Source organism: Muscardinus avellanarius (genome assembly GCF_963383645.1).
Source record: "Muscardinus avellanarius genome assembly, chromosome: 15".
Lineage (NCBI taxonomy): Eukaryota > Metazoa > Chordata > Mammalia > Rodentia > Gliridae > Muscardinus > Muscardinus avellanarius.
This window is the reverse complement of record NC_137801.1, coordinates 60109787-60181646: the sequence shown is the minus strand read 5'-3', so window position 1 is coordinate 60181646 and position 71860 is coordinate 60109787. Positions and strand designations below refer to the sequence as shown.

Below are 71860 nucleotides of genomic sequence, written 5' to 3'. Positions count from 1 at the left end.
GTACCTTGAGCTTGAAATTCTGTGCCTCTGGAACTGTGAGAAAATACATTTCTGACATTTCTGGAATAAATTTTTGGCATTTTGTTACAGCACCCTGAGAAGACTAATAAAGATTGACAGTTTTATTATAGCACTTGAGTCAATTGATTTCTAAGGGATCAATCATTCGGGGAAAATAATGTATCAATGGCAGCAGTGATATGGGTGTCTCATCTTAGTGGGTTGTTGTCCGGTGGATTTTGATGAAGTCTAAGGATGAATAAATGGTATAGAAATATGAAAGTTTATTTATTTATTTATTTATTTATTTATTTATTTATTTTTGGTGGTACTGGGGTTCCTGGAAGCCCTTCTACCTCTGGGCTACACTCTCGGACCTATTTTTACATTTTTATTTGGAAACAGGGTCTCCTAAGCCAGCGCGCTCAGCTGGCGTTGAACCTGCGCAATCCTCCTGTCTCTGCCTCCCAAGTGCGGGGATTACAAGTGTGCGCCACCACGCCCGGCTGAAAGTTTATTTCTAAGCCAATGAAAGAGACAACAAAAATAGCTCCCCGCACACGGCAGAGGGGTGGGAGGGATCCCCCAAAGAGAATAATGGCTGACATTCTTGGGAAGTGAGCTTTCATCCTTCCTCATGGTTTTCCACCTGCTCTTGGTCAGAATTGGGTCGGAAGACCCCGTATTTTTTGCCCAGTTTCAATCCTTAATTTGATGTCTATTCCAGTCTCCTGGAGCCACTGTCTTCTCCCTCACCTGTTTTCCTGGGCTGAAGTTTTGCATTAATTTGCACTGGTATCCCTGTATCTATTATCCCTGTTTTGTATACAGCTGGCCTTTTTAATCCTTTCTACCCCCGGGGTCCTCTGCCCTGCCTCAGTAGCTTCCAGCTAAGTTTGTTTTTCTTATGTTTTGATGGTCAGACTGTTCCCTCCCAGTGCTGGGAATAGGTGGTTGAGTCGTAAGTGGCAGAGGGAGTGTTGAGGCAGGGCTAGGTCCGGAACTTAGGGACCGTGACCCCCCACCCGCCCTGACCTCTCAGCACTAGGAATGGCCTCTGTGTGTTGTGGTGACAGTCGTCATTACAGTCAGGGGCAACCATCAGGTGCCTCCTAGAAGGGCGTAAAAGGGGAGACGGCTTAACCTGGGCAGAAAACAGACTTCCCAGGGTCCAGTGTCAGGCTCTGTGGCAGTCACAGGGCCCAGTATAGCTGCAGGTGAGGAACCTTGTGGATTTCATCCGCGGACGCCGTGACAGGCTCAGATTTCACTTCAGGAAGACTAGGCCTAAAGGTGAGCTCACTCAGGCGGGAATGTTAATGAATGAAGAGCCATATGTTAATGCTCAGACCTCAAACTTTACCAATCAATGTAAAGGTCAGGACATGCCACCCCTAGGATTTAGGAAACCCCCTACCTTCCCCCTACCCCCTGCTTAAAAGACCTGCAAGCCACCATTCTGAGGTCTCATCTCCGCTCCGTTCTCTGATGGACCCCAGCTTGCTGGATTCCCCAAAATAAAGCTCTTGCGATTGCATATACTCTGGTGGTCTTCTTGTGGAGGACTCCTGAGCCCTTTCACAGGCGAGTCCCATCTCAGCGCTTCCTCCTGCCTTGTGCTAATTTTTCATGCAACTGAGTTAATCACAATTATATACACTATCCATCACCCACCTCACCCCCCTGCTCCGAGGGCCTGAAGAAACCATAAAGATAAGAATTTTAAGTTTATTCAAGTTTTCATGGCTTCCTAGCACCAACGGCAGAAGCTCCCACCTGTTGGACCTGGCTGTGCTAGGGCTCCAGCCTGCAGACCCAACCCCTCCCGACTCCTACTTGATCCTCTGGTCAACTACATTCCCGTCGGCTGCCACACACAGCTCTCCTTCTCCCTCCTTTCCCTTTGCTTAGCCTGCTCCTTATTTCTGGAAGGTCCTTTCCCCACTTCTGGTTGCTGAAATTTCAATCATCTTTGAAGCCTGAATCCTCCTATGAGGGTTCATTACGTTTCAAGTGACAATAAAGGGAATCTACCGAGAAAGAGCTAGCTTCAGGTGATGTGTGCTCCCGCAGTTCCAGCGCACAAGGGATATGGCTGTGCTCCATCTTTCTATTCTGTTTTGCTCCATCTTTCTATTCTGTTTTTGCTTGTGTTCAATCAAGCTTGCATTCATACCCCCTGGTGGCTCCCTCGCCCCTCCAGGCAGTGCTCGGTGTGCTCCACAGCTTCCCTTGGCCTCTCTGTCGTTCCCTTCTCCCCCCTGCTTCGTGTCCTTGGAGGCTGACTTGGATTCCATTCCTAGAGGGATCAGTCCTTGCCCTCTGCCTTCTGCTTGGGTTGGCCAGCGAGGAGTACCGGCAGGAGCTGGGCAGGTGGGTGGGGTATTTATTGAGCCTCTGTCTTCCATGAGAAACGGTATGGCTGCCTTCATCCCTCTGAGGAGAGGGTGACAATATCCATGCAGCTCTAAATCTGCATTCCAAAAACTGCCCCCTGCAGGCCAAGGGTAGTACTGGCCCTGGTACTTTGCTATTCCTGGAGTTTTCCCTACACCTCTATCCCATCTTTGCAAATAGTCCGTTTATCATTTGTCCCTCAAGTTGCACAATTTGACTGAGTTTTCCATTTCCTGCCGAGATCTCGACTGATGTAGTAGTCCCTGAGCGCCACTTCGAACCACACTGCTGGGGGAAGGAGCCATCTTTGGGTTGTAATAACAGGAGAGTGTGAGAAAGCTTTTTGCACACAAGCCCAGCAAACATCTCGATTCTCTTTGGCTTCAACTGTGCTAGTCACCATCACAGTGGTGATGTAGTGATGGAGGCAGTGCTGGTGACAGGAATGTGTTGACACCCAAGAACCTTCCCTGGTGCTGAGGGTGGAACCATTTCACCTTACTCCTCATGGCCGAATCAGGAGAAGGGTGATTTCCCCCAGACAAAAATCAAGATGTAGCAGTCCTAAAAGGAAGGAGGAGGGTGCCGCACACCCCCTCCAGAGCCATCGCACCTTTGAAGTTTGTCCTTATTCCTGTCTGGCTATATGACATGACAGACAACGAGATCAAGAGAATTCCCACCCTCACCTCCCAGAGCTGACGGTAGGTTAGAGAGGCGACAAAACACAAAAATAAAGACTAATCACACACCACGGTAAGTGCTAGGAAGGAGACAAATGAGGTGCAGAGGAAGATATGGATGAGCTCTTTGGGTTGTGTGGCCAGGGAAGGCTCCTCAGAAGAGGTGACATTAGGCTGAGGCTGGGAAGAGGCGGTGGCCATAGGGAAGGGAGAGGACAGGAATTCCCAGCATCCTGGCCTCCGGGGCATGGGCCTGAGAACAGCAAGTGACGGGTCAGAGGGACCCGAGTGGGGCCAGCGTGGCCGAGTAGGGGGCAGAGGGGAGAGCCCCCATGCAGTGGGCTCTTCCCAGAACAAGGTTTGGTTCCCTTTTGGGTATAGAGAGGAGGCCCTGAAGGAGTCTAAGCAGGGCTGAGGCTTCCTGATTTCTGGCGTAAGATCATTCTGCACAGAGCGACACTCATTTGGAGGTGCTGGGTGGTCCTGGTGACAGATGGCAGGGACCTAAACAGGGGGACAGCCTTGGAGATGGAAAAGACGCAACAGATTCGAGATACTTCTGTAGTGTAGCCAGCATAAGTTGCTGGTGATCAGATTGGTGGGGAACTAGGTAGGGAAATAAGGGGCATGGCCTGAGTGTGGACCGTGGTGGGGAAGGTCAGTGGCCAGCACAGCCACCCAGCTTCTTTGAGTCCTGATTGCAGATTCTAACAAGAATCGGGTGGGCTCCCCTTCGGTTGGTGCCTACCCTGGCGTAGCTAAGCTGAGCTGGTGGAAGGCATGCAGGAATCAGTGTGCCAGAGCTTCATTAAATTTGCTAATAATTATCCAGGCATGGTGGCGCATTGTGGGGAGCCATTAAGGTTTTCTCCTTTAAGAATACTTCTGACTGTCCTTTGCCCAGAGCCAATAAGGTTTGGGGTCATGGAAAGTTCAAGGTCTGAGAGAAGCTCAGGTGGGATTGATTGACTTGACGTTATGCGCACAGGTGGTGACGGCACGAGGGTTGATTGACTTGACTGTTACACGCACAGGTGGTGACGGCATGGAGGTTGATTGACCTGAAGCTGTATAAATAGGACGAGAGTGATAAACCTGGGATCGGTCAGTAGAGATATCAACCCAAGAGTGTACTGATGATCCTCCCATAATAGAATTAAATATTCTTTGAATCAAATTCTTAGAATTGAATTCTTTTCATCCTCACTCCTCTCTTAGGAACCCGTACTTTTGCTGGCTGGCTCCAGCAGTGCATGCCTAATCCTAGTACTTGGGAGGCTGAGACAGGAAGGCTGTTGGTTCTAGGCCACCCCAGCTATTTTGTGAGACTCTATTAAAAACAAAACAAGAATTGGGTGTGGTGGTGCACGCTTGTAATGCCAGCATTCAGGAGGCTGAGAAAAGACAAGTAAGGGAGATAGGAAGCCAAAGGAGGGGGGTCCGAAGGGAGAGCAAGATTAAGCATAAAAGGGCGACCTTACAGCAATTCAAAGGGGCTCATGAAGATGGGGCTTTGAGGGGTGGCCCTCACATGGGCCAGAGCCAGTGGTAGGAGTTCAGGCACGATACCCGCAGCTCCAAGGAGAGTTTTGTTAGATGGGTTTTAAGAATCCCATTCTTTTTTTCTACCTTTCCTGATGACTGTGGTCAATATAGGATGTGGAGCTTCCAAGAAATGCCAAGGGCTTGTGCCACCTGTTGAGTAACCTTAGAAGTAAAAACTGGTCCATTATCAGACTGTAAGGAATTAGAGAGTCCAAACCAAGGGATGATGTCCGAGCATAGAACACTGGCCACCGTACTGGCCGTCTCGTCCTTTGAGGGAAAAGACTATACCCAACCTGTTAGGGTGTCTACCATGGTAAGAAGATATTTTAGTTTTTTGTGAGGTGGCATATGGGTGAAATCAATTTGCCAGGTCTGTCCTGGCAAGAGTCCTCTCATTGGTGGGTAGGAAAGGAGGGGTGAAGGCCTCCTTGGGTAGAAACAGCAGCAAAAATAGAACAGGAGGCACTGACTTTACTAATCAGCTGTTGTAGGAGAGGAGAATAAAGCAAGGGGCTTAAGAAATGTTTAAGCGCTATAGGTCTCATGTGTAAGGAATTATGTATTAGGCTAATGACTTCTTTGGTCTGAGCCTCAGGCAGGGCAATTTTGTCCTGTAAAAGAGAGCCTGTAGTGCATGGAGATTGACTTACCTGCCACCTTGAGAGTTACCCTGGGCTGGCAAGGATGATTGAGGCTGAGGAATCTGGGAGCCCTCAGTCTTCAGCCAGGCTGAGTAGGGCCAGTGGAGAGGCCTGGTCTGGAAGGGTGGTCTCCATGTGTTGAGGCACCTGGGGCTCACCACTTTTCCAAGTGCACTGTTCCAGTGGCCCTCCTGGCCTCACGCTGGGCATGGTCTGGTTGGTGGGCTTAGCCTTACCGCACTTGAGGCAGGCTCCTGGAGGTAGTCGTCATTGCTGTCCTCCACCCCTAGGTGGCGCTCCAGAGGGCTGAGCCACCACCACTGGCCACAGGGCAGCTACCAGGGATCTGCCTTTTGGTGAAGTCAGTGTGTACACTCCATTTCCTCCTGTTCCCCTCTGGAATTAAAGACTTTAAATGCCATGTTAACCAAATCTTAGATAGGCGTTTGAGGACCGTCCTTAGCCTTTAATTTTTTTCAAATATCAGGGGCTGATTGCCCAACGAGGTGGGTTGCTAACACCACAGATCCTACCTCAGTAAATGGATCTAAGTGGGTATAGAGGGTAAAAGCTTCCTGAACCCCTTTAAGAAAAATGGTTGGGTTTGGGAAGCAGCCCGCATGCCATCAAAAAGGCATAGTATCATATGGTCTCTCATTTTTAACCCCTCACCCCTACTGATAGGGACTGGTTGATAATCCCAGTGGTTATCCTCAGAAGGAACTGCAGCTGCTCCCGTAGGGAGCGCTGGGTTGGTTAAATGAGCCTGGTTGGCCGTTCTCAGGCAGCCTTTACAATACGATCACGTTCATCCGGAGTCAAGGCAGAGGTTAAAATAACATGAAGATTCTGCCATGTTATATCATATGCTTGCATGATGTATTGGAATTCTTTAATAAAATCGGATGGACTGGCGGAAAAAGAGCATAGTTTTCTTTCAGTTTGAGCAAGGTCAGGGAGGGAGAAAGGTACGCGGACTATGCCTTCTGCACTGGCCACCTCATGGAGTGGGGCCAAGAGAGAAGGGGGGTCCCTGGAGTGGGTATGGTAACCTATGGGGAAAAGCAAGGGGAAGGTAAGGGTTGGTCCTTCAAGGGAGGATGGCGGTAGGGTGAAGGAGTGGGTTAGAGTGGGAGGCTGTGGATCAGGGTCCTCAGAAAGCGGCGCCTGTAACCCAGCCAGGGTCAGACGCTGGCATCCACGTGTCACCACAAAATGATTCCTGTGCTTGTAACTCAGCAAAATTGCAGGTGGGCACGGGTGACCACGAGTTAGCCTGAGACTCAGCAAGACCACCAGGTGGCATCTGTACACTGCCATGTGGCAACCAAGATGGCAACTGCAGCTGGTGGGAATCCCTAGCCAGCATGACTTGGGCAGTAGAGCGGGGGTGGGGTGGGAAGGGAAAGTTGGGAACGCATACAAAAGAAATCCTGTACATAAAGCACTTCCGACCATTTACTGGACCACTTACAAAGTTGCTGATTGTTCTTGAGCCACCACGACCCATTATCCAACTCTTATCAAGGCCAGACAGGCACTCAGGGCACAAGTCCTCTGCTAGTTTGGAGGTTTCGCTTCCCATGTCTGGTCGGCGGGAGTGAACGAAGAACAGGAAACAGGCGTCCCCATTTTCCTGATCAATTGTTCGGGAACAGGGGTTAAGAGATCAAGAAAGACATCTCAATCCCTTCTCAAACCCGGAGGATGACCTGGTTGTCCGGGGGAAGGTCCCAGTGGACTGGAGGACAATGGGTCACCAAGCACTTGGATCTTAGATTGCAGTGGACGGGCAGAGGACCCGAGTCTGGAGAAGAGGCAAGAAGCTGTAACCCGCTGACCAGAGGGAGGGGAGGGAGCTTACCCTGTTGGAAAGATCTCAGCGGGTTGAAATAGCACTGAGCCAGAATGGTGGCAGCAGGTGCGCGGCAGTGGGATGTGCAGCGGGCCCAGAGCGGCTGCAGGGGCTGGTGTGGGGAGTTGAGCAGCGGTGCCAGAGCATGGCGGCAGCCTGTGTGCAGTGGTAGCGGGTGCAGCTATGGATTAGTGGCGGCGGGCAGCAACTGGATCAGCCACGGGGCACACGCTGCCCAGCAAGCCTGGTGGCGTGGGACCTCACAGGCAAGTGGCTGGTGGGTGCACTCCTCCCAATGAGCCTGTACAGGAGGTTAAAATAAAAAGCGGTCGGTCCAACTGAGGGTCAGATTGAAGAGTCCAAGGCTCAAGGAGAAGGACAGCAACAAAAAAAGAGAGAGAAAAAAACACAAAAATCCTCCTGGGTTTCGTGCACCAAATGTAATGTTGAAACTGAGCTTTGGAGTCATGGAAGAGGTAAACATCAGCCAGATTATCAAAAACTGCTGCTTTAATCAAGCCCAACGCCTTTGGGCAGCAGACGCCTTTGGACGAGGTCTACCACCTGTGAGGGAAGGGACCGATGACCGAGTAGCAGAGCCATGCGTTCAAGCAGCGTCACAGTTGGTCGGCAGAGTCATGTGGTGGAGAGGAAGTCAGGGTATTATATAGCCAGCTTGGGGTGGGGCTAGAGTGCCGGTCTTCTCGCGACATCTGCAGTCTCGTGACCTCTGGAGTCTGTCTCGCGATGCCTGGAGTCTCGAGGCACCTGGATTCTCCCAATATCTCCACTTCTGGCTTCCGGGGTTTCACCTCCTGTTCCTGCTGCAGGGTCCTTTGGAGGAAGAGAGGGACCTGACCTATCAGTGTGCGCTTTGTTTTCTCATTTGTTGCAAGCTATCTCATTATTGAATAGTTAATATTTAATGTACACTGCTCTCCTGCATAGTAGAATAACTTTTTAAAGTGGTTTTCATATTATCTTATGTGTCTGAATAAAATTTCAGCCTCTTGGTGAGCCATCTGCGTCCACGGAAATGTCTCCATGAGTCAGTGTGAACACACAGGGTTTCTGAGTATTCTGGGACACTGATGTCCACTAACTTGTCAGTATAAATTATTTTTCTATCTTTATGTCTAACTAGAGATCAGAAAATATGTGACTAATGAAGCTGTCAAAGTTATCCATTTTTCTTCTTCCATCTTAGAAGATTATTCACTACTTTTCTGCTGAGTGACCTTGGACAAATTACTTAACCTTCAATTTCCCATTTGTAAAATAGCAATTATAAAAGTGCCAACCTCAGTGGGTTGTTCTGAGGATTAAATGGGATAATCTGTATAAGCCACTTAGCACAGTACCTGGCACATGGTATATCACTTAGTTACAGTCAGCAGCTATCTACATTAAAAAGACATAAAGAATAACTCTAAATAGTACCGTGGCATGATCTTCAAGATATAGTGTGAAGTTAAAAAAAAAGCAAGGTAGAGAAAAGCATATAGATTATGCAGCTATATTCTTAAAATAGACATATACAAAGCCAGGCGTGGTGGTACATGCATGTAATCCTAGTACTTGGGAGGCTGAGATGAGGATCCAGGTTTGTGGCCAGCCTCAGCTACTTAGTGAGTAATGAGGCCCTGTTTCAAAATAAATAATAAAAAAAGGGCTGGGGGGGGTGTAGCTTGGAGGTACAATGTCCCTGGGTTTAACTTCCAGCACCCCCCCACGCACATGCACACGCACAAATATATATATATATATTTTTTAATTAAATAATTAATTTGCAGTACTGGGGGTGGAACCCAGGGGCTTTTCTACCTCTTGACTATACTCTCAGACCTATTTTATACTTTATTTGGAAACAGGGTCTCACTAAGTTGCTGAGAGCCTCACTAAGTAGCTGAGGGTGGCTTTGAACCTGCACAATCCTCCTATCTCAGCCTCCCAAGCACTGAGATTACAAGTGTGCGCCACCACGCCCAGCCTCATTTTTTTGTGTGTGTGGGTCTGTGGATGGAACCCAGGAGCATTCAACCTCCAAGCTACACCCCCTGCCCTATTTTGTATTCTTTATTTTTATATCTATTTACTTATTTTTGCGAGTGTGGGGATGGAACCTAGGGGCATTAGACCTCCGAGCTACACCTCCTGCCCTGGGTCTCACTAAGTTACGGAGTGCTTCACTAAGTAGCTGAGGCTGTCCACGAACCGCAATCCTCCAGTCTCAGTCTCCCAAATGCTGGGATTACAAGCATGCACCACCACGCCTGGCCTCATATACATATTTTAAAAAACAAATAATCATATTTTTGCTAGCAGAAGTCTGTGATTGTTAAGTTTTTATTGTGCTATAATAAAGCAATGCAATATGTGATTTTATAATCCTTTCATTCCCACAGTCACTGAGAAACAGAATTCTCAGAGTAGGAGAAAGGAGATATGGATGTAAGATAGAAATTGTCAAGCTAAGCTGGGTGTGGTGGTGCACACCTGTAATCCCCGTGCTTGGGAGGCTGAGACAGGAGGATAGCACAGGTCTGAAGCCAGCCTTAGCTACAGTTACAGTGAGGCTCTCAGCAACTTAGTGAGACCCTGTTTCCAAATAAAATATAAAAAATAGGTCTGGGAGTATAGCCCGGAGGTAGAAAGCCTCTGTGTTCCACCCCCAGTACCACCAAACAAAAAATAAAAATAAAAATAAAATAATAAAAATAAAAAAGAAAGAAAGAAAAAGAAATTGTCAAGCTAGAGGCCGGCGTGGTAGGGCACTTCTGTAATCCCAGCATTTGGGAAGTTGAGATAGGAGGATCATGGTTCGTGGACAGCCTCAGCTACTTAATGAGATCCTTTGCAACTCAGTGAGATTCTGTTTCAAAATAAAGAATAAAAAATAGGGCTGGGGGGTAGCTCGGAGGCAGAATGCCTCTGAGTCCATCCCTAGTGCCACAAAAAGAAGGAAGGAAGGAAGGAAGGAAGGAAGGAAGGAAGGAAGGAAGGAAGGAAGGAAGGAGAAAGAAGAGTAATTTTCAAGCCAGGTGTAGTGGTGCACGTTTGTAATCCCAACATTTGGGAGACTGAGACAGGAGGATGGAGATTCTTGGACAGCCTCAGCTACTTAGCAAGGCCCTTTGAAACTCAGCGAGACCCTTTTTCAAAATAAAGAATAATAAAAAAACATATAGGGCTGGGAGTGTAGCTCAGAGGTAGAATGCCCCTGGGTTCCATCCCCAGTACCACAAGAAAGAAGAAAGAAAGAAAGAAAGAAAGAAAGAAAGAAAGAAAGAAAGAAAGAAAGAAAGAAAGAAAGAAAGAAAGAAAGAGAGAAAGGAAGGAAGGAAGAAAGAAAGAAAGAAAGAGAAAAAAATGTCAGCCGGGTGTGGTGGCGCACGCTTGTAATCCCAGCATTTGGGAAGCTGAGACCTGGAGGATCACGGTTTGCGGACAGCCTCAGCTACTTAGTGAGGCCCTCTGCAACTTAGTGAGACCCGGTTTCAAAATAAAGAATAAAAAATAGGGCAGGGGGTGTAGCTCGGAGGTCAAATGCCCCTGGGTTCCATAAAAGGCAAATAAAAAAACCTTGTAGTCCTAATTCTGAAGGGGAACCATCGGTATGAGTTCAGAGTGTGTCTCCTGGCCCTGTCCATAGAATGCAGCCCCAGCCTCCACATGGTCTCAAATGACTCTCATAAAAGAAAACGGGTATTCTTGGAGGAATCATCAGATCCATGTCTGCAACGCCTTCTTCCCAGTCTAAAACTGAGCAAGGCTCGTTTTAGCAGGAATGCTGCACAGCAGACATTCCCTGGAACAGGCGCACGGCATCTCCTTCTGGGGAATAGTATTAGGCATGGGGATTTGGGGATTTTTTTTAGAATTGGCCTTGTTACCAAAAAGATACCTGAGACTTATGTTATTAATGGCTTCAAATTGTTTAAAATAATTTGAGATTTACTCCCAGAAACTGTAACATTTATGTATGAGTTGCACCTAAATTTCCAAATGACCGACCTAACAAGAATTCTATAAAGACTCAGACAATCACAAGCAGAACAAGCCTTAAAGGCAACCGATCCTCCCCCAGGTTTTTCTAAAGCAATATTAACAATACACCTAAAACAGAGCCAAGACAAGTTGTTCCCACCGTCATGAATTTTAAGAGGCCAGCATATTTAATCGAGGTAGGCTATGGAAGAGTGGCTACCGACCCCCCAGTAACCCTACCCCCTTTGGGTTGTACAATGGGTACGTGGACAGCAGCAGAATAGATGGGTACCCAGGCACAGCCTTGGGACATGGGAAAGTATGAAACGTTCCTCTCCTTAGTAGTGCCTATTGATTAAAAACAATGATGTATACTAATCAGAGAGTATAATGCTTAGCATAGGATATTATTTTGATATTTTATTAGTAGTTAATAATAAACTTCTGATCTTTTCCATGGTTGCTTGTAAGAGGAAATGTTCCCTTGAAAAGGAACCTGGGCCGGGCGTGGTGGCGCACGCTTGTAATCCCAGCATTTGTGAGAGGCTGAGACCGGAGGATCGCGGTTTGCGGACAGCCTCAGCTATTTAGTGAGGTCTTCCACAACTCAGTGAGACCCGGTTTCAAAAATAAAGAATAAAAATAGGGCAGGGGGTGTAGCTCCGAGGTAGAATGCCCCCCTGGACTCCATCCCCAAACCCGCAAAAAAAAAAAAAAAAAAAAAAAAGAACCTGGCCGTCTGTCACCTTGCCTTGATGTATTAGTTCTTTGTATACTTACTGATGGATTAATTCTAGAAAAAATTGTAAGACTAGAATGTAGCCAAAAAAGAAAGTATAAAATGCTTGCCAAGGCTGGGTGTGCGCTTGTAATCCCCGCGCTTGGGAGGCTGAGACAGGAGGATCGTGCATGTTCAAAGCCAGCCTCAGCTACTTAGTGAGACCCTGTTTCCAAATAAAATATAAAAAAGGTCTGGGAGTATAGCCCAGAGGTAGAAAGCCTCTGGATTCCACCCCCAGTACCACCAAAAAACAAAACAAGGCCGGGCGTAGTGGCACATGCTTGTAATCCCCGCGCTTGGGAGGCAGAGACAGGAGGATCCCGCAGGTTCGAAGCCAGCCGCACGCGCTGGTTTAGGAGACCCTGTTTCCAAATAAAAATGTAAAAATAGGTCTGGGAGAGTAGCCCAGAGATAGAAGGGACCCCAGTACCACAAAACAAAACAACACAAGACAAAAACAAAAAAAACATGCTTGCCAAAACCGAAAGTAGAGAGAGCAAAAATGTAAAACTAAATAGAGCAGCTTCACTGTCCACTGCGCCTGTGTGCTGTGTCTCTGCCGTACTTCGCCGACTCCTCACTCCACCGCTCGCGGACCCCCGACTCTTGCTAGGGCTGGACCCCAGCACGTGTCTTGGGTAAGAAATAAACACGATGAACCTGAAAGAGCTATTTCCAGAGAGAATGGAAGCTTTAGAAGTGACTGGGGTCACATCAAAAGGATTCAGGAGACAACAGGAAAGCCTTCACTGGCCAGAGAAGAGATGATTTCAGCATCCGTATGAATAAAATGGCAAGGGATGAAAACACATCAAATATATTCACAGCTACGAGGTAATAATATTCCTAAGGAGAAATATATTGTTCCTTGTTGGCGGATGTTAGGAAGTGACTCACTGCTTAAACTGGTAGACAGCTGGGTGTAGTAGTGGCGCACGCTTGTAATCCCGGCATTTGGAAGGCTGAGACAGGAGGATTGCAGTTCAAGGACAGCTTCAGCTACTTAGGCCCTTTGCAACGCAGTGAGACCCTGTTTCAAAATAAAAGAATAAGAAATAGAGCTGAGAGTGTAGCTTGAAGGTACAATGCCCCTTGGTTCCATCCCCAGCACCGCAAAAACAAAACAAAACTGGTAAAGAAAAAAATTCAAGCGTTTATCTTGTTCTATATGAATTGTACTTCTGGAGAATCAAATTGTAAATGCAGAGTACTCTCTCTCGCACCCTTCCTTCCTTCCTTCCTTCCTTCTTTCCTTTTTCTTTCCTTCCTTCCTTTCTTTTTTTTTTTTTTTTTTTTTTGGTGGAATTGTAGATTGAACCCAGTGGCATTCTACCTCTGAGCTACACCCCCATCTCTGTTTTTTATTCTTTATTTTGAAATAGGGTCTCACTAAGTTGCAGAGGACTCTCTAAATAGCTGAGGCTGTCCTAAAACCTGCGATCCTCCTGTCTCAACCTCCCAAGTACTGGGATTACAAGTGTGCACCACTTCACCCAGCTGTGCTTTCTCTTTCTTGGTCTAACCCAGAGCCTTACTCATGCAAGGCAAGCACTATATCACTGAGCTACACACAGTCCCATTTTCTTGTTAAGTGCTCTATAAGGAATGATGGTATTAGCCTAGCACTGTTTGACAACCTCTTAAGTATTACTGGATCCAGGTATGGAGTTTCACAATCTTTTTGTTTTGTCATAACAAAAAGAGAAATGGCCAGCCATGCAGAGCCTCCTGCTTTTCACCACCCTCAAAGTAGTCTTGCAAAACCATTTGAATCTGAATCTAAAACAGCTTCCAGTTTCTACCAGCAATTTATAGGCATTCAAAGGAGAAGAGAGAGGAACTCATGAAATGATGGAGTTGTACTCAGCAAACTCCAGACTGTGGGGAATTCTCCAGAGGCCCTACTGAACTCAATAAACTAATGCCAATTAAAAACATTTAAAAAGGGCTGGGGGAACATGAGGACTAAGGGCTACATCAATCAATGGTAGAATCTGATTCTTATTAAAAGTTAGAGCTTTATTTCAAGCCAAAATAAACCTGCTTTCATAACTTAAGTAAGTTTTAATTTACTAAGCAATTGGAAATTTTAAATTCTTAGTAGATATGTGACTATATTAAAGAACTATCACCAGGGAATAGGGGTGTAGCTTAGTGGTAGAGCTGGAGAGTGGTAGCATATTTGAAGCTTTGGGTTCAATCCACCACCAAGAGAAAAAAGTCATTACATTTTAGACATAATAATGAAATTGACAAGATTTTTAAAAAAAAGAGTCCTTAGAGCCAGGCATGGTGGTGCACATCTGTAATCTCAGTATTTGGGAGACTGAGACAGGAGGATTTCAGGTTCAAAGCCAGTCCCAACAATTTAGCAAGGCTTTCAGCAACTTAGCGAGATCTTGTTTCCAAATAAAAATAAACCAGGGCTGGGAATGTAGTATAGAACTAGAATGCCCCTGGATTCTATTCCATGCACAAACACACACACACACACACACACACACACACACACACACACACACACACACACCATTAACTGCTAGAGATAGATAGTAAAAAAAAAAAATGAATAAGATTGTACTAAGCCTGAGATTTGCTTCAAAACAACTCATGAAAGACATCTCTCATGAAAGACATCTTGCCAGGTGGATGAGCCAGTGGAATTGACAGAGGGTAATAAATACACAAAGCTTTTTTTTTTTTTTTTTTTGGGTGGTACTGGGGGTGGAACCCAGAGGCTTTCTACCTCCGGGCTATAGTTCCAGACATATATATATATATTTGGAAACAGGGTCTTACTAAGTTGCTGAAAGCCTCACTAAGTAGCTGAGGCTGGCTTCGAACCTGTGTGATCCTCCTGTCTCAGCCTCCCAAGTGCAGGGATTACAAGCATGCGCCACCACGCCCAGCCTACACAAAGCTTTTTTTTTTTTTTTTGGTTGTACTAGGGGTGGAACCCAGAGGCTTTCTACCTCCAGGCTATACTCCCAGACCTTTTTTACATTTTATTTGGAAACAGGGTCTCGCCAAGTAGCTGAGGCTGGCTTCGAACCTGTGCAATCCTCCTGTCTCAGCCTCCCAAGCGTGGGGATTACAAGCGTGCGCCACCACACCCAGCTTACACAAAGCTTTTTAATGCTATTTTGCTTACTTTTGTGTGTACTTAAATTGTGTGTACTTAAATTTCTCTAAGTTAAAAAAAAAAAAAAGGAAGAGAAGGAGGGAGAGGAAGAGGAGGAGAGAATTCAAGGGAGGAATAAAGAAAAAAAATTAGCAATTATTCCTCTATTTCCATCTCTCTGCTCCAGTATAGCCATCAATGTAAAAAGATCCAAAGACAAGTACTCTATTTGGCCAGTCAAGATTCAGTTTTTAAATAATTCCTTTCCTTCCTTCCTCTCCTCCTCCTCCTCCTCCTCCTCCTCCTCCTCCTCCTCCTCCTCCTCCTCTTCCTCCTCCTCCTCCTCTTCTTCTTCTTCTTCTTCTTCTTCTTCTTCTTCTTCTTCTTCTTCTTCTTCTTCTTCTTCTTGTACTGGGGATGGAACCCAGGGCCATTCTACCTTCAAGCTACACCCCCACCCTATTTTTTATTCTTTATTTTGAAACAGGGTCTCACTGAGTTGCAAAGGACCTCATTAAGTAGCTGAGGCTGTCCACGAACTGTGGTCCTCCTGTCTCAGCCTCCTGAATCCTGGGATTACAAGTGTGCACAACTACACCGGGCCTTTTTTTTTTTTTTTTTTTTTTTTAGGTACTGAGGATTGAACTCAGGGGCATTCTACCTCCGAGCTATGCCCCCCAGTCCTGTTTTTTATTCTTTATTTTGAAACAGGGTCTCTAAGTTGCAGAGGCCCTCACTAAGTAGCTGAGGCTGGCAGAGAACCTTCGATCCTCCTGTCTTAGTCTCCCAAGTACTGAGATTACAAGCATGCACCACAATGCCCTGCTTCAAATGATTTCTTAATAGAACGTTGACAATAGGCACATTTGCAATCACATCCTATTAATTCTCATGGCAATGAGATAGTCTGGATTAATTAATCATTGAGACAACTAGAAATGACCTCTTTAAGCTAAATGCTAATTGTGTCAATTACTCTTTTCTAAAATGTCTTATGTTATTGCCTGTTATGGGAAACTGGGTTGCTAACATCTTCACTTTTTTTTTTTCTTTTTAAAATTTTAACGCCGGGCGTGGTGGCGCACGCTTGCAATCCCCGCGCTTGGGAGGCGGAGACAGGAGGATCGCGCAGGTTCGAAGCCAGCCGTGCTGGCTTAAGAGACCCTGTTTCCAAATGAAAATATAAAAATAGGTCTGGGAGTGTAGCCCGGAGGTAGAAGGGCTTCCAGGAACCCCAGTACCACAAAATAAAATAAAATGAAATAAAATTTTATAACTCAGAGCCATTGTTATATAACCCAGGCATTGTCCTGGCTATAATCCAGCCAATGGGCAATTTAATTATTAGGTGTTAGTGGTGCTAATTCGAAAGCTCAGGAACCTTTGTTCCTTTCTAGATGGAGAGCTTCCTGTTCCTTCCGTCTCGCTGCAGTCAGTGGGTCGGCTTCCTGCTCTCGACTCTACACCATCATCACAGCCTGCGGTGCCCTGCGCACGGAATAGCCACTCACTGAATTAGATTACACCTGGGAGCCTGGGTGCTTGCCAGAGGAAACCAAATAATTAAGTTTGTTAAATCATTAACCTTAATTTTAGACACATCCCTTAAGCTTTCCAGTGTGGTTTGGGAATTCATACCTGAGGTTCCAAATGGCTGGGGTTGCCAGGAATCTGGCTGCTAAATGGGAGTCGGGCTCTATGGTACATTAAAATGTATGTTTGCAGGCATGCATAATTGCTGCTAATTTGTACAGCAGAAGAATAAAGACAGCAAATTGATGAAGGAATTTAGTTCTACATTATAATGAAGCCTAGCCTTGGATCACCTTCAGAACAATCCCTACCTCTACTGTAGACACCAGTGTATGGCTGTACTGTTTGAAACTCAAAATACAGTTTGAATTAAACAAAAGCAAAGAATTAGGTAAATTGTGTAGAACCCCAAAACAATTTATAAATTCTCTTTTTTTGTGTGTGTGGTACTGGAGACGAAATCCAGGGGCATTCTACCTCTGAGCTACACCCCCAGCCCTATTGTTGAGCCTGGCTCAACAATTTATAATCTTAATTTTATTGTTTTTTCCTATTAAAAAATTTTATTAGCTGGGCGTGGTGGCGCACACTTGTAATCCCAGCATTTGGGAGGCTGAGGCCAGAGGATCACGATTCACGGACAGCTTCAGCTACTTAGTGAGGCCCTCCGCAACTTAGTGAGACCCTGCTTAAAAATAAAGAAGAAAAAATAGGGCAGGGGGTGTAGCTCAGAGGTCGAATGCCCTTGGATTTCATCCCCAGACCTGCAAAAGAAAAAAAAAAAACTCACAACATTTTATTTATGTTAAAAAACCGACTAAACTATGAGATACATTTTAAGTGTATCTGTAGTAGGCATCTAATTATTTCTTACTAAATGGTTTTGCTTTGGTCCAAAGCACTGGAGTCATCTCAGATTCTTCTTGGTTTACTCTCATATCCAATTCATCTATACATCCAGGTATCTCTACCTTCAAAATTGATCCAGAATTCAGCCACCTCAACGTTTCCAGCTCTGGGCTCCATTCAAGTCCTCAGCCTTGTATTGGCCTCTTGTCTGGTCTCCTGCATATAGCACTGTCTGTTCTTCTGCAGTAGCGGGAATGCTTATCTTTAGGAAGACAGTCTTAGCAGATCTCTTTCCTCCTTGGTACCCTGCGGTGACCCACGGATCCTCTTCGTAGTCTCCTTGTCTTAACAACCTGCCTCTGCCCATCTCTCAGGACTCACTTCCTCCACTCTCCCCCTCAGCTACTTCTCCAACCCAACAGACCTTCTTGCTGTGCACAATAATTATTTTTTGTATGAATGAACAGTTTCTGAAAGAGTGATTTCTACAATAATTTTCTACAATAATTACAATCACTTATAAGTAGTACAGGCTGTTCCGCTAGCCCAGAGCAGGAAATTCTGTCCCCCATCTGGACTAAACTGATGGTTCCCAGGCTTAACCTGGTGTCTGGAAGCCTTGTTAAACTGCTAATGACTGAGTCCCACTCCAGACTGTCTGATTCAATAGGTCTGAGGTGTGGCCCAGGCGTGTACTTTGGTTGTAGTCTGGGAAGCCAATTGACCATTCTAAACAGAAAACTGGCAAATTTGGACTTAGTATTTCTGTCTGCCACTTTGGGTGAAAAGATTATGGTAGCCCCTAGGGATTTTAGAGACACCCCCCCCGGGGTATACTTGAAACTATTGATGGTACCTAACCCCATATATGTTTTTTCCTATATATAATACCTAAGATAAAGTTTAATTTATAAGTTAATATCAGTAAGAGGTTAATAATAACCAATGATAAAATAAAACAATTGTTAACAATATACTGTAATATATTGAAAGTTATTTAAAACTTATAAACTTTTTATTTCTGAAAATTTCCATTTAATAGTAACGGACAGTGGTTGAACTCAGGTAATTGCTGAAATGTGTGGGTAAAAAAGTCCCTAGAAACCAGGCGTGTTGACGTACACCTAGAATCTCAGTACTTGGGAGGCCAAGACAGGAGGATCGCAGGTTCAAAGTTAGCCCCAGCAACTTAGTGAGGCCCTAAGCAACTTAGCAAGAACCTGTTTTAAATAAAAAATAAAAGAGGACAGGCAGTGTAGCTTGGAGGTAGAATGCCTAGCACCGACAAACAAAACAAAACACCCCTGGGCCTCCTTTCTGGATGTTTCACCACAGGATGGCCCCCTAGCTCTAGTAATTCCACCATTGGCCTCCGAGTCTTTTGCTATTTGGAGAAGTTCCAAGCCAAGTGTTATGGAAAAACAAAAGTGAATTTAGTTCTAAGGCCAGCAGTTAGTTGCTCACAACAGGTCAGCGGCCTCGCAGGACGTGTCAGTGTTTTTCTCAGCAGTGCCAGACTACACTGTTGGAATCGCTACTGTCACCCAAAGGGAAATGATGCCGGCAGGTAGGTTTGTAAGTGTAAGACATCAGAAAATAGAAGATTTCGGCCGGGCGTGGCGGTGCACATTTGTAACCCCAGTACTTAGGAGGCTGAGACAGTTAGATTGTGCAGGTTCAAAGCCAGCTTCAGCTACTTAGTGAGGCTCTCAGCAACTTAGTGAGACCCTGTTTCCAAATAAAATATAAAATAGGTCTGGCAGTGTAGCCCAGAGGTAGAAAGCCCCTGGGTTCCATCTCCAGTACCACAATAAAAAGAAGAAAGAAAGGAAGAAAGGAAGAAAGAAAGAAAGAAAGAAAGAAAGAAAGAAAGAAAGAAAGAAAGAAAGGAAAGTCGGGCGTGGTGGCACATGCTTGTAATCCCAGCATTCGGGAGGCTGAGACCTGGAGGATCGTGGTTCGCGGACAGCCTCAGCTACTTAGTGAGGCCCTCTGCAACTCAGTGAGACCCGGTTTCAAAATAAAGAATAAAAAATAGGGCAGGGGGTGTAGCTCGGAGGTGGAATGCCCCTGGGTTCCATCCCCAAACCCACAAAAAAAAAAAAAAGAAAAAAGAAAGAAAAGAAAAGAAAAGAAAGAAAGAAAATAGATGATTTCATTTTAGCTTCCAAAGAAAGAACCGTACACAGGACCACAGTCCATCCCCAAGCCCCAGTGGGCACCCCACAAGCGCTGATCAGCCACTTACCTGGAAGGTCTCTCCAGGTCCCTTGGCACAGCGGGAAAGAGACCCTCCCCTTCAGCTGCCAGCTGTCCTTCCTCAGTTCTTCACCAAATTCTCAGCCAGACAAGGGGAGCAGGACCAGCAGGAAGGAGCAACAAGGACCCCGGGCCGGGGGCCGCGGCCTCGCTGGGCCATGGCCCCTGGCACCGTGTTGGTGCCTGAGGAGGGGAAGCTGGGTGGCAGCTGACGGGCCAAAGAAGTGAGTTCTGGGGAGCAAGAGGAACCCACCAGCCAGGGGTCTCCCTCTGCCCCTCACACCTGTTCTCTGCTTCCCTTCCACTGCAGAGTGAAGGTCATTCTCTCATCAATACATAAACGGGGTCTGGAAAATGTATCCAAGTGACAGTGCGCAAAATTAAAAATAGCCTCCATATTAGTAGGGGGTGGACTTCCGGGAAGATGGCAACCGAGAAAAGCAGAGTTTATGAGTCCTGCTAATACTGGATCTCTATTCCCACATAATCAGTGCTTTTCATAGCCAGAAAACACTATCAGCAGAGAAATAAAAACTGTAAATACATATTAGTAGGCGGTCCCCCTCCCAGGAGGGTAAGGACGACTATACAGTTCTAATGACACTTTATCCACAAGCCATCTTCTCCAATATCATGGTCTCAGCAGTTGAAGCCCATTCTTTACATATGAAGAGATCTTTTTTTTCCAGCGAGACTCACATTGAGGCGATAGATCACCTGCTTTGGGTGCTAGTATTTTGTTGTTGTTGTTGTTGTTGTTGTTTGTTTATTTGTTGGCAGCACTGGGGATTGAACTCAGGGTCTCGCAAACGCTAGGCAAGACCTCTACCAATGAGCTACCTCCCCAACCTTTTTTAAATTTCATTTTAAGACAGGGTCTTGCTGAGTTGCCCAGGCTGGCCTTGAACCTAGGATTCTTTTGTGTGTGTGTGTGTGTGTGTGTGTGTGTGTGTGTGGTGCTGGGGATGGAACCCAAGGGCTTTTCTACCTCCGGACTACATCGCCAGACCTATTTTATATTTTATTTGGAAACAGGGTCTCACTAGGTTGCTGAGAGCCTCACTAAATAGCTGAGGCTGACTTCGAACTTGTGCGATCCTCTTGTCTCAGCCTCCCAAGCGCTGGTATTACAAGCATGTGCCACCACGTCTGGCTGAACCTGGGATTCTTCTGTCTTGGTCTCCTGAGAAGCTGGAATTACAGGTTTGTGCCACCATGCCTGGCTCTACAGTTAATTTTAATCTTTGTTTTAGTTTGATTAACTTTATGGGATCTATACTTCTCATTACAAATACCATTACTTTTATTTCTTTATTTTCTCTGAGAGAGAGACAGACAGAGGGGGGGGGGAGAGAGAGAGAGAGAGAGAGAGAGAGAGAGAGAGAGAGAGAGAGAAATGCAATAAAGTACTCGAAGAGCTACAAAACAAATATTGCTAAATAAAGATGTTGCCAACACAGAAATGACCCACTGGCTAGTGATCGCAGGCAGCAGCAGGTGAGAAGGCTTAAAGTATTTCATTCATTCACCCACCCATTCACAAAAGTCTGCATTTGTCTGTAGCAGGCATTCAGCGGAGTCCAGACCTTGACTGGAAGCGGGTACGCACCCTGTTGCCAGGAGAGGTACAGACACTGCAGCCGGCTGCGCAAGGCTTGTGCCTTCCTGAGCTGTCGAGGCTGAGTCATGGACACCCTTTCCCCAGACTGCCTGGCCGTTCTGTCAAGCAATAGCTACTGTGTGAAACTCAGCCTGGGAAGGTGGCTGTGGCCTCAGTCTGCTAGGGGACCTCCTGGAGTAGGTCCTAGTGCCATAGGTGCAGAGCGGTGGAGAGCGCCAGGCGGGGAGCTGCCGTTAGCATGGCACTTCTGGACTCAGAGCTCTTAGCTGCACTGTTCCTGGCTATTCATAACCCATCTCTTTTCCTGTACCTCCCAGAAGTTTTGTCGGCTCCTTCATATTACCCTTTAGTCAATGCTGTTGATGAAATTATCCTTTAATCTGCTTTTGGTAACTAGCAGATTCTGTGAACTGCAAATTGAAAACTGGGCATGGTGGCACATGCTTGTAATCTCAGTACTTGGGAGGCCGATTCAGGAAGGTTGCCAACTTCAGCGACTTAGTGAGGCTCAAGGAAATTTAGCAAGACCCTGTGTCAAATAAAAAATATAAAAAAAGGGCTGGAGGTGTAGCTTGGAGGTAGAAAGGCCCTGGGTTCCCTCCCCAGTGCTACAAACAAACAAAAACAATCTTATTAGAGAGTGCTGTCTCCAAGTCAGACACTGGGCAGGAAGCCAGGGAGATTCCTCGATACTGCTCTCCCCAGTCCTCAAGTTGTGTCTTGTCTCCCAGTACTCTGCCTCCCAGTTCCTCTCATGGCTTTGACCTGTGTTCTGGCTGCCCGATGTTTATCAGCCGGAGGGGTTCCTGTACGCCTTACTCGACAGCTGGCTTTTACCCTCAGACCCCTCGTCCAGTTTCTTGGAGGTGTCCATTTTGACATCAGCCCAACATGCCTCCTAGGCAATTCGCGGCTCCTCCGGCATTGTCATTTGCGTGGTTTTGACAGCTGTTTCCATGACAGCACAGACATCACAGGGATGTAAACACATCAGCGTTCATGACTCAGAGCAGAAGAGCCGGGCCCCCGGCAGAGCTGGCCACGCGCCTCCTCTGGAGCCAAGCATGCTGATGCTTCTGTGCGGCCAGAGGGTGTTGTGAACAGTCCCCTAAGCCTATTCTCCCGTGCTGTAATTCTATGATCACCACCATCAGCTTTGCATAGAACAATGCCAACTGTGTGGCATGCCTTCACTGGGCGAGGGCAGGCTGTGTGAAGGCGCGGGGAGTGGGTGAAGGCCACCTGGAGCCGCTCATGTAAATAGACTAGAGAGTGAGAGGAGACTCAGAAGGCCGTGCCGCTTGCCCCGCGGTTTGCAGTGTGGCTGTGCGTTAGAATCACCTGGGGCTTTTTGTAAACCGCCCCAAACTCAGGCCAACTGAATTCGGATCTTTGTGGTTGGGCACTGGCAGATTTTGAGCCTGGGTGATTCCAAGGAGCCTTCAGGGTTGAGGCCGCTCAACAGAGCTTTCTCTACTCTGCCCTACTTACCCCTGTGGGCACCTCTCTTCGCAGGTGTCCTTTGAGGCTTTGTGGTACTGGGGATTGAACCCAGGGGTCTTCTACCTCTAGACTATACCCCCAGACCTATTTTATATTTTATTTGGAAACGGTCTCACTAAGTTGCTGAGAGCCTCACTAAGAAGCCGAGGCCGAATTCAGACCTGCACGACCCTCCTGTCTCAGCCTCCCAAGTGCTGGGACTATAAAGGAGCACCACCACGCCCAGCTCTATTGAGGCTTTAAACAAAGTAATCACATGGGTTTTTTTTTTTTCTAGTTAGAAGCATCTGTGGGGCTGGAGGGCAGCTTCTCATTCAAAGTTTGTTTTTTAAAAGAATTTTGATACTTCTGGGCAAAATCCACATTGGGGAGTGTGTGTGTGTGTGCATGTGTGTGTGTGTGTGTGTGTGTGTGTTGTATTACTGGGGACTGAATTCCAAGGGCATTCTACCTCTGAACTATACCCCCGTCTCCCCTCCTTTTTGGTACTGGGGGTGTTCTACCTGTAAACTGTACCCCAACCCGATTTTATTTCTTATTTGGAAAACAGGGTCTCACTAAGTTGCTGAGGGCCTAGATAAATTGCTGAGGCTGGCCTCGAACCTGCAACCCTCCTGCCTTGGCTTCTCAAGTACTGGGATTACAGGCGTGCACCACCGTGCCTAGCTAGGACTATCGGATTCTGAATGGAGCCATAAATAGCAAGATGAATGATGAAAATGATGATTTTGTAAGTATCCACATGCAGCACGGTGGTAATCCCAAAAATCTGGGACTCTGAGGCAGGAGGATCTCAAGTTCAAGACTTAGAAAGACCCGGTTTCAAAATAAAATTTAAAAAAGGGCTGGGGATGGTGTTCAGTGGTAGAACATCCCCGATTTAATCCCCAGTCGTGTAAAAACAAGCAACCGTGTGTGAACGATTCTGCTGTGTTGTCTAGAGAGAGACCGCCCTGGCAGACAGTGCAAACAAGAGCAGCTTCTTCTCAGACGAGGTCATCCATGGTCCCGTTCGTTAGAGACTTTGGGGAACTACCTGGAAAGAGGCTTCCTAGCGATACATAAGCCAGGAGTACCCACAGATATTGCCAGTTCTAGGCCTGTGGTTCTTATTATTGTCCCCCAGGTTAGTGGGGCTCTTGTGAAATGCAGGATTCCTAGGCCTACCCATGGCGCTGCTCACCCAGCCATGCTCAACCCTGGCTGCACTTTGGAGTCTCCGGGCAGAGTTAAAAATACAGGTGCTCACAGAAAAGGAAACAAATCAAATAATGTTATGTACATACATGAATTTCATGATCATATACAATTACAATGCTCCAACAAAAACTATAGAAAAGAACTGATAAGTTAGGTCCCTCCCCAACGTGATCTCGCAGCGGGAACAGGAGGCGGAACCTCGGAAGCTAGAAGTGGAGATATCGTGACACTCCAGGTACCTCCAGACTCCAAACATCATGAGACAGACTCCAAACATCGCGATGCTACAGATGTCGTGAGAGAATCGGAATTCCTTTAAAACATCGGTGCCTCCGATCCACCACATGACTCGGCCGGCCAATCAGGACTATGCGCACCTCTCTAGATGCGTGACCCATCGGTCCCTTCCCCCACGGCCGGCTGACTCTCTGGAGGGGCCGGGTCCAAAAAAAGCAGCGGTCTCTGATAACCCACTTGGTGTTTTTACCTCCCTCCTAAACTCCCGAACTTTATTTTCAACCTCCCAAGAACATAATACAATTATATATATAATACATACATATATATATAATATATATACATATATATATATATATTATATATATATTTTTTGGCAGTACTGGGGATGGAACCCAGGGGCATTCTACCTCTGAGCTATACCCCAGCCCTATTCTTTCTTTCTTTCTTTCATTTTTTGCAGTACTGGGGATGGAACTCAGGGACATTCTACCTCTGGGCTATACTCCCACACCTATTTTATACTTTATGTGGAAACAAGGTCTTACTAAGTTGCCAAGAGCCTCACTAAAAGCGGCCAAGGCTGGCTTCAAACCTGTGTGATCCTCCTGTCTCAAGCTCCAAAGCGCTGGGATTACAACCATGTGCCACCACGCCCGGATTTTTATTTTTATTTATTCATTTATTTATTTTGTGGTACTGAGGGTGGAACCCAGGGGCTTTTTTTTTTTACCTCTGGGATATACTCCCAGACCTATTTTTATACTTTATTTGGAAACAGGGTCTCACTAAATTCCTGAGAGCCTCACTAAGTAGCTGAGGCTGGCTTTGAACCTGTGTGATCCTCCTGTCTCCGCTTCCCAAGCACTGGGATTACAAGCGTGCGCCACCACTCCCGGCTTATTCTTTATTTTTGAGACAGGGTCTCACTGAGTTGCAAAGGGCCTCACTAAGTACCTGAGGCTGTCCATGAACTGCGATCCTCTTGTCTCAGCCTCCTGAATGCTGGGATTACAAGTGTGCGCCACCATGCCCGGCTTAATTTTTTTTAAATAAAGGTGCCTGATTCCTATCACAAGAAATGTTGATTGGTTGGCTTGGGGGATGGCTTGGGCATAGAGATTTCTCAAAATTCCCAGAGCAGTCTAAATGCAGCCAGGGTTGGCACCCAAGGCAGGGGAGATGCAGCACTGAGGGACTGAACCAAAGACCTCACCTATGTTAGGCAAGCACACTACCACTGAGCTACAACCCCACCCCCTTTTAAATCCTTTTATTTTGTGTGTGTGGTACTGGGAGTTTTGTGTGTGGTACTGGGAGTTGAACCTAAAGTGCTATACCCCTGAGCCATACTCTACACTCCTAGCCCTTTTTATTTTTCAGTTAGAAACAGGGTCTCACTAAATTTCCCAGGTGGGCCTTGAACCTGTGATCCTCCTGCCTCAGCCTCCTGAGTACTGAGATTACAGGTATATACCACCACCAACCAGCTCCACAGCCCCTTATAAACAATGTTTCTGCCACACTTGCTGAATTGGGATCTTGATAAATTGCCAAGGCTGACCTCAACCATATGATCCTCCTGTCTTCGGCTCCCAAGTTGCTGGGATTCTTTATGCACCACTGTGCCCAGCTAATGCTGACTCTTGACAAAAGCCATTAGTGCCTCCTCATGATGACCTCTTCATAAGACTGCTTGCGTGTCCTCCCAACATGGCTGCTGGTTTCCTCTATAGTGACTGACTCATGACTGACCAAGGCGGAAGCCCTAATGTCTTTATTTATTTTTGGTACTGGGGCTTGAACTCAGGGGCATTCTACCTCCAAGATACACCCTCAGCCTTTAAAAATATTTTTTTTTTGTTTTGAAACAGGGTCTCACTAGGTTGCTGAGAGTCTTGCTACATTGTTGAGGCTGTCCTTGAACATGCCATCCTCCTGTCTCGGCCTCCCAAGTACTGGGATCACAAGCGTGTGTTGGCACACACAGCCCCTGAAGTCTTTTATGTCTCAACCTTAAAGTCACACACCTTCACTTCTACAATGCTGCACTGTTTATCCAGATCAGGCTTATTTGGTGTGGGCACGAAATAAAAAGCATGAATACTAGCAGGCAGGTATTATTGGGGTTCATCTTGGGGTCTCCTTGGAGATATGCTTTAGTTTGTCTTACAGCTAGCAAAAATCCCAGCAAGCAACAAACCTCAGACCACTTCCCCTGTCTAGAACATTCACTGTCCTAGGACTGTGATGCTGCGACTTCTTTCCTGGCTGAACATTACAGCGTGTTCATACTATGGCTCGATGTCTCACCAAATGATAATAGTGCAAAAGGATCAGGAAAGTTGAGAAATATATTCTGTAGAGTAGGGGTTGGCAATTTTTTTAAATAAAGGCTCAGATAAGTTATTTTGGCCTTCTGGGATAAGAGACAAAATTAGATAATTAGATATCATGTCAGTTCTCCTCCCACCCCATACTGGAGATTAAACCCAGGGGCATACTACCTCTGAGCTACACCTCCAGCCTTTTTTTATTTTGAAACATGCTCTAAGTTGCTGAGGCTGGCCTCAAAACATGATCCTCCTGTCTCAGCCTCCTGTGTACTGGGTGATATTGGTTCTTATATAACAAAAGGGAAAGCCCTTCCCTGTCCTACTCTCTCTATTTGCCTGGGATGAGCCATCCCTAAGGGCGGACACTCACAGGGCAGACACTCGCAATGCCCTTAACCACCAGCTGGATGCACTCTCAGGACAAAGAGCCACCTGCATGCGAGGGGTGTGGTCTGGGCCACTGGTTGGAGGTGGGGCAGATGGACCAAGGTCCTAGGCTTGCGTCCTCACAGTTGTCAGCAGTGAAGGTCTAACATGTAGACAGTCACCTGCATGGGCCCTGGGTAGGGCACGATGGTCACAAGCCAAGGAGGCTGTGCTGGGAGCAGAGCTGGGACCAGGAGCCAGGGTTGCATGGGACTTTTGCAGGCCCTTGGCACTTTTGAGTTCATGGGCCTTTCTTCCACATAAAAGTAAGAAAAAAATTTTTGTGATACTGCTTTTATTTTTATCAGTACTAACTGAATCCAGGGGCTAGAGCCTCTGAGCTCATTCTTATCCCTTTTTATTTAGGGACAGAATCTTGCTAAGTTGCCCAGGCTGGCCTTGAACTTGTGATCCATGTGTGTCAGCCTCCTCAGTCACTGGGATTATTGGTGTGCTCCATTGTGCCAGGCAAAAGTTAATTTTTGCTGGGTGTAGTGGCACACGCTTGTAATTTCAGTACTTGGGAGGCTGAGAAAGGAGGATCCAGGTTCGTGGCAAGACTCAGCTACTTAGTGATGCCCTCTGAAGTTTAGTGAGACTCTGTTTCAAAATAAAGAATAAAATCGGGCTGGGGATGTAGCTCAGAGATAATATGTGCCTGGGTTCAATCTTCAGTACTGCAAAAGAAGTTAATTTTTTAAAAAACTGTGTTGGTATAAAGATGAATATAATTCAGACTAGACTATATTCTTTTTTCCTATTTTTAAAGTAAGTTAAAAACCAGGCATGGTGGTGCGCGCTTGTAAACCCAGTACTTGGGAGACTGAGACAGGAGGACCTCAGGTTCATAGTCAGCCTCAGCTACTTAGTGAGGCCCTCCACAACTTAGTGAGACCCTGTTTCAAAATGAAGAATAAAATAGGGCTGGGGGTAGAATGCTACTAGATTTAATCCCCAGTAGCCCCCCCCCAAAAGAAGAAAAAGTAAGTTAAAATATTTTTTGTGGGCTCATGAAAGCCTGTGGCCCCAGGCTCTGTGCACTGTGCCTTGCGGGCATGTGAGCCCTGGAGGGGATGGATGCCCAAGCTCGCTCTCGTACCTCGTGGTTATTGGAGCAGTGCCCATGGGTCATACAAAAACAGGCAGCTGGCTGGGCTTGGCCATGGGCCACGGTTTGCTATACCTGCTGTAGATAAGCAATGAGGTATAGTTAGCTGAAAGAGTGTGCTGGGTCACAGGACATCCAAGAACAGACATCAGCGCCTGAAGTGACTAGGAACTACTTTTACCAGGCCCTATCCCCACTGCCACTTTATTCTCCCTCATGGAAAAGTACATAACATCAGAGTGCAATTGCAAAACAAACACTCACAGGTCAAGAAACATTGCCAGCATTCAGGGTTCCTCTAACCCTGAATAACTGCCCTCCTTCTTTACCCGGAGGAGGCTACTCGGCTGACTTCCAGCCCTGCAGGGGATTTCCGTTGGGTTCTGACCTGGAATAAGTAGACTCGTTCTGAACATAACCCTGAACTCTTTGGCTTTTGGCCTCCCTCAGTCCTGGTCACTTAATGTGCTGTGTTTCTAGAAAGACTGAATGGAGTGGTCTGCAGTCATGAGACCTTGGGGGCCATATTTTTGTCCCAAGATTGGTTTTCTTAGAAGGGCTTAGGTGGAGGTGAGAAAGGCCTTTGAATGAAAAATCCAGCCAGCCAACCCAGGTGCTCTGAGGACCAGAGAGATAAAAGGCACACTGATACTATGCAGTCCCTGGCAACAAACCGGATCCTTGTTATAGGAATGCCACACGCAAATGGAAAAGTCAACAGGACTGGTGAAGCTGACTAAGGAAGTTCCTCTTGACTGCAACTCCATTATCTCCAAGACTCATTATACCAGAGCTGTTAAAAACATGAGCTGAGCCGGGCGTGGTGGTGCACGCTCGTAATCTGCTTGGGAAGCTGAGACAGGAGGATTGCATAGGTTCAAAGCCAGCCTCAGCTACTTAGCGAGGTTCTCAGCAACTTAGTGAGACCCTGTTTCCAAATAAAGTATAAAATAGGTCTGGGAGTATAGCCCAGAGGTACAAAGCCTCTGGGTTCCATCCCTAGTACCACAAACAAACAAACAAACAAACAAACAAACATAAAACATGAGCTGGGCATGGTAGTGCACTCCTGTAGTCCCAGTACTTGGGAGGCTGAGACAGGAGGATTGAAGGTTTGGGAGACAGGAACCTAGTGAGATCTTGTTTCAAAATAAAATATAAAAGTCAGGTGTGGTGGCGCACACTTATAATTGCAGCGCTTGGAAGGCTGAGACAGGAGGATTGTACAGGTTCCAAGCCAGCCTCAGCTACTCGGTGAGGCTCTCAGGCACCCTGTTTCTAAATATAAAATAGGTCTGGGAGTATAGCCCAGAGGTAGAAGGCCTTTGGGTTCCATCCCCAGTACTACAACAAACAAACAAACAAACAAACAAATAAATAGGCAGGTTGGGTGTATAGCTTGGGAGTAGAATGCTTTTGGGTTCAACCCTCAGTACAAAAACAAACGAATGCTGGGCATGGTGGCACACACTTGTAATCCCCGCGCTTGGGAGGTGGAAACAGGAGGATCGTGCAGTTTGAAGCCAGCCTTGCTAGCTTAAGAGACCCTGTTTCCAAATAAAAATATAAAAATAGGTCTTGTAGTGTAGCCTGGATGTAGAAAGATTTCCAGGAACCCCAGTACCACCAAAACAAACAAACAAACTAACCCAGAAAAGCAAAATAAGACAGGAAGGAAGGAAGAAAGAGATAGTGGTACATGCCTATAATCTCAGCATTGAGAAGCTGAGACAATTAAGTGAGACTCTGTCTCAAAAAGAGCTGGGGGTGTAGCTCAGTGGTAGAGTGTCTTGGGTTCAATCCTCAATAACACTAACACACACACATACACACAAACACACACACACACACACACACACAGAAAACATTTTTTCAGAGCAGACATATTTAACATGCTTTATGTTTAAATGTGAGTCAAAGCTTTTAACTATAACTCAGCTCCACAGTCCAGGGTTGTCATGTACAACCTTGATATCTGTGCACTACACAAATCCTGCACAATTCACAGAATACAATGCAAATTGTGCCGCGTGGAACTGTACAGTGCAGCGGCCCTGCCCACCTTAGCAGACGCCTTGCCTGGATTCAGACCGCATTGTCAGGGAGTCTGCAGTTTGGGTACATCAGTTCTACATATTTAGGCAAAGGCTCTTCTAATTAGATAGGTGTTCTGGTTAACCAGAAACCCTTTTTCTTTTTTTTTTTTTTTAACCCCTGATGTACAGTGAGCTGAGATGGCCAAAGCTGTATTTGGTGATTCAGGGGAATCTTCTCTTCTAGGGTCTCCTCTGAGTTTGAGGGGAGAATAGGGTTTATTGAGAAGGCGGGCAGGGCTCACATTCTGAAAGTCAGTTCTCTTTATGTGGATGCATCTATAAAGGAAAAGATGCTACGATCCCAGGCATATGAAATGTCCATCGTAGATGCATCCATAAAAAAGTTTCATAGTTTCTAAGGCCCTGGGTTTTGGGGGGTGATGAACAAGTAATCTAGAGTTCGATTATTGTGATAATTGTACAACTTTGTGAATACACTAAAACGTTACTGAACTGTATACTTTACAAGTGAGTTATGTGGTATGTGGATTTTTATGGTATGTGAATTATATTTCAATTATTTAAAATAAAATGTGTGGGGTGAGGATGTAGCTCAGTGGTAAATCACGTGCCTAGCATGTGTGAGGCCCTGGGTTCTATCCCTAGCACTGAAAAAAAAGAAAAAAGTTGAGTCACCGAATCTTTACGAACCTCAGGATCTCCCTGAGGCTATTTTTTTTCAGAGAGGGAAAACTTCTGAACTTTATGCATGGTTTTTTCTTCCCCCTATAGGTTGAACATGGTCGTAGTTGTGCCCTCGGTACCAGGACAAGTTGTTACGAGCCTCCCTGCCTTCTAGCCAAGAGTTTCCCTTTCTCTACACACTCCCTCGCTCACTGCAGCCCTATGTTAAGGGCCAGCAGGCCAAGGGCCGTAACAGTGGCAGGAAGACCAGAGCCCAACACCTATGCCTGTCTTCACCTTCCCTGATACACAGGGGGCTAAGCTTGGTCCGAGAGAGCAAATCTCTGTCTGCAAGACAGTGTGTTGCTGGGAGCTGTTTGGACCTACGTTGTGACTTGGAAGATTATAACTGAAGAGGGGAAGTGGTGGGTGGAAGTTTTTTTTCTGTGAATAAGGGAAATGGAAGTGCATCCTAACCAGTGTTCGCAGAGCCCAGTTCCTTTAATTTAAAGCAGTTGTCCATATATTTTTAGAACTAAATGTTAGACACATTCCTGTTCTACAGGTGAGTACAGGCAGACCTCCCTCTGGTCTCTGCAGAAGTCGAGGAGATGAGGCACACACAAGCAACATGGGGTGGCTGGAGCCTTTCCAACCATGTGCCAGCACTCAGTGTACTGCACCTCACCCGCCGCTCACAGGCACCCGGGCCACTGCTAGAGTTATACACATTTCAAGGTTATGGTGTCCAGAGTTGCACAGTGAGCAAGCGGCCGAGCTGGGACCGCAGCCCACTGTCCAAGCTCCCCCTGGCTCCATGGTTTACATTGTTCATGGAGACAATTGAATGTTCCTTTGAGCAGGCTTGTGACCCAACAGACCAGTGCTCTTCCTGGTCACTGGGCAGACGCGGTTTGAATATGTGGAATTGCTATTCATGACTTGGCTACCTTGAAAAGCTGAGCCACCGAGTACTAACCCAACCTTCCAAACATCATTTGCAGCAGAGTCCAGGTAGGCATGCCATTTGTCACGGGCCCCCCAGGCCTTTGATCTCTGCAAGCTCTCTCCTTATCCTTTGTGCTTTGCCCAGAAATTAAACTGGTTTCTGGACTCTATGACAAGCTGGAAATGTCTAGGTTGGAACAGGGATCTGTTTCTTCAGAGCTCTGGTCTGGAAACCAAAGCTTCCAGCATGAGCTTGCAGGTTAATCCTTTATGAGAGGCTTCTAGAGTCCCTAATTGTGCTGGAATGTGGTGTCACTGAAAACAAGGCTATATAAAAGAATGTGCTGGGTGTGGTGGGGACCATGGGAGAGGCCTGGACAACTGCCCACCTCAGGGACTTTCCCAGTCCTTCTGTGGCCTGGGGTGCGCTTCTTTGTTGTTCCTGCTTGGCTCGCTGTAGATGTTCAGTTAAGGCCCGTCAACCTAGTTGTTCCAACAGGACTTAATTTTATGGAGGTATGTGGCAAAACCACACCATTTTTGTTAAGAGCTGGGCTAGTGTGGAGAGCTGACTGGCAGTATGATCTTGCCAGTTGCAAGCTGGCAGTCACAGAAGGGTCAGGGATGGCGGTCTCCAAAGCTGTCCCCACCTATCCAGCCTTCTCTGCTTCAGGGGCTCATGCTGGCTCAAAGGAGCAAGAGAAAAACCTATCTGGCCCCCCAGAAGAGCAATAGTGTCACGGTGCCTCTTTAAACACAGACAGAAATAAAGGACTCATGGATCCCAGTACAAATACTGTATTCATTTCTGAGGACTGTGCTATGTATTAAGGCAAGTGTCACACATACAAAACAGTCAGAGATAAACAGTATTTATGACAAGTTAGAAAGAAAAGCAGGGGAAATGTTTCACTGTGGAGTTTTCCCTGGTCGGTCACCTCTGACTCCTCTGTGAAGCACAGGGAGACACAGCACCTTCCCCATCCGCCAGTCCCACGGGAAGGGTCTGTGCATCACACGGAAGCACCTTCGCCAGACCACGGTGGCGCTCTCCACACTGCAGGCCAGGTCAAGGCCATGAGTGTCTGACCAGCGGGCCTCATTGTCCAGCTCTAAGCATCACACTTTGTTAAGGTTTATCTTTAGAAATGGGAGGATCAGAATGCCAAAGACGTACAACCAGTAGGTTAGCTCTCATCCAAACTCAAACTATCTTGGACTGGAACTAAAACTAAGCACACATACACACCCAAGTGTATATATACATGACATATTAGTGTATATACACACACACACATATATATATATATATATATATATATACATGGAAGAAGATTTACTGAAGCCTGAAAAGCAGCGACTGTTCACCTGCAGCTTGGAAATCAGACAATGTGATTATTTCCTCCTTGTAACCGGAGGCACTGGCAACAAGCTCTAGCCTAGGGCTGTTTCCGGGCACCTCTCTGCTCAGTTCCTGGTCACTCCTGGCTTCGCGGGAGACTGGAGTGGTTGAGCGGGTTTAAGGACAGCCGGGCCTTCCCACCGGCCAGCTCAGCTCTGTGCCCCATGGCTTTTCCTCATCTGTCCATCTGGCACAGATCTCTATTAAAAAGTACAGGGCGGAGCGGGGTGCCCGTGTGGCCCACCTGCCCATTCTCTTGGAGCGGCACCCACAGCATAGAGATGCTGACCCTCTCTGTGGGCCTGGGTGACACACGTAGCGGGAAAAGCAGGAAAAGAGCGAGGCTGAGCACTGGGGGCTCTAATGGCTGTGGGCAAGATGGCTGAAACAGTGCCTGGGCCTGGGGGGTCGCAGAGAAGTCAGACACCGGAAACGTGGTGAAGGTGGGGAGGGGTCCAACTCATCGCAACACAAAGGGCATCAGGAAGAGGCCGTTTAAGATGCTGTCAGATGACCACACAGAGGCCACGTGGCGTGATGAGGCTCGAAAAGCACAAGGAGAACAGGACTCTGCTCGGGCTGCCACTTAGGTGCAGAAGTGCACACGGTACTGCTGTCCCATCTCCAAGAAGTAAACATGGCAAAAATGGTCCTTTTCACAGATGTGCAGTCAGCCTCACCAGATCCCTCTGAGGTAGGTTAAGAGGCAGGTGACGTCAGTCCCATTTTACAAATGGGGTGAAGTGAGGTCCCAGGACTCGCCACAGGTCACACCAGGGACATGCCAACAGGCACAGTGAAAGTGCCCCTCAGGTCTTCCCTCTGAGACCCCTCCCCAGACTAAAACTGAAAGACGGGCAACTGGAGGAATGCTGACTGTCATGGGTAATGTGAAACTTAGATCTACTGGCAGGAAAGGAGTCCACATCCATGGAAATCAGCCAAAGCTAGGGGACTTGGGAATGGGGGTGCCCACCCCAATAAACGTATAAACTTATTTGTGGGGGGAAGGTTAGTTTTCGCTGCTATGCAGCATTACGGGGAGAGTCTAGTTCATTTAGAATTAGGTCAATAAACTGACACAGATTGGGAATACGATGACTATGTCACAGCTCCCTAGAGGAAGAGGCCCCCTGGCCCGCAACAAATGGAGAGAAAGCTGGGGCCTGAGAGCAGAGAGGTACCCACGGGCTGGTGGGAACGGGACATCTGTATGCATCTCGCCCTTGCTAGGGTCTCCCCTGCCCTGGGCTGCGCTTCCTCTAATTTCTTTGACCTCAGAATTTAAATGGTTTCCTTAATGCTACTGACTGGAAACCCTCGCAGTGCTGACACACCTGACAATGGGCAGTACTTCCAGTCCCTGGAAGCCGCCCACACCAGCTGAGCACAAACTCTCCAAACACCCGAGTCCCAGCTCAGAAAATTTCAGCCAAGGCTAAGAATTTGGGGCTTTTGCCAATGACAACTGTTCATGAAGCAACGTGATGAATGACCAGAGCCCTCTTGGTCTGTGCAGGAAGCATCCGATGCACGCTGACCCAGGCTAGGGAGAATATGGCTCGGCATGTCCAGGCTTTACCCACAGGCCCCCAGAGCCCAGTCTTCCCAAGCTCAGCAGCTCTGGGGATTCTTCCAAACAGAGATGCACTCGAACACGGGTCAAGCCAAATGTCAGATGTCCTGGCCCTCAGGAGCCCATTCCCACTGGGGGGCCTGAGTCCTGGCATCCTCAAGCCAGTGACTGGGCCAAAGCACTGCTCGGGAGAGGAATCTGTGAGGGCCATGCCCACGTCACTGGGCTGGGGACAGGGTGGGGTGCCGGCGCTGGAGCCTTTTCACAGCACTGACTCCTTGGATTCCAGTTCTGGGGCGCTGGCGGAAGGGACAGCGGGATTCCGGTGTGTCACCAGAGGTGACGTCTCCTCCTCAGACTTGCAGTTGGGGACGGCTTCCACCTTCACCTCGCTCAGCTGCTGTTCACCTCTCCTCATGGCCTTCTGGTTCAGGTGGTGGAGGATGCCCGCGCCCAGAGCATCCCCTTCCACATTTACCACGGTGGTGGTCCGGTCCCTGGTGGAAAAAGCAAAGGGTAGGGGTCACAGCCACCAGTGCTACCAGGAACTAGCAGGCAGCTGGCCCAATCACTGGCAGGTTGAGTGCGGGGGTGGGGGGGGTGGAGGGATGACTGGGGGGGGTGGCTGTTTCCTGAGGGCATGCTACCAAACTCTGTTTGAACATTCTTCCTTCTTATACAATAGACTCTCATTGTAGAAAACTTGGAAAAAAAAAAAAAGTATAAAGCAAAGGAGCTGGGCACAGTGGGATACACCTGTGAGTGTCTGGGAGGCTGAGAGAGTAGGATCTCAAGTTCGAGGCCAGCCTCGGGAATTTATCAAGACCCTGTTTAAAAAATAACCAACTAACTAAATAAATAAATAAACAAAGCTGGGAATGTAGTTCAGAGGCAGAATATCCCTGAGTTCAATCCTCAGTACCATGAACGAACGAACACACACACACACACACACACACACACACACACACACACGCAAACAAGGCAGTCACCTATGTTCCACAATGTGGAGCAGTCAGCATTAGCACTGTGATCTAGTTTCTAGTTCCTTCCGGCCACCTTTCTGTGCATGTGTATTTAAGACACCACCACAATGGCACATAACAGGGAGGGCAGAGTCGATGTGGCTCTGGGGCCAGCTCTTCCCCGCAGCGTCACACTTGCTTTCATTTGGGGCTGCTTCCCCAATGGCTCAACTTTCATGGCACTCCACAGCTGAGGGCCAGCGCTGGCTCCCAGAACAACAGCATGATCCTTCCAGAAGCTTCCTTGTTGCAGGCTAGCTCAATGTCTATCCCCTATCCCTGAAGCTCAGGGCAACTGCTTGGGTCCTATTCCCCCGCTAAGCACCTCTTAGATACCCTTTCCCCATGCAGAGAAGGCAGCCGTGTGAGGAAGGAGACGGCCTCTGACACCGCTCTGGTGTCTGGACAGCTGCAATCTCTGTTGGACATCCCACCTTCATTTCTCTGCGGAGCCCTCAGGACTCTGGGGCTGACCCCCATGGGCAGATGCAGAGCCCAGGACCAGGCACCTGCGTTCAGGTCACTACTAGCCTGGCAGGAGTGTCTGTCTTCGCTAATGAGTACTGAGCACTTTCCTCGCACCCAGCATTCTGAGGCACTGGGTGTGTGCAGACCCGTTCAATGCTCCCCATAATTGCGGTGGCTTCTATTATGATTCCAGTTCTCAGATGAGAGGACTGCAGCTCAGTTATGCAGTCACTGTGTAGGGAAGCGGGTGCATGCAGCCAGATGCCTGGGCTCTAAGGTTCATTTTTCTACCCTTGTGCTCTGCCGCGTCGACAGCAGCACCTCAGCTGACCCTCCCCATACAACAGGTATTTATTTATTTATTTATTTATTTATTTATTTATTTATTTATTGGCAGGTCTGGGGATGGAACCCAGGGGCATTTGACCTCCAAGATATATCCCCAGCCCTATTTTTTATTCTTTATTTTGAAACAGGGTCTCACTGAGTTGCAGAGGGCCTCACTAAGTAGCTGAGGCTGTCCGCGAACCACGATCCTCCAGTCTCAGCCTCCTGAATGCTGGGATGATAAGCGTGCGCCATCATGCCCGGCTCAACAGGTATTTATACCTGCAAGTCATCATGAGACTCAGGAATCAACATGCAGACACCCTTTTGTCTTTACAGTGGCCCACGAGGTGGCGCTCTGGGTCCTCCTGGCCTAACTTCGCTGATGAGCCCAGGCCCAAGACACGACCCCTAGCAGAGCCCATATTGTCTTCCAGCACAGAAATCATTTGTTAGACATTTCAAGGCCAGGGACAACAGTTTCTGAAGGATGGTCGCTCCAAATAGCTATTACTCCTCTGCAGCCATACAGCACATACAAAGCCCTGGGCCTGTGCGAAGGGCCTCAGCCCTGGATCCTCACTGCAAGTTCCCCTCAGTGGCATCTCATGGTTATTCAGGGATATCTGTAGGCATTTAAATTTTCTTAGCATTACACCTGGCCTTGCCTGTTCAAACGTAGGCTCTTTCACAAGGCAGGGAATGTGTTTTGAGTTTCTCTGCACACCCCAGGCCCAGTGGAGTGTCAGGCTTCTGGGGAACTCAATGAATTTTTTTTTTTTTTTTTTTTTTTTGGTGTCCTTAGGACTTGCTTACTTACACAATCCAGTCCACAGCCAGGATGAGCGAGAGGTCATGAGTGGGCAGCCCGATGGCCTCCAGGATAATGGCAATGGTGAGGACCCCTCCAGCTGGCACGCCCGCCGCTCCAACACTGGACGCCGTGGCAGTCACCCTACAGGATGGCAAAGCTGGGTCAGCCCTGTCACAGAGCATGAAGCGGCTACAGAAACACAGAACATGTCATCCAAGGCCAAGAAACGGAAAGCCACACTGCCGTAGACTCTGGGGACTGACGGGATGAGCTGTTCTCTTACAGTCAACCCAACACATTCTCAGGTTCTGCTGTTGCAGATTCAGCCAACCATAGGTCAAAAATACTTTTTAAAAAATTCTGGGCTGGGCATGGTGGCGCACGCTTGTAATCCCCGCGCTTGGGAGGCAGAGACAGGAGGATCGCGCAGGTTCGAAGCCAGCCACTTGCGCTGGCTTAGGAGACCCTGTTTCCAAATAAAAAAATGTAAAAATAAGTCTGGGAGTGTAGCCCGGAGGTAGAAGGGCTTCCAGGAACCCCAGTACCACCAAAAAAAAAAAAAAAAAAAAAAAAAAAAAAAAAAATTCTGGCCAGGCATAGTGGTGCAGGCTTGTAATCCCTGCACTTGAGAGGCTGAGACAGGAGGATTGCGCAGTTTCGAAGCCAGCCTCAGCTACTTAGTGAGAATCTCAGCAACTTAGTGAGACCATTTCCAAATAAAATATAAAAATAGGTCTGGGAGTGTATCCTGGAGGTAGAAAGCCTCTGGGTTCCACTCCTGTACCACAAAAAAAAAAAAAAAAAAAAAAAAAAAAATCTGTCTTGCTGGTGTGGTGGCACACACTTGTAATCTTAGTACCTGGGAGGCTGAGATAGGAGGATCACAGGTTCAAGGCTAGTCTCAGCAACTTAGCAAGAGTCTGTTTCAAAATAAAAAAAAATAAAAAGGGTTAGGGGTATAGCTTGGAGGTAGACTGCCCCTGAGTTCGATCCTCAGTGTCCAAAAGAAAATTTAAAAAATCACAAAAAATTCCTAATAAATTGTGTCTCTGTTGAACATGAGGAGACATTTTCCTTATTACTCCCTAAACAATATAATAAAACTACTACTTACATAGCATTTATACTATTAGGTATGATAAGTCATCCAGAGTTGATTTAAAGTATATGAGAAAATGTGCATAGGTTATATGCAAATACTAAGCCACTTTATTTAAGGGACTTGAGTATGGTGGAATTTGGTATCTGTAGGGGGAGAGAGGACCCTGGAACCAATGTCCCCAAGATACTAAGAGAGGAGTGTAATGAATCCATACTGTCCTCATTTTAAAATTTGATACAGGGTTGTGATGAGGTTGGTTTTCAAAGGAAACCACAAGATAAACCTCAAGTTCTGAGCCAGGTGCAAAGACGAGGGAGAGAACAAAGAGCTCACAGGATGGTGAAGATCTGCCCCGCGTTCAGCTCCACGTTGTTGAGCTGCGCGATGAACACGGCAGCCACACACTGGAAGATGGCTGCTCCGTCCATGTTCACGGTGGCCCCGATGGGGAGAATGAACCTGCTGATCCTCTTGTCTACGCCATTGTTTTCTTCAATGCACTTTATCATAGAAGGAAGGGTGGCTGAACTAGAAACAGAAAAAACAACCAAGCGACAGTGAGGACAGTCCCTCCTGGCCAGGCTAATCCAGGACTCATCTAGACCCTGCATCACAGCAATTAGCTGTGTTGTTAGTTTCCGGCTTTCTTTTCTTAAAAGAAGAAGGAAAAACCAGAGTCATTTCAACGTTTCTGGCACAACATGAGGCTTTGCTAACTTCCCACATATTCAAAATATGACTTCCTGGATTTACCTGTTATTTACTTGGGTTCACCTGCTCCAAATTTCTCATGAACCACATACCGCCTCTTAGTGCAAAATGTTCCCAAGAAGACAAAGAACTGGTTGTGAAATAGTCAGGGACCCGCCATAAAAAGCAGTACCCCTAGCTGAGCATGGTGGTGCACATCTGTAATGCCTGTACTTGGGAGGCTGAGACAGGAAGACTGCAGGCTTGAGACCAGCCTCAACAACTTAGCAAGACTCTCAACAACCTAGGGAGATCCTGTTTCAAAACAAAAATTAAAAAGGGCTGGGGGTGTAGCTCAGAGACAGAATGTCCCTGGGTTCAATCTCTAGTCACACACACACACACACACACACACACACACACACACACACACAGCAACACCCCTTAAGGTTAAGGGAAGCCGGGTGTGGTGGCACACGCTTATAATCCCAGCATTTGGGAGGCTGAGACCAGAGGATCGTGGTTCACAGACAGCCTTAGCTACTTAGTGAGGCTCTCTGCAACTCAGACCCTGTTTCAAAATAAAGAATAAAAAAAATTGGGCAGGGGGTGTAGCTTGGTGGTCAAATGCCTCTGGGTTCCATCCCCAGACCCGCAAAAAAAAAAAAAAAAAAAAAAAAAAAAAAAAGATTAAGGGAGTAGAATCTCTCAGAGGGTAATGGGACAAACAGAAACCACCAGGGAACAGGAGGCTGCTGCACTCCTGGGCCTTAACTCATGGCTTATTAGCCATTAAGAGCATGATGTGTATCTTTCCCGACCTACTCACTCACCTACTCTCAAACTGTCTTAGCCTCAAAAGGTCAGGCCTATCAGTAAGGCCAGGATAAGCCAGGATCCCCTCACCATGTCTCTCTCAGGACAAACAACAGGAAAGATTAAACTGTTGAGAATTCATTCAAACAGTCAACTTACAGGGCCCTGAACCTGTTACTTGCCATGGCTTGTGCTTTCTTCCCTTTCCCACCTATGTATTCTCTTAACAGCTGTAGCAACTCATCTTTATCACAGGACAGAGATGCTCACACAGGATGCGACGCTGGCATGCGAGATCTAATATTTGGTGCCAGAATGACCAGTCACTACCCTCTCTCAAAGTTCAATGCTAGGCTAGGAAAAAAGAAAACCCATTTTTGAAATGTACCTAAAGCCAGTTAACATTCCTAAGTGCTAGTCCACCTCTACCACCCTTTTGCATGCATAAAAGTAGCTCTCTCCTTTGTCTTGGGAGCCAGCCTGTCTGGATCACTGTTATGTCTCCCTTCTGATTATGCAAGAAACCCCAAGAGAAGGCCTTGTTTCCACCACAGTGGTGCCTCTGTCTGATCCTTCTGATGGAGAGCACAGCCCCACTGAGCCAGCACCTGAGCCAGGTGTAGCTACCACGGATCTCACCTGGTTCCGAACTGATGTGGCTGGAGGAGCCAGGGGCATCCCAAACCACTCACCTGGAGCAGGTAGCGAAGGCTGTGGCAAATGGTGTGAGGAGGCCCAGGAGGAATCTGAATGGGTTTTTTCGCGTGAAAACAAAATAAATAAGTGGAAGAATAATTCCTCCATGAATAACATGACCCAGTATAGATGCGAAGATGTATTTGCCGAGGCTGGTCACCAGCACCACGATGTCCTTCATTTCCACGATCTTGCTTCCAACAAGGAACATGATGCCCACGGGTACATACCTGGTATAAGTACAGATACTCGTCAGGAAGTGGCCGACCTTCCTGATACAGAAGGCAGGGACTTCTGACTGGCCATCCTCACCTCTGCTTGGGGTTACTCTGAGCACAGAAAAGGATGGGGTAATTCATCCCACTTTACAGGCCATGAGACCAAGTGAATGACCAAGTGGGTAATAGATTCAACACCAGAACCACCCAGGCTTCTTTCCCTTAGATATATACATACATATTTATTTTTTTAGATTGAATTTTTTCTACATTTTTTATTGGTGCATTATATTCATACATCATAGTGGGATAAAAAATAACTTGTGTAGACATACATACACACATCACCCAGTCAGCCCCCATTCAATCCCCACCCCCTTTCCTTCCTAGCCCTCCTTCCCATGCTTGGCTTAATGATTGATATTGCTTCGTTTGTCTAGATACATCATGTGCCTCAGAGAGCTTTGTCCACCTCCCATCCCCTCAGTCAGATGGCCTTATTTGCTCCTCTATAGGTTCTCTTTTTCACCTGGGGCTCCTCCTATGACCATTTCACTTTAGCTTTCACATAATAGTGAAAGCATCCCATTTCTTACTTTTTGCAACTGACTAATCTCTCTTAGCATAATGTCCTCCAGTTCTATCCATTTCCCTGAAAATTCTGTAATTGTATTTTTCCTATGGCTGAGAAAAACTCCATTGTGTACATATCCTACAGTTTTGTAATCCATTCATCTGTTGATGGTCATCTTGGTTGGTTCCATAGTTTGGCAATGGTGAAATGCGCAGCTATGAACATAGATATGCATGGATTAGTTTACTGTTTGGTTTGCTTTCTTTTAGATAGATATCCAGAAGTGGTATTGCTGGGTCAAATGGTAGATTTGTTCCCATTCTTCTGAGGATCCTCCATACTGCTTTCCAAAGTGGTTACACTAGTTTGCAATCCCACCAACAATGTTTTATTTATTTATTTTTAAATTCTTTTCTATTATTATTATTATTATTATTATTATTATTATTATTATTTTGGTGGTACTGGGGATAGAACCCAGAGGCTTTCTACCTCTGGGCTATACTCCCAGACCTATTTTATATTTTATTTGGAAACAGGGTCTCACTAAGTTGCTGAGAGCCTCACTAAGTAGCTGAGGCTGGCTTCGAACCTGTGTGATCCTCCTGTCTCAGCCTCCCAAGCACGGGAATTACAAGCTTGTGCCACCACGCCCGGCTACCAACAATGTTTTAGAGTTCCCACTTCTCCACATCCTCGCCAGCATCTGTTGTTGTTTGTGTTTTGAATGATTGCCATTCTAGTTGGAGTTAGGTGAAATATCAGAGTAGTTTTGATTTGCATCTCTCCGATTGCCAATGATGTTGAACATTTTTTCATGCATTTATTGGTCATTTGAATTTCTTCTTTTGTGAAGTGTCTATTAAGTTCACTTGCCCATTTTTTAATTGGAGTATTTGTTTTTTTGGTGTTGAGTTTCTTGAGCTCTCTCTATGTTCTAGATATTAGTCCTCTGTCTGAGGAATAGGTGGCGAAAATCTTTTCCCATTCTGTTGGCTCTCGGTTGAGGATCTTGGCAGTTTCCTTTGCTGAACAGAAGCTCTTCAGTTTAATGAAATCCCATGTATTGATTCGCCTTTTAGTTTCTTGTCCCTTTGGGGTCTTGTTGAGAAAGTTTTTATCTGTGCCTATGTGTTGGACCTATGCCCTCTTCAAGGAGCCTCAATGTCTCTGGTCTAATTTCCAAGTCTTTGATACATCTTGAATTGACTCTTGTGCAGGGTGAGAAGGTGGGATTTAATTCTATTTTTCTGCATATGGATAACCAGTTTTGCCAACACTATTTGTTGAACAGACTGTCTTTCTTCCATTGTATTTCATACATATTTATATATATGCATAAATTTTTGTGTGTGGTACTGGAGATTGAACCCAGGGACATTCTACCTTTGAGCTATACCCCCCAGCCATTTTATCTTTTTTTTTTTTTTTTGCAGGTCTAGGGATGGAACCCAGGGGCATTTGACCTCCGAGCTACACCCCCAGCCCTATTTTTTCTTTATTTTGAAACAGGGTCTCACTAAATTGTGGAGGGCCTCAATAAGTAGCTGAAGCTGTCCGCGAACCATGATCCTCCAGTCTCAGCCTCCCGAATGCTGGAATTACAAGTGTGCGCCACCACACCTGGCTCTTTTTTTTTTTTTTTTTTTTTTTTGCGGTATTAGAGATGGAACCCAGGGGCATTCTACCTCTGAGCTACATTCCCAGGCCCCCCCTTTTTTATGGTGGTATGGGGGTAGAACCCAGAGGATTTCTACCTCTGGGCTATACTCCCAGACCTATTTTATATTTTATTTGGAAACAGGGTCTCACTAAGTTGCTGAGAGCCTCACTCAGTAGCTGAGGCTGGCTTTGAACCTGTGCAATCCTCCTGTCTCAGCCTCCTAAGTGCAGGGATTACAAGTGTGCACCACCACACTGGCCCCAACCCTATTTTTTTATTCTTTATTTTGAAACAGGGTCTCAGTGAGTTGCAAAGGGCCTCACTAAGTAGCTGAGGCTGGCTTCAAACTTGTGTGATCCTCCTGTCTCTGCCTTCCAAATGCTGATATTACAAGCATGCACGGCCATGCCTGGCTTACCCCCGGTCATTTTTATTTTCTGTTTTGAAACAGGGTCTCACTAAGTTGTTGAGAGTCTCCCTACATTGCTGGGGTTGATTCTGAACCTGCTGTCTCAGCCTCCCAAGTACTGGAAATACAGGCATGCACCACACCTGGCCCCTTGGATACATAAACTCCTAACAGACAGATGCTACAAACTACATACACTCCCCAGCAGAAGGAAAGGCAAGAACTCTAGATTAAAGCTCCTGGGACTGGGAGCTTGACTTCCGGCTTTGCCCAGGCTTGTCCTGAGAACTCAGAAACACAGCAGACCAAAATCTATTTCGCACAACTGCTGTGATACAAAACTGAGCCAAAGCTGGAACCTCTGTGAAGTTTTACATTCTTTGTGGTTTGGCAAACATGATCCCGTGGGAAAAAGTCATTAACAATGACGATCTGGGAACACTCCCAGAACGTGCAGTATTTTTTAAAGACAGAAAGGGAAGGAGTGAATCATGGGAGCTACAGAAAACAAGTCAGATTTTTAAAATTTAATATCAATTCAGGAAGAATTTTATTTATTTATTTATTTTATTTATTTATTTTTTATTTTTGGGTGGTACTGGGGTTCCTGGAAGCCCTTCTACCTCCGGGCTACACTCCCAGACTATTTTTTATATTTTTATTTGGAAACAGGGTCTCTTAAGCCAGCGCAACTGGCTTCAAACCTGCACGATGCTCCTGTTTCCGCCTCCCAAGCGTGGGGATTACAAGCGTGCGCCACCACGCCCGGCAGGAAGAATTTTATAACTGTTGATATTATTTGTAGATTTTAATCGTACAGACATCTCTATAATAAATAATATAGTCATGTAGATAATAATGTCTCACAGTTCAAATTTCGAGGAATACAAGAGGATGAATGGTGTGAAGTCTCTCATGTCTGTTCCCCAGGCACCCAGTGGAGAAGCCAATGTCATCGGTTTCTTCAGGTTTCTTTCCAGAGATATTCTAAGCAGCAATATTAATTTTTATCCCATTGTAATACATGAATATATTCTCCCTTAAAAAATTAAATCATAGCCAGGTGTGGTGGCGCACACTTGTAATCCCAGCATTTGGGAGGCTGAGACAGGATCATGGTTACTGACAGCCTCAGCTACTTAGTGAGGCCCTAGGCAACTTAGTGAGAAACCGTTTCAAAATAAAGAATAAAAAATAGGGCAGGGGGCCGGGCGTGGTGGTGCACGCTTGTAATCCCCGCGCTTGGGAGGCAAGAGACAGGAGGATCGCGCAGGTTCGAAGCCAGCCGCCCGAGCTGGCTTAGGAGACCCTGTTTCCAAATAAAAAATGTAAAAATAGGTCTGGGAGTGTAGCCCGGAGATAGAAGGGCTTCCAGGAACCCCAGTACCACAAAAAAAAAAAAAAAAAAATAGGGCAGGGGGTGTAGCTCGGAGGTCGAATGCCCCTGAGTTCCATCACCAGACCTGCCCCCCCCAAAAAAAAAATCACAGTCAGGTGTGGTGGTGAGCACCTGTCATCCTGGTACTTGGGAGGCTGAGATAGGAGGATTGCAGGTCTAGCCTCAGCAACTTAGTGAGATGCTCAGAAACTTATCAAGACCCTGTTTCAAGATCAAAAAGGCTGGGATATATAGCTCAGAGGCAGAATGCTCCTGGGTTCAATCCTCAGTGTAAAAAATAGAAAATAAAAACATTACAGATTAGACCAAATCTTCATTAGGCACCATCCTCAAGCCAGACCCTCCTCAGAGAGCTACTCCTACTTCCTGTGCATTTAGATAATGAAGAATATCTTAAATCCATACATTTGCTTACTTTTAACCATGTATTATGCCTTTGAGATCTTCTCATATCAGTACTTAGAGAGCTACTTCATTTTTTTATTGTGGTAAAATAAATATAATGTAAAAGTTAGCATTTTTATCACTTTTAAGTGTACGGCTCATTAAGCACATTCACACCAATGTGCAACCATGGCCCCCGCTCATCACCAGAACCTTTCCATGGTGAACCTGTACTCACTTGACAGCAGCCCTCTTCCTACTTCTCCTGCCCCCAGCTCCTGGTAATTATTATTCTATTTCCTGTCTTTATAAATTCGACAGTTCTGGGGACACACAAGTAGAATTATACAGTATTTGTCCTTTTTGTAACCAGTTTATTTTACTTAGTATGATGTCTTCAAGGTTCCTCCATGCTGTAACATGTATAAAAATTTCATTCCTTTTTAAAGGCTGAGTAATATTCCAGTGTACAGAGATGCCACTTTTATTTTTATTTATTCATCCATGGATAGACATTTGGGTTGTTTTCACCTTTATCTCATTATTATTAAATATTTCTTCAGAATGGGAATTCCATAGGTCATCCTGCCTTTCATGGAGGACATGAAAATTGTTCTTGGGTTTTTATCATCACAAATACCAGAGCAAACATGCCTCCTGGTGCCCACATGCCTGTATTCTGTAGGTAGAGACACTCTGAAGTAGAGCTCCTGACTCATGGGGTGTGCACATTTTAAATCATAGTGGAAGCCAGCGTGATGGCGCACGCTTGTAATCCCAGCGTTTGGGAGGCTGAGACAGGAGGATCACACAGGTTCGAAGCCAGCTTCAGCTACTTAGTGAGGCTCTCAGCAACTTAGTGAGACCTTATTTCCAAATAAAATATAAAATAGGTCTGGGAGTATAGCCTGGAGGTAGAAAAGCCACTGGGTTCCACCTCCAGTACCACAAAACAACAACAACAACAACAACAACAAGAAACATAGTAAACACTGCCAACTTGTTCTCCAAAGTGGCTGTTCTAATTCATCTTTCCACCAGCAGTTGAGGGGATCCTCCTCCTGCAATGGGTACTCACCCAGGGAAGAATCTTTCCCCAAGGCACTTTGGAGGATGTCAGGAATGTAGTTCTGGGTGTTAAACTCTGGGGGCACAGTGCTAGTGGATCTAACAGGTGGAGGCCAGGATGTGCTAAACATCCTATTGTGCACATGACAGCCTCCCCCACAAGAGAACTGAGCAGCCAAAATGTCAGTGTCCTGGTTGCAAAACTCCACCCTCATCAAGGCCTAATAATAAAATCACATTTTTGTTTCTCTGATTATTCTTTTGTGGTGGGAGGTTATTGAACATGCTAGGCAAGTACGTGATCGCTGAGATAACTCCCCAGCTCTCATTTCCTTTTTTTTTTTTTCTTGTGATACTGGGGATGGAACCCAGGGGCATTCTACCTCTGAGCTACACCCCCAGCCCTATTTTTTATTCCTTATTTTGAAAAAGGTTCTCACTTAATTGCAGACGGCCTCACTAAGTAGCTGAGGTTGGCTGTGAACCTGCAATTCTCCTGTCTCAGCCTCCCAGGTACTGGGATTACAAGTGTGAGCTACCACGCCTGGCTTCATTTTCCTTGATTTCTAATGAGGTTAGGCATCCCTTAAGATGTTCACTGGATGTTCAGCTTTCCTAATGAACGGCCTGCTTAAATATTTTGTCCATTTTCTGACAATGTATTCAGTCTTTTTCTTTTTCAGTAGTAGACCTCTTTATTTCCAAATACAAAGTATATAAGTATATAACTTTCCCCCCCTAATAACTGTCTTGACTTTTAATTTTATTCAAAGTACCTTCTGTATGCAGACTTTTTGTGTGTGTGATATTAGGGATTGAACCCAGGGCATTCTGCCTCTGTACTACACTACACTTCAACTATATTTTATTTTTTATTTTTGAAATAGGGTCTCACTAAGTTGTGGAGGGCCTCACTAAATTCCTGAGGCTGGCCATGAACCTGTGCTCGCTCCTCCTGTCTCAGCCTCCTCAGTACTAGAATTTTAAGTGTGTGCCACCATGACCCGTTGTTAAAGGCTTTTTAGACTCTGATATGGTCAAGTTTAGCAGCTTTTAAAACAGTTTTTGCTTTTAATTTTATTTATTTATTTTGCGGGTTTGGGGGTGGAACCCAAGGGCATTTGACCTCCGAGCTACACCCTCTGCCCTATTTTTTATTCTTCATATTTGAAACAGGGTCTCACCAAGTTGCGGAGGGCCTCACTAGCTGAAGCTGTCCGTGAACCACAATCCTCCTGTCTCAGCCTCCCGAATGCTGGGATTACAAGCGTGCACCATCACGCCCGGCTAGTTTTTGCTTTTAATATCTTGCTTAGAAAGACTTTCCCGAGCCAGGTGTGGTGGCACACACTTGTAATCCCTGCAGACAGGAGGATTGTGCAGGTTCGAAGCCAGCTGCGCTGGTTTAAGAGACCCTGTTTCCAAATAAAAATATAAGAAATAGGTCTGGGAGTGTAGCCCAGAGGTAGAAGGGCTTCCAGGAACACCAGTACCACACACACACACACACACACACACACACACACAAGAAAAAAGAAAAAAAAGAAAGACCTTCCCTACCACTATAGTTTCTTCTAAGATTTTTATTCAAGAGTGTTTGTGAACTTTTAAATTTTTTTCATTTTTGAGACAGGGTTTCACTAAGTTGCTGCGGCTGGCCTCAAAATTTTCTGATTCTTCTGTCTCAGTCTCCTGACTTGCACCACTGTGCTCTGCTATCTGATATTTTTTAGAGGATTCCCCTTTCTCCTTCTTTTCTTCCTTCTTTGATTAGTTTGATCCAGGAGTTGGTGACAGCCACGTCACTTCTTTACGAATGCTGTATAATTTCTTTCACTCTACGGTGGAAGGGTTGGGCTGCTGCAATAAACTGTATGGCTTGCAAAGATCACTCTGTGTTTAATCCTTTTAGAAGGCTTACTGGGAATACATAAGGTAAGTAGGCAAAGTGCTTTGGTCTTAGAATGGGTAATTAGTAGTACAGAAAAGGAACTAGAGCTACTACTACCTCTCCCTCCAGCACTTGGTTGAGATCTTTAGCCAGTTAAGTCATTCAAAACTCCAATTCTAAGCCAGGAGTGGCGGCACCCGCCCGCATGTAATCTCAGCATTGGGGAGGCTGAGACCAGAGGATCACGGTTCACAGACAGCCTCAGCTACTTAGCAAGGCCCTTCACAACTCAGTGAGACTCTATTTAAAAAAAAAAAAAAAAGACTAAACTTAGGGCTGGGAGCGTAACTGGGAGGTACAATATCCCTGGGCTCCATCCCCAGTACCTCAAAAAACAAAAACAAAAAACTCTAATTCTTTCTGGGCAGCAGACCTCCCACCGCACTTAGACACTTAGCAAGATCTGCCTCATTGAATACCTGCTTATGTAACCAGCTTGTCAAATCGAAGGAATGACTAAATTGGTTCCTAGATTAAAAACAAATGTTCTAACCTGGGAATACTGCTTTCCTGCACAGGGTGTTCTTAAGTTCAAACTTTGGAAGAATTTTAGGCTTAAAAAACAAAACTGAACAAAAAAAAAAACTTGACATCTGATGAAAAAACCTTTTCCCTTTCAAAAGCATTAGTTCTCTACCCAGAAAAGCAACAGTCACAGGAAGTGGCGTGTTTGTAATGACAGTCAGGCTCTGGAATCTTCTGACTGAGAACACTATGGAGGGGCCTCTGGACTTGGCCTCCTGCTCAGTTTCAACCATCTCTGAAGATCAGTCCAGCTGCCACCCAATGCCATCCAAGAAAAGGTTCAGAAATTTTTCGGGGTTGACAGTAAGATAATATTTGTGTATAAAAGGATAGACTAGTTTTTTGTTTTTGTTTTGTTTTTTTTTTTTTTTTTTGTAGAACTGGAGATGGAACCCAGGGAAATTCTACCTCTGAGCTACACCCCCGCCCGATTTTTTATTCTTTATTTTGAAACAGGGTCTCACTGAGTTGCAAAGGGCCTCACTAAGTAGCTGAGGCTGGCTGCGAGCTGCGATCCTCATCTCATCCTCCCACATGCTGGGATTACAAGAGTGTGCCACCACGCCTGGCTAGGATAGACTAGTTCTAACCATTAATGGGTAGGAGCTAAATGCTACAATGAAATGCCAGGCTTGGGAGAAATACCAGGAACAGCTTCCTGAGGTCTGTGCACTAGAATTGGTATGATTTCTAAGAACTGCTTTGAGGGAACTGGTCCCGTTTTTATTTTTTTTAGCCAGGAATTAATCTATTAGATTTTACTGAACAATCATTCTTTCATTGGTATTACACAAAGAAACATTTATGAATTAAAAGCTTATGTAAAAGAAGACCCATTCCAAGTTCTAGATATTCCAAGTTCTAGATATGCCTGAAGCAAAGATGGACCTGTCCTCCATGTTGTGACAGGGTCTCTTTGAAGCTAGAAGTCTGTCGCTTTAATAAATCAGAGATAAGCATGGTGGTGCAAGCCTGTAATCTCAGTACTTGGGAGGCTGAGACAGGAGGATTGCAGGTTCAAGGCCAGCCTCAGCAATGCAGAGAGATTCTCAGAAAACTAGTGAGAGCCTGTTTCAAAACAAAAATTTTAAAAGGGCTGGGAGTGTAGCTCAGAGGTAGAATGCCCCTGGGTTCAATCCCCAGCAGCCCCTGCTCACACAAAAGATAAATCAGTCTTATTTTATGTGGCAAATAGAGAACTTGTGGAACTCCATGCCTACAAAGTGATACGGGCATCCCACATGATGGTGGGAACTCATAAATAGATCAGTGACAGAACCACTAAGGGGTCAGCATGGGCCCCAAGGAGGCAACTGGGAACTCTGGTGCATCCCCAGTTCTCTGAGATCTTGAACAAGGGGAGAAACTATCTCCTCTGAGACTGGCCCACAGTCGCTCCCTGTACTGAGACTGGCCCACAGTCCATCAACTACACAGAGAGTGCCAGCGCAGGTGGCCCCAAGACTGACCTACAGTGATAACATTGGGCTCTTTCTGGAGTCGGGGAAATGAGAGAAAGAGAAGGTGGCGGGTGACACTCACCACATAATCCATGACACCAGTACCATCGTCGCCTCATTGAGAGAATTGAAGAACCGGATGAGGTCTTCTCCCTCGGGGCCTAGTTTCTTTAGGGCCACTCCCAACACCAGAGCAAAAAGGACCAATCCTAAAATGTTCATCCCTTCAATCTCGGTGCCAACAGGGACCTGTGGGATCAGGAGACAGGATGGGTAATATTCACAACAGTTAAGTATTCTGGCATCTCTACCAGACCAAAACACTGTGTCTGGAGTATTAAAAGGCTTATGTTTTCTTTAATGTTTAGTGATTTTATAAATAAAGGGGTGGAACATTTAAGGGAGATGAAGTTTGAGGATATGAAGAGTCAGTAAGTACACATTTCACCTCAACTCTGAAAGCTGTTCAAAAATGGCATAGGTTGGGAGGCTGAGACATGGAGGATGGCAGGTTTGAGGACAAGCTCAGCAACTTAGCAAGGCCCTCTGCAACTTGGTGAGACCCTGTTTAAAAATAAAAGACAAAATAGGGCTGGGGTATAGCTCAGAGGTAGAATGCCTCTGGATTCAATCCCCTGTACCAAACACGATAATAACAACTAAAAAGAATTAGCTTTGGAGGCTGACTTGCATTATTTCCTTTCTGTGTAAGTTTGCACAATGTACCTCAGTTCCCCAGCTATAAAATGGGGATAATAACAGTAACTAATATATGATTGTTATGAAGATTAAATGTGTTTTATGTATATATTCATATATAGAGAGAACTTTGTCTACCAAATTAAAACTGACAAGAATTTGCTACTATTATTATTTTAATGGAATATTTTGTTGGTGATCATTCTAGGCTCACTCTATCTAGAGTGGTTTCTTCTTATAAACGTTTTGTAATCCCACAGATGGTAAGAATATCACTATTCTCTCCTGGGACGTGGTCTATCAAGGCTGCAGGGCCACAGGGAGTGCCGTGGAGAAGGAGCGCTTGGGTTTTAGTGCCTGCGCTATGGCTTGCTGGCAGGGGTCTCGGAGAGGTCAGTGCTGCCAGGATTCTGTGGGCCACATGCTGACAGCTTGGTCCCTGTCCTGAGTCCTCACTGGAATTGTGGGTCAAGAATCAATGCAGCCAGAGAATTTGTCTACTAACCAAAAGCTGGTTTTAGCAGGTCGGTCTGCAATTCCAAGGTGTGGTGTTCGAGGGCAGGCAATTCTGGATAAGAAACCGACTGATCAACATACTTGTGGGAAGTGACCTTTTCCAGTGAAATGACTCCCTTTCTGGAGAGGCTGGAGGCCGGTGAGTGCACAGGTGTGCCAGGCTGTAAACACCTTGGCAAGTAGCATTGGGGGGGGGGTGTTAGGAGACTAGACATAATTGGAGGTACAGCTAGAGCCGCATCCCAGGCTGTGCCTCTTGTTGCTGTGTCTGCATCCTTTGCTCCCACTGACTACATTATTCTTTCCCTGGTTCTCTCCATATCTCCTTCATATTGAAGGCCTCCCTGATCACACTGGCTGAGATGGCACCTGTCACCATCACCTAATGCACACACACACACACACACACACACACACACACACACACACACTTTTTCTGCCTCTGTGCTCTGCTTTATTTTCCTTCTATGCACTTATCACCTGCTGACATATTTGTTTATTATATGGTCTCTTCCAGTAGCTATGCAAGAGCAGGGCTCTGATTATATTAGCACCACTTGTATTCTGGCAACCAGGCAGAACATAAAATAGTTGCTAAATCAATTACTATTTAATGAGTTAATAATTCAAGGAAAGTCTAGGAGGTGTGTATTTGTAGTAAGCAATTATGAGTGATCAAAGTGGGCATGGAAGACAGAGCCGTAGAATCAGGGCAGAAGCCTTTCCATATGTCCTTGGGTTTCTCACCCTGTCACCAACATCTCATCCCTGGGGACAAGGATGACTCCTGCTCTATCTTTATATAATTTGATAACCACAAGCTTTAGAAAGCCTGAAACCCACAAGGACACCCTGTTCTCTCAGTGCCCGGCTCCTTGCATTCCTGGATTAGATGCACAGAGAAAGTGAGTGGGGTGGAAGGTCAAGGATTCCAGCATTTCCAGTGGGGAGATCAGAGCAGCCAAAGAATTCCAATTTGCCAAAACTTCAAGGTACTTCAGAAAAAAATGAGTTTTTTTTTTAAAAATATGCTTTTATTGGTGCATTATAGTTTCACATCTAAAGGCAAATCATGTTGTCAGTGACATACATACACACAGAAAATGAATGCTCTAAGATTCATGCACCACCCTTGGTTTCAGATTATTCTGACCAACATCAGAAGATCATAGTTTGGGGTAATCTGTAGAGGGATAATAAATCCTGTCTGATAAGGTTGTTTTTAAGGCTCAAATTACATGTCAAGAGAGAGCATCTGTGCCATGAAGGAGGCATGCAGAAGGGAGTCACTTATCAATACAGCAGCCACCTGTGGCAACGGGACTGACTGGCAGAGGGGCCCAGCTGGACTACCCGCCCTCCTCTGGCCTTTTAAATCATGGGTGTGCTCACTTTGGCAGCACATATACTAAAATTGGAACAATACAGAGAAGATTAGCATGGCTTCTGCACAAAGATGACACACAAATTCATGAAGTGTTCCATATTTTTTACGTCTGGAAGACTGTGGTGCAAAGCCACCTTTGCTGGTTATAAGCATGGTCTCCGGAACCAAAGGGAGCACACAGCTCTTCTTAAAATTGAAGGTGTTTATGCCCGAGATGAAACTGAATTCTACTTGGGCAAGAGATGTGCTCATGTGTACAAAGCAAAAAAACAACAATGTGACTCCAGGTGGCAAGCCAAACAAAACCAGAATAATTTGGTGAAAGGTAAATCGTGCCCATGGAAACAACGGCATGGTTCAGGCCAAATTCCGAAGCAACCTTCCTGCTAAGGCCACTGGACACAGAATCCGTGCGATGCTGTACCCATCAAGGATTTAATGATAAAAGTGGATTTGAGCTCTTGTAAAAAAAATAAAAATAAAAAATAAATCATTGGCCATAGATTAAATCAACATGTATGAACTGGGAGAGTTTTAGAATGTGTGATTGTCAAAACGATTGTGGTGTTTTATTGGGAAGCAGTAGGTAGGATGTTAAGAATGCCAAACATCTACCAGGTGTGGTGGCACATGCCTATAATCCCAGTCCTGGAGAAGCTGAGACAGGAGGATCACAGGTTTGAGGGCAGTCTCAGCAAGTTAGTAAAGTAGTGAGGTCCTGAGCAACTTAGACCCTATTTCAAAATAAAAAAAAGGGCTGGGGTGTAGCTCAGAAGTAGAATATCCTGGGTTCAATCCCAAGCACCACCAACAAAACAAAATGAAGTCCAAATGTACTGAAATGTTTGGGTAACAAACCGTAAACTCTCCAGTAACCCACAGTTTTCTGAGCATGCCACCAGACATTCATACAGGGGGAAAGTCCTGTTTATGGTTCTGAGCTAGAGCTACTCCATTTTATGCATAAGTAGCTTTTCTCTTCTGTAGAGTTTTAATAGCCAGTGAACTTTTCAAGAATATAAGGTTGATGTAAACTAAAAAAAAAAACTTTCTCATTCTAAATTTTATCAAGTGTTGTCATTTAAGAAAATTATGTCATTTGCAGGAAAATAGATGAACTAGAGAATATTATGCTAAATGAGTTTAGCCAGTCTCAGAAAGTAAAGGATGTTTTCTCATATGTGGAAGCTAGAAAGAAACTGGAAAACAAAAGACCTCATGTGGAACATGGTGGGACATGCCTGAAATCCCAGTATCTGGGATACTGAGATATGAGGATCACAGGTTCAAAGTCAGCCTCAGTAACTTAGTGAAAGGCTGTTTCAAAATAAAAAGTAACACTGGGTTCAATCCCCAGTACCAAAAAAGGCTTCAAATAAATGAGAGAAGCCAGTAGAACTGTGGTGGGAGATTTGGAGGAGTCAAGGAGGGGAACAGGGAGACTTGATGAAGGAAACAGCTCAGCAATCCTATGTATATTTGTGAAGCTACCAATACCAATTTCAACATTATGAATGGGGAATTAAATATTATTTCTCCCTTATACTAAACATAACTTTTTGAAAAAATAAGTTGAACTACCTCTTAATTATATTTCAGAATAGCAGAAGTGTTACAGAACATTTTACAGGTTCTCTGCGGGTTCCCAGCCCGTAAGTGCTGCCATTGGCCATGTTAGTAAATAGCCAAAGAAGCAAACCTAACTTGTAGGCCTTAAACGGTCTATTCAAATCCCAAAGTTTTCAATCCTGCTCAGAAAAAGACATCATATATGTTCCTTAACTAAGCAGCATGACTTACTTTATGAACAGTTTACACAAGCAATCTTATAAAGAGCTTTACCTTTTCAAAGGTCAGGTTTCCAAGGCTGTTGGTTTGGTTCTTTATTTTATAATCAGTTGCGTACTGTGATGAAAAGGAAGAAAAACCCATCGTTAGTGCTGAGGTGAAGCCCCACCCGGAGGAACCCAGGCCGGCCGGGCCTCTCGGGCTTCCAGAGCACGCACACCAAGCTTTCTGTGCGTGTCTCACGTGGCTGGCCTGGCAAGGTCTATGAAAACAGCACAAAACTTTTGTTAAGATCAACACAGCATGTCCTTCAAGAGGCCTCTAGGTTTCGTAGGGACCTGAGGAAACAAGGACAATTTCCTTCTGTTTTGGGGGGCAATAGTTTGGAAAAGATGTGCTCAATTTCCTGTGGATAGTTTGATATTTCTAACAGCTGACCCTTGATGTTATTTAAAGAACCTTGGCACTAACTCTGTGAAGCCAAAGTTCACTTTTCAGTGCATCGTTTTATTTTCATTCACTCACTTATGCCTCATTTTGTTCCAGAACTTACTTGAGTGTGACTGCTCTTTAGCATCTGTTTCTAATCTAGCTGGAGCTCCACTCTCCAAAGCAAGGGATTTAAGGCAAGACGGCATGTGCTGTTTCAGTCTTCCAGGACACTCACTTATCGAAGTGAGACATCTCTACAGGGTTAGTCCTATGGCTGGTGGATTTCACACACCTCTGCATGGTGCCCACACATAGCTCCCTGAGATACTGAGCAGAACTATTAGAGCCACTTCTCCCTCACCCCCATGAAGGGCACCTGGCCTGAGAACCCTCAGAAGAAGCCCATGGGGAGGCACAGACGCAGGGGCCTGTCGTGCGCCTGCCCCTGATGAGCTCTGGCTCCACTTGGCTTTATCAAGGCTTCAGAGGCAGAGGTGCACAGCTGTTCCATGACCACGGGTGGCAGGGAAACAAAACCCACCCTGCCCCCTCTGCGATAGGTGTGAAAGTCCATGCATCTACCTTTCTCCTGCCTCCCATTGCATATACAAGTCACTCCTGTGCTTACATGCAGATTTGAAAAATGAGAGGTTGTAAGTAGAAATTGAAAAATGTTTGCTTATAAGAAACAATCAGATTAGACCATCTAATCTAACCTTTATAATTCACTCTGTGTGATAGCCACAGAAGTGTGTGTGTGTGTGTGTGTGTGTGTGTGTGTGTTGATGCATTGTTAACAACAGGAAAACTAATAACAACCTGAATGTCCATCAACATGGGATATAGATGGAAGAAAATTATTCTAGACTCTTAAAGTACTATATTCTACAGCTATTAACATTATACAAATGTATAATCACCTACAAAGAAAAATGTCTACAATGCCTTAAAAAGTACAGGTTATGAGGTAGTATGTATATTATGTATACATAACATATATATATATATATATGTATAACATACATAATAACTCATGTAGCATACTTATTGTTAAAATGTATACATGCATAGAAAAAACATACCTGAAGGATGTATACAAAAATGTTAGTAATGGGTAGATCTAGGTAGTGACTATGAGTGATTTTTGTTATCTTCCACTTTTTGTATTTTATTTTTGCAATGAGCACATATTACCTTTCTAATAAAAAATAAATAAGCTTTTAAAAGTCAGTAATATTTAAGATACTCTGGCCAGGCATGATGGCTCACATATGTAATCCCAGAATCAAGAGGCTGAGACCAGAGGATCGTGGTTTGCAGACAGCCTCAGCTACTTAGTGAGGCCCTCCGCAATTTAGTGAGACCCTGTTTCAAAATAAAGAATAAAAAATAGGGAAGGGGGTGTAGTTAGGAGGTCAAATGCCCCTGGGTTTCATCCCCAGACCCACCAAAACAATAAAAAAAGATACCCCCAAGATGTGATTTAAGGGTATTTCTTAGACATAAAAGGGTTCTGGAGGCTTTGGGACATTTGAGAGTTCGACTCATTCTTTATTGTTTGTTTTGTTTTCATTTTTTTTATTCCAGGTACCCACTACAAAAACTTAGGCGAATGTTACCAAGTTTTTCTAAGAACACTAATCCTTCCCCATTCTACCACAGCAGTGATTTATATTTCCCCTCCATCAAAGTCTCATTTACTTGGCAAAGTATTAAGCCTTACCGTATGAAATGCTGCAACCACAAGATTTGAGGGAAACAGGTTTCTGTTGGAAAAGAAAGCATTTTGTCAGTATTCTTAATTCAGCACGCAAAATGTCTACTCTGAGATGTTCATTCCTAACAGCCTAACGTGGTGTTATCTCTTCTTCCACTCTCCGCCCCCAGAAGACGCTAAAGACCTCTGCTTGACCTAAACACCCAACTGTGTCTCAGCTGCCTGGCCATAATAAGGTACTTTGAGCATCATTTTTTTTTTTTTAATCTCAGGGCCTTGTGTATGTCAGACAAGTGTTCTACCACCAAGCTATATACTCAGATTTAGTGCACATTGTCCTCTGTCTCAGGACATGTTGAGCTGCGGGCCGTCGGCCACTGTTCCACAGTGCCCAGAAATGATCAAATGTGTGGGATTTTAAGCCACTATATTTGTGAGAATTTGCTCTGCAGCAATAGATAGCTAATAGATAACCTCACCAGCCGACAAAGCTAATGAGATGCAAAATACTTGTTGGAACACTCGAGGTGCTCTCACAGGATGGCAAGCATAGCATTTCCCAAACTTACTTGTCTATGAAACCTGAATTGCTCTTTCTATACTTAGAGAATACCCACAAGTACATGCCTGCATCCAGGCAGAGAAAAGATATCTTTGGCTGAGTTAACTCTTGCAAAATTGTGATAAAAATTTGATTCATATCACAAGGATATTTACTTTAAATGTAAGAAAGGTAGACTAGCACCTTGCATTGGCTAATCTTTGGTATATAGGTGAATAGTAACTTATATTCACCTATTACTTCCATTATAAAGCAACTCTCTTACCTATCTCAACTGTAGGCTGTTTTGTATCTTATTTCTGTTTGCTAGTCTAGTCAGAACAGAAGGAGCCCATGCCAAGGTTTCCCCACTTGACATCCACCACTTGACAACCCTTGGTTTCCCAGACTGAACTGGCTACAGGGTTCTCTCTTGGTGAGGACAGGGAAGTTAAGGAAACAGTCAAGTTAGAAATTTTCCTTTCTTTTTCCTCTCTTCTGATCTCTACTCTCCTCTGTTCCTGCTCTTCTTCCTCCTCCTCTCCCTCTCTACCTTCCAAAGGCATTCTACCTCTAAGCTACAAATATTTTGAAACACGGTCTTGCTAAGTTGTTGAGTGTCTAAGTTGCTGAGGCTGGCCTCCAATCTCCTGTCTCCACGTTGCCTAAGGGAAATAATTTCTCCTGCAAATACCTCCCATCCTTCAGGGATCAGCTGTTTCTTCAATTGATGTATTTTCTTTCAAAGAGCACAGCACTATTTGTTTAAATCCTTCTTTGTCCTGCTTGGTCTTTTTATCATGACCAATAGTCTGGTACCATCTTACCCTAACCCACGACTTGTTTTCACTGTCTACAACATCCAAATGAAACAGAGTGATACAGATAATACTACAGGCAAAATGGTAACTCCTGCCCCCCCAAAAAATCAAGCTGCTAAGAAGAAGACAATATATTTTGGCAGTTCTTCATCACATTTACCATATGACTTAGCAATTTTCCTCCTAGATATTTAGCTAAGATGATAATAAATGGCTACAAAAAAGACCTATATGAATAACAGCATTATTCATGGGAGCTCCAAACTCAAGTGTCCCTCACAGACGAATGGATAAAGAGATTATGATAAATCCATACAATGCAATGCCAGTAGAAACCAACTACGGAATACACGGTAACCTGGATAATCTCAGAAGCACTGTGCTGAGCAAAAGAAGTCAAAGCAAAGTACACAGGGAATAATTCCACTGCTTCAAAACTCTAGGAAGAGAAAACCTAATTGGTAGCACAAAAGAACTCATCATGATGCGAGCCAGGATTGCTGGTTCTTGGCCAGCCTCAGCTAGATGCCCTTTGTAACTTAGTGAAACCTTGTTTCAAAATAAAGAATAATAAAAAAAATAGAGCTGGGAGTATAGCTCAGAGGTAGAATGCCCCCTGGGTTCAATCTCCATTTTCTCAGGGAGGAGGAGGGAGAAAAGAACCCATTAGCAGCTTGGGATGAGGGGAGGAGAATGCTGAGAAGAGTAATGGGTAAGGGTGGCATTCAGTGTCGTGTGTGTGTGTGTGTGTGTGTGTGTGTGTGTGTGTGTGTTACTGGGGCTGGAAGCCAGGTGCTCTACTGAGCTACCCCCTCCCCAGCACGTTTTTGTTTTTTATTTTGAAACAGGGTCTCTCTAAGTTACCCTGTGCTGGACTTCAACCTGTGATCCTCCTGTCTCAGCCTCCCAAGTACTGGGATTAAAGGCACCACTAGACTCTTTACATCAGCACAGTTCTTAGACATGGGTCCCAAGGAAGCTGGCCAGGGGCATTGAGAAGCCCAGGCACCCACAAACACCACAGTCCTTTTATTTGGTCCCTGGTTGTGATGGACCAGGAACAGTTTTGAGTTGACTGGAAGCACAGACACCAAGGGCACAGGAGCAAAGTGAGGTTCTCTGGCTTTACGAACCTCTCTTGGGCTTTCCAGCCGGGGTGCTGCCGTCACCCCTGGTCTTTGCTCTCCTGCACTCCAGGACCAGCTGCTCAGCAGCCGGCAGTTTTGCTCCCCAGAGCTCTGTCTCCACAGGCTTTTGCCAACTGCTCACATACCCACATTTTTGGGCTTTTCCAATGAAGATTCTCAAGGTGATCCCTTGTTTAGCGGATGGAGAGGCACAAAACTGACCCACCTTCCCACATGCTCCATCTCGACCAGCACTATCCCATAGAGATGCGTTTGTGCTGTCCAATGGCTGCCATGTGGCTTCTGAGCATTTGAAATGGGCCAGTGCTACTGAAGAACTGAATTTATTTCCATCCTTCACATTTTTTTTTAGGTACTGAAATGGAATCCAGGGGCATTCTACCTCTGAGCTACATTCCCAGCTCTTTTTTTTTTTTTATTCTTTATTTTAAAATAGGGTTTCAGCTGGGCGTGGTGGCGCACGCTTGTAATCCCCGCGCTTGGGAGGCTGAAACAGGAGGATCGTACAGGTTCAAAGCCAGCCTCAGCTACTTAGTGAGGCTTTTAGCAACTTAGTGAGACCCTGTTTCCAAATAAAGTATAGCCCGGAGGTAGAAAGCCTCTGGATTCTACCCCCAGTATCACAAAAATAAATAAATAAATAAATAAATAAATAAATAAAATAAAATAAAATAAAACAGGGTTTCACTGAGTTGCAAAGAGCCTCACTAAGTAGCTGAGGCTGGCAGTGAACCACAATCCTCATGTCTCAGCCTCCCAAATGCTGGGATTGCAAGCGTGCGCCACCACGACCCACCATCCTTCACATTTTAACTAATTAAACTTGGGGTAGTGTCTATCCTGTTAGCACAGACGTTCACTTCTGAGATCCGGAGCCTGGACATTAGAAACAAACTGTTTTGCTAGGCTCACCTCTGCACATCACTCCATCTCCCTGGACATTAGGGTATTGCTAAACCCGGAGCTCTTTGTCTTATTTAAATTCACAAATATTTCCTCTTTCTGTTGTTTGATGCTGAGAAATTAACTTGAATTACATAATGCCACGTAAATATTAGACCAAAGTTTCTCAAACATGAAGTGGCCCACGAAATCAATTTATTGGTTTTAACCAGCATTTTATAGTAGATAAAACACAATAGAAAGAATGGAAACTGCCTGCATGCATTACATTTGAAATATTGTTTAGTGGAGTCTGTTTCCATTGTTGTATGTGCATGTGTGTGGATGCATACTGTATGTGTATGTGTGGGGCAGGGTGTATGTGTGTGGCTGCCATAATGAAAAATGTATTTCTTACTGTGGATCAAAGTAAAAAATGTGTAGCCAGGTGGGGTGGCACATGCCTGTAATCCCAGAACTTGGGAGAAACCCTGTTTTAAAACAAAACAAAATTTAGCCGGGCATGGTGGCTCATGCTTATAATCCCTGCGCTTCGGAGGTGGAGACATGAGGATTGCGCAGGTTCGAAGCCAGCCATGCTGGCCTAAGAGACCCTGTTTCCAAATAAAAAAATATAAAAATAGGTCTGGGAGTGTAGCCCAGAGGTAGAAGGGTTTCCAGGAACCCCAGTACCACCAAAAATCAACAAAAAACAAAATTTAAAGAAGTGTTGGGGGTGTAGTTCAGAGGTAGAATGACCCTGGACTCAATCCCAGGACACCCTCCCCCCAAAAAAGACAATCTTCCCAGTGCCGTAAGCTTTTTGGATGCATTGCTTAAACAGGAAAGCAGGTGTGAGGTGAGGTGAGTTGAGGCTGGACTGCTAAACGCAGAGTGGATGCTGGCTGCTGCACAGGCTCATGCAGCTTAGTGCGAAAAACTTCAAAAACATTCCCTCTTCCTACATCTGGTGCCATTTTTTCTTCTGATCCTATTGTCAAGGGTGGTTTGCACTTCCCTGTTCTATATGAGAATATAAAACAGTTTACTTTCTCTTAAGTGTATTTTTTGTTTCAAAAGTATTTCCTTTTATTTAAGTTCAAAAATCCTTTACTAGACCTATGAAGGTTTCAAAGGCTTCAGAACAGGATATGGCATGGTATATATATATGTGATAAATATTTATTAGTCTCGGTGTTTATTGTTTCAGAGCTGGTGAACAGGGATGTTCCCATCAGATCTGGGTACCCCCTACCAGGCTGGCAGCCAAGGAGGGGCTGGGGTAGTGGGTTCCCACTCTGATGGTGGTGTGTATGTGCAAGTGTTAATCTACTTCTCTTTAAGTCCTGCATCCGGTTTTAGGTCCCAGGTGGAAAGGCTGGGGCTGGACCGGGATTGGGGGGGGGGGGAGACTTCTGGGGAAGCAGAGCTAAGAAGGATACTCATCCTCTGTGTCAAGCAGCCCCGCTGTCCCTGAGAAGCTGGGACACTCTAGAATATTAGCAAGGCAATTCCGAGCAATTCCAGGGGGTCAGTATTACTGTTAGCTTCATCTAGCAGATAAGGCAACTGAGGGGCAGAGAAGCTAAATCACTAGAACATTTAGAAAGTGCTCTGGCTGGGATTTAAACCTAGGTTGCTGGCTTTAGTGCCACCTTTTAATCACACTCCAGGCCACCTCCTGGTTATGTGTTTTCAGTCAGGATCAGTCCTTCTGTGGGGAATGAACAGGAGTTAAAAACCCCTTTTGCTTCTATAAATGTCGAGCCTCTATTTTTCCCCCTTTGATATCTAGTTAGGCTGAGAAACCTGTTAATTTGTATTGTGATTTCATCTTGTCTGTAGAAAAGAGAGTGAGAGGCCTGCTTAAAGCAACCTGCCCTGGTCAACATTTCAAAGAAATTATTCACAATCCACTGCTTCAGCTGTGCATCCCTGGCTGAGAGCGAACTTGTCTCTAACAGTCTCTCTGCACCTTCTCAAGAGAGGTGCTCTTGGCAGCCTGAGAGGCCCATACACATTGCGTCCATCCTTGGGAAGGTAAGTCCACCCTGCCTTACTGTACGAGGGAAAGACCCAAGCACTGTCTTCAAGTGAGAAAATGGGAGCAAGGGGGAAAAACAAGAAAACCGGTGACAGACAATACCTTAACTGTGTCTACCATGTAGTGGCAGCACCCTGCTGTGTGACTGCCAGGCCCTGGCCAGGACATTCTCTCCTGAATGCAGCTATGAGAGCTGCATTCAGGAGCTTGGGCCACGTGCTGTCGCGACTTGTCTCCTTTGCTTTTAAGCCTCTGGTTTTCCTTTTGAAAACTACAAACTATAAAGTCCAAAGGAATGTGAGAGGCTAGTTGCTTTAACACCTTCAATTTACAGATGAATAAACAGGTCAATTTTGGAGACCACAGGCGTGGAAGGCAGGGGAAACGGAAACTGGAAAGTCGGTGAGGATCTGTGAGGATTCCTGCCCCACTTTAGAATGGAAGGCTCTTCTGTGTTTAGTTTTACTTTTCTCTGCTTTTCCAAATTTCCCAAAATGTGATTCTACTAGACTAGAATCTAGAACCCTGCTCCCAGGGTCCACGTGGTTCCTGGTGTGCCTACAGACCACTTGAGCTTCAAGTCATCTTGAGCATCCCTCTACAGTCCTCCTCTTCCATCCACCCTCATTTATTTCAGGCCATCCCATTAGCCAAGGTGAACAGGAAAAACCCAACCATTCTGTCATCTTCCTCAACTTAAGAGCAACCACATTTTGAGCCAACCCTGTTCTAAGAGCTCTACCGACAACACCTTTAACTCTCAAATGAATACCATGAGGTAGTACCATCATGATCCCCATAAAAGGAAGAAGGAACTGAGGAGTGGAAACGTTTTGGACATGCTCCACCACCACTAAGCACTGCTGGGGACCAAGAAGTTCCACAAGGACCAGTTTCTTGACAGCCTGTTTCTGTTTCTTTGGAATCCAAACCATATCATTTTGGACAAGCAGTCACAGCCAATCGCTTGTGTCACACACATAGATCTGAAAGTTCTGGAGTGGCGCTCCGGCTGCAACTCTCCCCTCTGCCAGCTGCTACCCAGCACCGCTCCTCAGCACTTGTGGCACCAGCCTCCTCACCCCAACTCCTCAGATACTTTGTTGTTTTAAATCCATTGTGTGTTGAGAAATCTAACTACTCACACATCATATTCTGAACTAAAAATTTAAAACACACACACATATACTCATATGTGTGTGCACACACAATGAATAACTATTATCTGACTTGCACTTCCATCTTTAAAAGACAAATTAGAGGCAGGCATGGTGGTGCATGCCTGAATCCCAGTACTTCGGAGGCTGAGACAGGGATGACAGGTTGGAGGCTAGCCTTATAAACAGCGAGATCATCGGGCAATTAGTGAGATCCTGTTTCAAAATAAAAATTAAAAATGGGCTAGGCATGGTGGTGTACTTGTAATCCCAGCATTTGGGAGGCTGAGACAGGAGGATCACGGTTCACAGACAGCCTCAGCTACTTAGTGAGGCCCTTTGCAAGTGAGACCCTGTTTAAAAATAAAAAAATAAAAAATAGAGTTGGGGTAGCTGGGCGTGGTGGCGCTCACCTGTAATCCCCAAGCTTGGAGCCAGGCATGGTGGCGCATGCTTGTAATCCCCGTGCTTGGGAGGCGTAGACAGGAGGATCGTGCAGGTTTGAAGCCAGCCTTGCTGGCTTAAGAGATCCTGTTTCCAAATAAAATATAAAATAGGTCTGGGAGTGTAGCCTGGAGGTAGAAGGGTTCCATCCCCAGTACCACAAAAAAAAAAAAAAAAAGAAAGAAAGAAAGAAAGAAAGAAAGAAAGAAAGAAAGAAAGAAAAAAAGAAAGGAAAAAAGGGCTGGGGGTATAGCTCAAAGGTAGAACACCCCTAGGTTCACTCCCCAGTACCACTGAAAACAGAAAGAGAAAAAAAGAGAAAAATTAGAAATTATGGCAGAGCCCCTGTGGAAGTTCTGGGGAGTCACTCCACCACTGGGAGAGGGCACAGACCTGAGCTCAAGCATTGGTCATAAGGGTGCATGTGAATGAAGGGCCCGGAGGCAGCTGAGGTGCTATGAAGTGTTAACACACTGGCAGTCTCGCTTCACTCCCACATCCGAGGCAGAAAGGACCGGGCTCTGCCTTTGCCAATGAACGTGCCAGAGTCCCATAAAAGTGTCCTCTGTGAGGTTTGGTTGAAGGAAGCCATTTTTATTTTATTTTTTATTTTTTTGGTGGTACTGGGGATGGAACCCAGGGACCTTCTACCTCCGGGCTACATTCCCAGACCTATTTTATATTTTATTTGGAAACAGGGTCTCTTAAGCCAGCTGAGGCTGGCTTCAAACCTGCACAATCCTCCTGCCTCAGCTTCCCAAGCATGGGGATTACAAGCGTGCGCCACCACACCCAGCCTAGAAGCCATGTTTAAAAGCAAACCTAGAGAGCATTTTCAGGGGTTTCAGGTCTTCTGTTTCCCACACGAGCTGCTCAGTGTGAAACTAGAGTTGGCAGGGATACATGCACTTCATTTAAGGGGTGCAGTCTTGACTTCCGGTTGGAGGAAGGAGGCATATGCCCTGTCTGGTTATAGCCTGCCTGGTTCCTCTTTTGACTCAAAACATTTGAGATAAAGACACTAGACTAGGAACATGACATCATTTTATAACATGTTGACTTGGGGGAAGAGGGACTAAGAAATAGAGAGCCCTGACCCAGAACTTTCCTAATCCCTCTTTTGATAAACCACTCCACAACCTTGAGCAAACTGCTTTATCCCTCTCTGTCTCCATTTCTTCAGTTGTATACAAGGATCACCACCTGCCCTGCCTACATCTGTGAGCTGCTGGATTCAATGAAGCTGGCCGTTGGAAGCATTATGAAACATTGCCTATTTTAACAAGCCAGGACAAAGCCTCTCTTGGCCCTCCCATGCAGGTGTGGCCCAAGTGATTGAGAAGTTATCCTATACTGACCACTAATCCATGACACTGCGTCACCATTCACTTCAGAAGCAGGAGCTGCCAGGGGTGGTGGCACACACCTGTAGTCCAGTATTTGGGGGCTAAGACAGGAGGATCACAAGTTCAAGGACAGCCTCAGTAACCTAGCAAGACTGTTTCAAAACAAAAAATAATAATAATAAAAGGGGCTGGAGGTGTAGCTCTGTAATGACCCTGGGTTTAATTCCCAGTACCATGAAAAAAAAAAAAAAACCCAAATAACAACAAAAAACAGAAACAGGAGCTGAATAGGCTTGGATCTAAAACCATGGTCAGTAAACAAGAAGTCTTTTCTGAGACTGATGGTAAGAGGTATCTACCTTCCCCTATCTTAGACTCTGCCTCTGCCATTATTCCTCTTTTGGTGATAGATCACTTTTTTTTTTTTCAATACTGCGGATGGAACCCAGGAGCACTGTACGTCTGAGCAACATCCCCAACCCTATTTTTTAGTCTTTGTATTTTTGAAACAGGATCTCACTGAGTTGCAAAGGGCCTCGCTAAGTAGCTGAGGCTGTCAGCGAGACCCTCTATCCTCACTATCCTCCAGTCTCAGCCTCCCGAATGCTGGAATTTTAAGTGTGTGTCACCATGCCCAGCTTATAGAACACTTTTAAGGCTCCCTGTGAGTTACCACCGACAAGGTAGAGCTGAACATTATATTCCCTGCCTAGGCACAGATCCCAGCAGAAAATGGTCCTTGAATCCCACAATTGTCTTTCCTCCCTGTGGGAACAGATGAATACACAAAGGTAATAAGGCCAAGGTGCTTCTGACCCCAGTTTTTCAGAACCTACCTACAAGTCATCAAACTTCAAAAATCTACTGGCCCTGTTTTATTTTTATTTTGAAACAGAATCTCACTAGGTTGATGAGAGTCTCACGACTTGCTGAGACAGTTCTTGAATCTGTGATCCTTCTGTCTCAGCCTCCCAAGTACTGGGCATACAGGTGTGTGGCTGGCTTGAAAGGAATTTTTTAAAAAGGAGACTGAGGGAGCCAGGCATGATGGTGCACACTTGTAATCCCAGTATTTGGAAGCTGACACAGGAGAATCACAGGTTCACGGCCAGCCTCAGCTACTTAGTGAGGCCCTCTACAACTTAGTGAGAGACCCTGTTTCAAAATAAAAAAAATAGAGCTGGGGGTGTAGCTCGGAGGTAGAATGGCCCTGGGTTCAATCTTCAGTACCGAAAAGAAAGAAAGAAAGGGCAGGCTGAGGGATGTAGCTCACTGATAGGAACTTGCCTACCATATGCAAGGTGCTGGGTTTGATATCCAGTACTGCAAAAGGAAATGAATGAACAAACAAAAATCCTAAAGACTTCCCACACCAACCAGCCAGACATGGTACAAAGGCTGTGATCCCATCAAAGTCCCTAGAGTCCACCCCCACTGTACCTCTGGCAAGAACTGGGGATGGAACCCAGGGGCCTTCTACATCCGGGCTACACTCCCAGACCTATTTTATATTTTATCTGGAAACAGGGTCTCTTAAGCCGCTGAGGATGGCTTCGAACCTGCACGATTCTCCTGTCTCAGCCTCCCAAGCATGGGGATTACAAGCATGCGAACACCCGGCCAGTTTTTTCCTTTTTAATATAGATGTCCTAGATTTTTTTTTAATCTCTTTTTCTATTGGAGGCTGAATGCAGGGGCATTCTACTTCTAAGCAATCCCTCCCCCACCCTATTTTTTATTTTGAAACAGGGTCTCAGTTGCTGAGGCTAGCCTCAAACCTTCAATCTTCCTGTCTCAGCCTCCTAAATACTGGGATTACAGGCATGTGCCACCATGCCCAGCTGTCCTAGACTTTTGATGTTTTAGATGAACAGTCTTTTCCTTAAGTGGCAGACAGTCATCACATTTTCCAGAAGTAGACATGGAAAGAACAGAAAATCAAGTCACTCTGCCCACAGCCTTTGCTGTTTTTTCACAGCCTTAGCAATGAGGAGTTTTGCCTTATTGACTCAAGGCAAAACATACCTCTGAGGCTCAGAATCCAGAATCAGCAGCAACCTGGAGGGGGAGCCCGCTGGCCTGCTGCACTCAACTGAACCTAGTTAGATCAGTAAATGCTTGCCGGCTGCTGTTTCCCCATCTGTGAACTTTGGATTAATGGAGAAAGCAAGGGAGGTGAGACTTAGCAAACTACACTACATCATCTCAAGGGATGAAATGCAACTTCTATGAGTCACCAAAAACAAGCAAAGCTAAGTGACGATGCATCTCTCTCCTGACCCTCTAGGACACTCATCTTCCCACAAAGAAAGCCCTCTGAAACTAACAGTACTCTGCAGTGGTCCTGACCCTGGTGAACTGCAACCTGTCCTAGCCCCAGGAGGCATGTTCCTGGGCAATGGGCCCCACACAACTCCAGCCCTGTTATCCTTGAGCCATAGACAACTCTTCAGAAAAACTGATAGCTTCCTTGACAGCCCATAGGCTTAATTAGAAAAGGCCAGAGGTTGCAAACGGGATGGCTCAACAGGCAAAATTTACCCCATGCTCCCAGAATGTTTGGGGTGCTGTGGGGGAAAATGGGTGAAGATAGGGGATCGTGGTGGAAACGATTTTTAACTGGGGAGGGCAGCTGGAGTATAAAAGTACAGGTGGGATGGCAGACTCTTCCCTAAGAAGCACATAACGGTAAAGCTAGTTCTTACTAAAAGATGCAGCTCTGCTCCTTGCACTTGGCCCCAGCTGTTTGCAAAGGTGTGCTGTGCTGAGCATGCACACTCCAGACCTTATTTTAATATTGAAAAAAAAAAAAAGTTAAAGGCGACCAACAGCCAACCGGGAATTAACTCTTAGAATGTATAAATGTATGGGTATGGAAGAGAGGGCAGTAAGGAGCTGATGTCTCTCACTGTGCCTTTGTCGAGGTGGAGAGCATTACCTGATGAGGTCGAGGAAAGAGTCCACCGTCTCCTTGGGGATCGGAGGAGGCCCCGACGCCTCCAGCCCCAGGTCGCTGGACTGAAGGGTCTGAGCGCCGGACCCCGGCTTGATAATGAACGCCAAAGCTACAGCGAGCGCTGAGGCGATCAGCGTGGTGAGGCCAAAGTAGGCGACCGCGATGCCGCCCAGACGCCCGAGGGAGCTAGCATCCAGAGAGGCGGCGCCCGACACCAGGCTGCAGACCACCAGCGGCAGGATGATCATGCGCAGCATGCGGAGCAGCATCTCGCCGGGGAAGGCCAGGTAGGTGATCTGCGTGGAGTTTAGGTTGAACTCGCGCAGCGCAGCACCCAGGCCGGCGCCCGCCAGCACCCCGGACACGGTGAGCAGCACCAGCGCGTTGCGCTTCAGGAAGCCGGCGCAGCGCCGCGCGCCTGTCGCCGCGGTCCCGGGCGCGTCGGGCCCCGCCTGGGCGCCGTCGACGTAGCCGTTGGTCTCGCTGCTCTTCTCCATGGCGCTGCCGGCCGCTCGGAGCTGGAGGAGGCCGGGGACTCGGCCTTCGGGAAAAAGACCGGGCCCTATGAATGGGCCGGGCGGAGCTAGCGGCGCCTGTCGGCGACGCCCCTCAGGGTCTGGGGGGCGGCCCTCGGGGGTCTTCTCGGCCGGCGAGCAACCGGTGCGGGAAGGGCGAGCGGAGGCGTGGGCTGTGGGCCGGACCCCAGGCTGAGCGGATCGCAGCGCGCGCAGCCTTTTCAGAGCAGCCGCCGGCTGGAGATGATGCAACGCGGGAGCCCGGCTGGAGAGAGCGGAGTGGGTGGAAGCGAGTGAGCGGGGCGCGGCCTGAGTCCGCCACGCCCCCACCGACCGGGCCAATCGGAGCCCGGGAGACGCCGTCGCAGGGCCCTCGCCCCGCCCCCGGCGCGAGGAGAGAGGCGGGGCGGGGCGGGGCTCCGCCTGAGGCGGCGGGAGCTAGGCGCCGGCGGATAGCGGTTCCCTCCGCCTCGCGAACCCGAGCCGGCTCCTGAGGCCGCCCCGCTCCGTGACACGGGTCGGGCCCGCTGGGGTCTGGGCTCTCGGGAAAGCGCCTGGAGAATGTGGAACGCCGCAGCGTTCTTCGTCCGCGGGGCTGGGGCGGGCAGGGCCTCCCAGCTCGCGTGGTGCTTTCGCCCTTCCCGTGGCCACGTTCAGCCGCGAGCCCGTCCGCCTCCCCCGGAAGCGGCCGCGCGTGGCTGGGGGCCCAGGCCGGCCCTCCGGCCGCGGCGGCTCCCGCGTGAAACCCGTTCCTGCGGGGATCCTGCGCGGTTTCTGCGGCAGAGCCCGCCACGGTGTCTTACACAGGCCTGGGGCCAGAAGACAAGAGGGGTGGGTGGATGGAGGACGGGTGGATAGATGAGAAACCTTATCCGCGCCCATAAAGGGCTCTAGCAAAGCTTCGCCCATCAGTGAATGGGGACTCGCGGCGACTGCAAACCCAGCGTCCCCGCCTCTGCCTTGGGACCGCCCTCCGGGTCCCTGGGTCGCCTGACAGCTGTCTGCGGTATGCAGGCTGAAGATGTAAAGTTCTTCTAGAAGAAAACAGAGCTCTCACGCCACCACTTCCAGTTTTGCCACGTAATCTCAGCTGAAACACTAGAGACTGGATTTTTAACCTCTTCATGACCCAGACCTGGCGGGAAAGCAGCGCAGACAGCGGTTTGGCTAGCCTACAAGGTGGTTCCTTATTGCACGATTAATTTCCCTTTTTGTTTTATTCCTATTCAATATCTGCTCTGGCCACTGGAGATGTAAGGGAAACTTCTGCAGAGTCGGTTTACTGTGCTGTATTAATTTCTACACTTTTTCATTCTGCTTTTGAAAAGAGTTATTTTAAGATGTCTGTGAAAGGAAAGTCATATGTGCAACTAACCTACACTAAGGCGGAAGGCAATTTACTATCGCTTTCCTGCAGAAAATCAGTCATCCTAAAACGTGTCAGGACAGATATGTGTGCAAATCAAGATACAAGTAATTTAAGGAGCTGTCCAAATCGTGAGTCTGTGAGTTGTTAACTTGAAGCCAGTCAGCTATTGGCTGGAGCTTGTAAGGGTTTTTCAGTGGGAAGGAGAGGGATGTGTACGGGGAAAGGCTATACATATTTTTATCTGGTTCCCCAGATCACAGTTTGTTTTTTTTTTCCTCTGTGTCAGTGAAGAAAGAGTAATTAACACAGACACACTGTACTTTGCCCATCTCCCCTTCCTTTTGACTACCACTTTTGTGTAAATGTTTGCCAAATCACGTTCCAGAAATGACTTTCCAACTGCCTGCTTTGCATCTCCACCTGGGTATCCTGCAGCATCTCAACACATTTAAGATCAAATTCATGGCAGTCTCCCTCAAGCTTGCTCACCCATCTCACTCCTCTAGTTCTGTTACCAACATCACTGATGACCCAGTCACCTCTGTGTGAAATTTCAGAGTGACCTTTGATTCTTCCCGCGTGTGTCTTCTCTCATCAGATCGGTTGCCAAGTCCCATAGACGCTCCTTTCGCAATCCTTATCACTTCCATTTTCCTACCCGTTTGTTTCTACTGCTGCCAAACTAGCTCAGTTCTTCCTCCCTCCCTTCTTGCCTATGCTATTCAAATGTTCTCCAAATTAGTCTTCCCACCTCCAGTGCTGCTCATGTTCCCACCATTCTGTGTTTGCCTTGCCCTAAGGAAATCTTCCAGGAAAAAAACAAGGATCAATGAGGACATGTGTTCTCCCCTTTAAGAATACTTCCAGCTGAGTGTGGTGGCGCACGCTTGTAATTCCCGCGCTTGGGAGGCGGAGACAGGAGGATCGCGCAGGTTCGAAGCCAGCCGCGCGCGCTGGCTTAGGAGACCCTGTTTCTAAATAAAAATATAAAAATAGGTCTGGGAGTGTAGCCCAGAGGTAGAAGGGCTTCCAGGAACCCCAGTACCACCAAAAAAAAAAAAAAGAATACTTCCAGCTGAGTGTGGTGGCACATGCTTGTACACTCAGCTGCTTTACAGGCTGAGGCAGGATTGCAAGTTCTAGGTCAGCCTGGGTAACTTAGACCCTATCTCAGAATAAAAATTAAAAGGCAAGGCTGGGCATAGTGGTGCATGCTTGTAATCCCCGCGCTTGGGAGGCTGAGACAGGAGGATTGCACAGGTTCAAAGCCAGCCTCAACTACTTAGTGAGGCTTTCAGCAACTTAGCAAGACCCTGATTCCAAATAAAATATAAAAAAAGGTCTGGGAGTATAGCCCGAAGGTAGAAAGCCTCTGGGTTCCACCCCTAGTACCACCAAAAAAAAAAAAAAAATTAAAAGGCAGGGAATGTAGCTCAGTGGTAGGGCATCCCTGGGTTCAATCCTCAGTTTGTTTGTTTATTTATTTATTTATTTATTTATTTATTTATTTATTTTTGGTACTGGGGATGGAGCCCAGGGACTTCTACCTCCAGGCTATACTCCCAGACCTTTTTATATTTTATTTGGAAACAGGGTCTCTTAAGCCAGCTGAGGTTGGGTTTGAACCTGCACAATCCTCCTGTCTCAGCCTCACAAGTGCAGGGATTATAAGCGAGCACCACCATGCCCAGCTATCCCCAGTATTTTAAATAAATAAATAAATATACTTCCTGCTTGCTGCCACAATCCTAGGTATTTGGAAGGGGGGCTGAGGCAGG

General features: G+C 46.1%; 1 protein-coding gene and 1 pseudogene across 3 annotated transcripts; one reads left to right on the top strand and one right to left on the bottom strand.

Moving 5' to 3' along the window:
• Window positions 1-34993: 34993 nt before the first annotated feature.
• SLC1A4 (solute carrier family 1 member 4) lies at window positions 34994-68695 on the bottom strand (the record flags this gene model as incomplete). Of its 2 annotated transcripts, XM_080711001.1 has the most annotated exons (8): window positions 34994-35228; window positions 37372-37506; window positions 38801-38995; window positions 40666-40899; window positions 50403-50569; window positions 54765-54827; window positions 56866-56908; window positions 68181-68695. In XM_080711001.1, 8 exons carry the CDS (start codon window positions 68693-68695, stop codon window positions 34994-34996), a joined length of 1587 nt encoding a protein of 528 aa, XP_080567127.1. The 2 variants fall into 2 exon arrangements, with proteins under 2 accessions (XP_080567127.1, XP_080567128.1); XM_080711002.1 differs by lacking the exons at window positions 40666-40899; window positions 54765-54827; window positions 56866-56908; window positions 68181-68695 and having other exon boundaries at window positions 50403-50542.
• On the top strand, window positions 52992-53361 carry LOC308274390 (large ribosomal subunit protein eL33-like; annotated as a pseudogene). Its single transcript has one exon. The product of its transcript is annotated as a large ribosomal subunit protein eL33-like (transcript).
• Window positions 68696-71860: the final 3165 nt, after the last annotated feature.